This window comes from Spermophilus citellus (genome assembly GCF_964194105.1).
Source record: "Spermophilus citellus genome assembly, chromosome: 1".
In the NCBI taxonomy this organism is placed as follows: Eukaryota; Metazoa; Chordata; class Mammalia; order Rodentia; family Sciuridae; genus Spermophilus; species Spermophilus citellus.
In genome coordinates, this window is record NC_138182.1 from 205814285 (window position 1) to 205886373 (window position 72089).

The 72089-nt window shown below is 35.2% G+C and overlaps 1 protein-coding gene across 1 annotated transcript; it reads right to left on the reverse strand.

The window, feature by feature from the left end:
- Positions 1-21627: 21627 nt before the first annotated feature.
- Positions 21628-22864, reverse strand: LOC308657036 (transmembrane emp24 domain-containing protein 2-like). Its single transcript, XM_081308489.1, has one exon. The coding sequence runs from the start codon at positions 22847-22849 to the stop codon at positions 22277-22279; it is 573 nt and encodes a 190-aa protein (XP_081164615.1). The 5' UTR covers positions 22850-22864; the 3' UTR covers positions 21628-22276.
- Positions 22865-72089: the final 49225 nt, after the last annotated feature.

A 72089-nucleotide genomic window follows, 5' to 3' on the forward strand; every position in this document is an offset into this window, starting at 1 on the left:
TGTTATATGCACTGTCTCTCCTAGTACTTTTCTGAAATAAAAACTGATTTAATTAGTTTCTTCCTGATACTTCATATAATGGTAATATTCTATAATTCTTGTTTGCTCATTTATTTTCTTGTTCATTATCTCCCCCATCAAAATATATGTTTTGATTAAGGCAGGCACCTTATTGGTCTTATTTATTGCCTTATTCCCAGTATCTAGGCCAGCACAAAGTAGGAGCTTAATAATGCATTCATTGAACAAATGAAAAATAAAAGAACTGAGAAGACTTTAGGCATCATGATAGTTATTTTCAGACATTTGAAGAACTGTAACTGAAGAGAGATTTAAAATTTGAATGGCTCAAATGTTAGTAGTAAAATCAAAAGTTGAACATTGTAAAGGGATGTGTTTTATTCTAGATGAGAAATCTGCAAAACTTAGAGGAACAATAGGCAGCCAGAAGAAGTGAGCTGTCATAAGTGAATGAGCAGTTTCAGCTGGAAGTTTATCTTGGCAGGGTTGTCAGTCATGTGACTTGAGCATTCAGAAGGTGATTGGTTTTGATGATCACTGAAATGCTGTTCAATCTCATGACTTTGAAATTAAAATGAAAGAGGCAGGTGCACTGTCAATATCAAGAGCAGACAGCCTTACAACCAGGGAGAAAGGCAGAAACCTTTCGAGAGTCAGGAACAAGACATGAAGAGGAACACAGAAATTCCTGATATTTTGTTTGGATGAGCAAACAGTGCTATGATAATGATTAGGTATTAAGGGCACCACCGAATCATTGCATAATATCACAATGTTTTTATAGAAACATTTACATTTTCTCATTTTAAAATATGACATGTTCACTGTCAGTTTTGATTTTGTAAAAATATTGTAAATATTGCATATTTTCATGAATCATATGTCTATCCTATCTTAATGACTTCTGAGTATACATTACAAATAAATCATCACTTAGAAATCCAATCTTGATTGATATTTTTGTGGTAAAGTCTTTGTCTATCTTTTGGTCATATTGTGAAGATAAATTCTGAGTAACAAAATATTAAGTTAGAGGGACTGCAAATATCTAAGCCTTTGATAAATGATTGTTTATAGTGATAAAATTAAAATCAGCATGCTTCGGTGACACAGTCACATCAATATTTTTCGTAACTCAATTCACAATAGCTGTTGAGGGCCACAGACAAGTCAAGATGGCGACTGGCACTTTGCCAGGAGGAGTGGTTTGAGAAGTAACGCCATCGAGCCATTAAGATGATGGAGATTCCTTAATGACTGACTGCTGTGTCTAGATTATGTCAATTAAGTTAAGCTGTGTATAATTATTAAGATGATGAGGATTCCTTAATGACTGATTGCTGTAACTGAATGATGCTAAATTTAGTCAGGCTGTGTATTCAGTTATGCATATATACCTCTGCTGTCCTACAATAAATCGGCTCCCGATGTTTCAATTTTCACAAGATGCCTGTCACCTCCCGGTTATTTTGCCCAGCCAGACTGCGGCAAATAGCTAAACTATGAAGCCAAACTAGGTATCCTTCAACAGATGAATGGAAAAAGAATATATATATATATATATTATATATATATATATATATATATATATATATATATAATATATCATATATATTATATAATTTATATATAAATTTCAATGGAATATTACTCAGCCATAAGGAAAAATGAAATTATGGTATTTGATGGTAAATGGATGGAACTGGAGACTATCATGCTAGGTGAATAAGCTGATCCAAAAAAACCAAAGAACCAAAGGCTGAATGTTTTCTCTAATATGTGGATGCTAACACACAATAAGAGGACAGGGAGAATAGAAGTTCACTGGATTAGACAGAGGGCAGTGAAGGGAAAGGAGAAGAGATGTGAATAGAAAAGACATTGGAATGAATCTGACATAACTCTTCTATGTTTACACATGAATACACCACCAGTAAACTCCATATCATGTGAAATCATAAGAATGGGACCCTAATTAGAATGTTTTACTCCATGTGTGTATAATATATCAAAGCACACTCTGCTGTCACGTATATCTAAAAAGAACAATAACAGAAAGATATGGTTAAGAATATAGCTCATCTACAAATGATCTCATTGGCCTTTGTTAGCATTGCCTCCTCTATGTGGAACACATTGTTGTAATAAATGTAACTGTTTTTCTAGAAATGAAAAGGAGATGAGGGGCTGAGACACTTCACATATTGATCTGCAGCGTCTATGCATTGAGTAAATGTTTCACCCTCCACTGCACTTTGAGAGTTAGATCTATTCTTTGTATCAGCAAACATCATCATAAGGATTCAGTGGAAATTTTATAGGAAGGCCTGGGACCTCAAACAATTGGTAAGAAAATGTTTTCTTCCTAGTGCTAAGGCAATTTCCATCTTTGGGTATTCAGTATTTTTTTTAAATACTTTTCTATGCTCTGTGTTATTATATTGTGTATTGATGAGCTGGATATTTATATTAATTTGGGCAGTTACTTACTAGAATGGCTGATGGGGCCTCTAACAGAGAAGGAGAATACAACTAAAAAGTTCTTAGCAGTTAAATTACAGTTTATCATTGCTACTGTCAGTTATTTACATTGTTAGAATTTTGGATAGGATTTATTTTTAACAAGCTATCAATATTATCTGTGCTTATGTTCCATGATAAACATCATCACTGGTGTCCCTAACTCTTCAAATCTTCTAGGTTAAATTTAATTTTCTATACTTTTCACCCCATTTAGTTCCTTACCCACATCCGTTGTTTTTGCATTTACATTATTTCCTAAATTTGTTCTTTTTTGCTTGCACCTGTGGTCCTCTTTCACATTCTCATTATCTCTAACTTGATTTATCCACATATATAATGTTTATTAGGGATGAGGTTGAAAAACTATTATTGAGAACTTTCTGTGAGCTAGGGATCACTTAGATATGTTGCAAACATGATTTAATTCTCACAGCTGTCACAAACAATGCATTATTATGCCTATTTTACCTATGAAGATACCGAGATACTAAGATGTTCTGTAATATAAACAAAGTGACTAGTTTGGAGATGTGTTTTCTCTGCAGCTCTCTTCACAACTCCACACTCTTCCCATAATTAGGGTGTTTACCTACTATGTTCCAAAATTTATCCATGTAGGCTCTGTGAGTATGAAATGAAAGAGACAGAATCCTTTCCTGAGGAGATTATGTTTCAGGACAACTCACATTCTGCAGTCACACGTACATTTGGATAGGGATAGAAGTGCAAACTCACAGAGAATAAAGAAGACAGCAGTGATTCGCAAATAAATGAAGAAAGGAGTTATATTAATAAGATCTGGGGAGAGCAAAGAAAATTGAAAATTAAGAAGTGTGATATGTAGAAAAATCCATATGATTCCCTTTTTTCTTCTTTGCTATGAGCTGATTTCAAATAAAACTGACTGATATACTGGTGTGGGCTAGCTAGATATAGAGGCTCAACCAATGCCACCGGAGCTGGGAACTCTTTTCTCATCGCTTATGTGCACATTGTCTTGGTTAACTTTGACTCCAGGAGGACACTTTACTCAGGATCGTCAGTAGTTGTTAATCTCTTTTGTGGTCTGGTCTTCAAATATTAAGTCAAAGGGCAAGAAACTTTGTTCCAGGATTCCTTCTCGTATCTCATCGTCTCTCACTGGGGCACATGCCCATCACTGAAGCAAAGGATATGTGTAGCACACTTTTGGCTTAAGTGTGTGTCACACATTTTACCTCTAAGCTGGGCACTACTAATTTGAGTGTATGATGGGTGGTGAGACAGACGTTTGCTATTCTTCACAACATACGACATTTTTTCTTTTTCATTTGAGATCCATTTAGGCACTCCAATGCCTTCTAAATTCCATTGAGTAATAGAGTACTGAATATCTATTTTATGCCTAGCCCTATGCTAGTACCTGGAGGAACTGAGTTGAATGAGATTAGCACTCTTATAAAAGGGCTCAAGGCTACTCTCTTGTTCTTCTGTCCCTTCTGCCATGTGAGGTTAGAGTATTCCTCCACTCCAGAGGATGTAGCAAGCTGCCATCTTGGAAGGAGAGAGCAGCCTTCACTAGACACCAATCCTGTTGGCCTTGATCTTAGACTTCCCGCCACCAGATTTGTGAGGAATAAATTTCCCTTGTTTGTATATATTTAAAAAGAGAAAGAGACTTCAGGAAACACTTTAAAGTCAAGGATCATGCCTGTTAATACAGACATGCTAGCTGGATGTGGGGGCGCATGCCTGTAATCCTAGAGATTTTGGAGGCTGGGTCAGGAGGATCACAAATTTGAGGTTAGCCTCAGCAATTAGTGACTCTGTCTCAAAATAACAAAAAAGGGTTGGGGATGTGGCTTAGTGGTAAAGTGCCTTTGGGTTCAATACCCAGTATCAAAACAAACACATAATCAGAAAACCAGACTTGTTGATAATCTGTTTATAAAATAGTCAGGAATGTTAGTTCCTATTTACTATACGATTTAAAGAATACAAGCTACCAATGAAAATGTTTTTGTTTATTATTTGTAGGCCCTTGGATCCTCGTTTTTGTGAATAGCTCTTTCTATTCTGTTTCCCCATCTCCATCATGACTTCTGTGCCCCCCCACCCACATCTACCTCTCCTTCGTATTCATCTCTTTTTTCATACCTGATGATACATGAACTTTATAATAGAGCTTCTTTTTTTATTTTGCGTTTTCTTCTTTTCCTCTCATCTTCTGTTAGTATCAATATGTATAAACATACAAATGTGAATATAGAGAGGTGTATGTATTTAGGTATGCATCTGTTTATTAAACTTTATAGTAGTTAAAAAGAAAAACATTGAAGTTTTAGTAAGAGAGTATGAATACCATCATTTCATAAAGAGAGAACAGGATTTTACTGATTTATCTGGGATCTTTTAATTATAAGTTCTTCAGTTAGTAATGGAATGTATGTGTCTAATAAAATGAATTCTGTGTCTTATAAAAGTAATTAAAAGTTTTTGCTTTATGTATTTATGCCCATGCAGTGAGGGCACAGTTAGTGAATATTTTATCTTCTTAGGGGTTTGCTCCTTTTGTTCCTGTATTGAGTTCTTCTGTATCTTGTTAATGACTTTTGATCTTACTTTGCTTGATATTAATATTGTCATCAAAAATTTTTTGCAAAATTAGTGTTTGATTGTGTCTTAGTTCTTTCCCTTTATTTTCACCATTTTAATTTGTCTTTGCTCTAATTAGATGTTTGTGAAAGCATATTATATGCTAGAATCAATAAAGGCTAGAATTGGGAAAAATCAATTAATAATTTCTGTACTTTGAATATCACTTTTTTTGGTGAGTATTCATATATTTGAGCCCTACTCTCTGTTTTGTGGCTGCTGTTCTTGTCACCGCCCTTGCTTCCTGATATATTGATAAAGTTCACTATTTTGCCAATTAAAAGCTAGATATTATATTTTTATTTTGTTATTCAAAAAATTAAGATACATTTTATTTATAATCTTTAAAAAAGAGGGCTTCCATTATTTAGTTTTTCCATAATTTTTCTAAATGTGACAAAGGTATCATTAAACTTTAAGTATACACTGAACATTCTTCCTTAATGGGGCTATTATTATATGAAAATTTTTATCATTTAGAACACACTGACTTATTTTTATTTAGCTATTATAGTAGTTAATGCTTTATTATCCCCTGTTTTTCTATTTATTTTGGTTGTATACATACTTTAACAATACTTTTAGTTCAGGTCTGTGGATGTCAAGCTTTCATACTCTGAATATTTGATAATATCATTTTTTACCCTCACTCTTAAATGATGATTTCAACTCTGCAAAAAATTCTACATTGCTATTTATTTTTTTTTCCTTGGTGGTTTGAAAATAATACTCTATTGTATTCTGGCTTTATTTTCACTGAGAACTAATTGAGTATGTGAAATTTCAAACAACTAGCACAAATCATGTTGGGTGTTTCTTTAAATTTCAATTAAATCAAAGTGTTTGATAAATATTAATTAGATCAACTATGAACTCTCTGTGAATTGTTTTTATCATGTGCTATAAGGGGTATGAAAATCTCTGACAAAGATGGTAGAATTTTCTATTTCTCCTTTAATCTCTCAATTTTTGCTTTCTGTATATTGAAGGACTTTAATCTCTTTCTTTTTAAAAGTATAGCACTTTTTTTCTTATCTCTGGTAGTGTACAAAGTATTTTCACACCATTCATGTCTTTATACATATGCTTTGGATAATGATGACCCCCTCATTCCAACATCATTTCTAACCCCATGCCCCCTCCCTTCCTCTCCCACCCCTTTGCCCTATCTAGAGTTCATCTATTCCTCCCATGATCCCCATCCCTACTCCACTATGAAACAATCTGATGCTGGTTGTTTTAATGAATCATAATAATAGCCATTATTTATCAGGTGGTTAGTATGTGCCCAATACTGTTAAAATACTTCATGAACTAGATTTCTTTTTAAAGTCATGTTTATTGAGATATAATTTCTATATAGTAAACGTGCCCTATTTAGTTTTATAGTTATATGAATTTTGACAACACAAATATAAAAAAATGACAACATATAAATGATTATATATAGTACTATAGTAAAGATACGGAATGTTACCTTGTTCTCCTTTACTTCTTTTTTTCTTTTTTAAAAACAAATAGAGAAATTAATTTTAATATATTTTCATTTAACCCAAAGGATTACCAACACAATTTGCAAAGAAAATAATTGTTAGTAAGATATTTCATGTTCATTTTGTTTTTCCTAGTAATTCTTTGGAATCTATATAGTCTATTTAACACATAGCACACCTCAATTCAGACTAGATACATTTCAAATACTAAGTAGCCTCATGTCACCAATGACTGCCATATTGGCTCCTTTCTCCATCTTTGACCTTTGGTGAGACATATGCTGTAGGCTGCATGATAAGTTCCCTTGTTACGTGGTTTTTTGTTGAGTTCCATCAGAAAGGGACACCAAAGAGATGAACTTAGAATATACAAGAGTAGAGTGAGGTGCTTTATTCCTCCCTATAAAGACTCTATTAGACTGTGAGTTGGTTTCTACATGCTTTTGGTAGGACTAACTTCAGTTAGGTGACCTTCTCCTACTAGTTTTTTCATAATGGTTCTTTCTTCTTTCACCTCCTACCTCTTCAAATTTATGGAAGAAAGGTGCTTCACAAAATTTGTTGGTGTCCCTCAAACCTAGTGCCTCACACATGCTAGGCAAACAACGTTCTACCACTGAGCTACAACCCCAGCCCCTAGTATTTCTTTTAGTCCAGTTCTGCTGACAATGTTTTATTTTGCCTAAAAATATCCTCATTTTGCTTTTGTACTTGAAGAATATTTTCACTGGATATTAAATAACAATGTGTTGATAGTCTTATTGTTTTAGCCTGTAAAGATATTATTCCATATCTTTGAGTCTTCAGAATTTTTAATGAGAAGTTAATGGTGATCCAAATTATTATAGCCCTGTACATAATGTGTCACTTTCCTTTGGCTGCTTTCTAAGTTTACTTGTCATCTTTGGTTTTCAGCAGTTCAACTATTACATACCTAGCTATTGTTTTCTTCATGGTTACCCTGCTTGGGAATCTCCAAAATTTCTGAATCTGTAAATTTTTATTTTTTAACACACTTGAGAAATTTTTAGCCAGTTTTACTTATAATATTTTTTTCTGCTATCTTCTTTTATCTGTTCTGTGACTTTGCTTATATATTTTAGACATTTTTATATTGTCCAACAAATCTCTAAAGATGTTTATTTTTTCAACATTTTCTTTTTCTGTTCTTTAGATTGATAAAATTGTGTTTTAGCCAATTGTGTAGCTCTAAATTCTGCCTTTCAGGCCAAATTTTATGCTTGCCTATCTAGAAAGAAGGCAAGGAGATGAGAATGGCGTTGTTTACTTAGAATCCGACATGGCCTTACTTTCCTGATCATGCTCAGCTCTGACTCTTAATTTCAATGAACTACAAGGAGATGAAGAGCAAGGAAAGGGAAGAGGAGACCAACATGCTACATTATTGAGTACTAATACTTGACAGGTCATGTGCTAGAATTTTCTAAACATATTGTCACATTTGATTTGCCAAATAACCTGTGGAAGTAGACACTATTCATATGTTACAGTGAAAGGTTGGAACTCAAAAGGTTTACATCATTTGCCAAAAATGACATGGCTAATAAGTGAAGATGGTCTCTGAATCCAGACTTAAAACTGAAACACAAGCATGGTATCAAGAAGGAAGGAGAGGGCACAGCAGGCTCCACGTCCTTGGGGAGTTTCAGTTACTGTTTCTGCAGAATCAGATGTGGAGCACAAGTATTTGTGTCCTTGTTCTTTCTGCTAAACGGTTCCCTTCTCACAATAGGGAAAGTTTTTGTTCATTTAAAATTCATGCTTTTAAAGCTGTTGACCTAGAGTTGTCATCACATTTTTCTTACTTCAAATATTCTGACGAATAAGATAAATATATTCTCCATCATGTTACTGTTAATCATTCTGACTCTTTAAACAAAGAAAAAGAGCTAATTCATGAAAAATAATTGGTACATTGACTTCCATGGTGGAAACTCTGTCCCTAAAATAGACATGTGTTGGAGTAGCTCCACTCTGGAACAGAAGTAGACCATGGGAGAAGGCAGGAACGCAAAAGCAAAGGACATCAAATAAGAACTAAGGAGTAATGAAGAATACTGAATATGAGTCAGTAGGAAACACATACAGCAGCTGGATTCAGGAGAGTTTCCTTTGGACATTTTCAAGGCACGTTAGAGGAAAAGGAGCCCAGCATAGAGAGCCTCTCTGTATGGAGCCATTTCTTTAACCAAAGTTGGAGTGGCCATGAAGAGAGCAAATTTGCATCAAATGGGGGAAAATATGTAGATTTCAAATATATACAACTCCAAATATGTAATACTTCTCCCCAAAGGCCAAAAATTGCTCTTTAAAAACAAAAATTTCCTCAAGCAGAGGATGAGGGATCAAAGTAATGCATTAGAAAAGTGAAGATTTAGGTAATTAGAAAAGTCAGATTGCTGTGTTCAACTATGGTAAGTTGAACTTGGTAACTTGAGACTGTGTACCTGTGAATTACATAACTACTGTGAGATTGTTAGCACAGGAATAAGCAGTGGTGTCCTTCAAAAGACTGTACAAGTTCTATTTTAAAGTGGATATTTTGAGAGGAGGGATGTGAAGAAGAAAAACCATGAAACAAAGACAGGAGAGCCACCATGTTCTTTGGAATGATGGTGTAGAAATTTCACAGAATCATAAAAAATAAATAATTAGAAAACAGACCTTAGAATAATGATGATAATAACAATAGCTACTGACCACTTTCTACTACTTATCAGTAACTATACTAAGTGTTTTTCGTGTATTACCTCATTTAATTTTCATCACAACTCTATATGAGACCCCCCCCCCCAACTTTGGTGGTGTTGGGGATTGAACCCAGTGTCTTATGCAAGCTAGGCAAGCTCTCTACCACTGATCTACATTCACAGTTGCATAACAATTATTAGTCTTCATTTTATAGCTGAGCAACCTGTGCCACAAAAAGTTAGGTAATCTTCTAAGGTCACACTGCAAATAAATGAGGAGTTTAGATGTCAATTGCAGTAGTGTGTTTTTTACTACAAGGCTGGTCCTTACTTAGGTATAGTGTCTTTTATGGTATCAGTAATTGCTGTAGTTTTTCAAAAATATAGGATGGCTCATACACAATGTAAGCTTGGATTTGTTCATCCTCCAACACTGTGTGAGTGAGTATAGTCAGACTGGCTCTCAAAGGTCTGAGATGAGGCAAGGAAAGCCAAGAGTAATGGGATAACTCAGGGTATTACTATACTGGATGTGATGTCACACCAGGAGACACAGTGGTGTGTGCTGAAAGTATGTGACTTCTCTGGAAGGACTGCAGTGAGAGACCATACCCAGGAGCTATCCCTGTCAGGGAGAAAGTGGTAAAGAATTACCTTCCTCAGTTCCTATTTTATATTTCTCAGTGGTCAGTTTCATCCTATAGAGCTTGAACTCTTCAGCACTTCCAGGTTGTTTGGTCTGCCCTGCAATAATCATTCATATGGCCAGACACTACAGGTACAGTGTGAAATTTCATGTAAATGTGAAAGCAGAGTGTGTTGCAGAGACAAAAGTGGCATTTGGGGACCATGCAGACCTGGGTATTTACCTGGAGATCCAGCCAGCTTAGGGAGCTTATCAAGGGCACCAACAAGGGCAGAAGCAAAGTGGTCTAGGCAGTGTTTGATGTCTTTGAAATGAATAAAGACACTGAGACATTCCAGGAAGGTACTTGGCTTTTATCTAGTCAGCAGGGCTGTGTAAGTCTCCTTGAGGTTCATCTGCATTCTAGCTAGCCAGAAGAATACACAAAGAGAGTACAGCAAGAAGAGATACCTAGAGGTTTTTGTGGGATGGTGTCCAAGGAACACATAACTTTTACTCATATTCCATTGACTAGAACTCAGCCACATGGCCACATTTAATTCCAAGAGACCCTGGGAAATTTATTCTAGCTGTATTTCTAGAAAGAAGAGGGAGAAATGGATTTTGAAGGACATCTGTTATATCTATTGTATATTTAAGAAAATGTGGTCTGTAGAAATTGAGAGCTTTGCTTTAAGTCACACAACTTAGGTCACAAATTTTCTGTAAAATGATGTTCTTATTTTTGACTTCAAATTTATCTGTAAGTCTGTGCATATAGGCATCTATAGTCTGTTCAGCATAAGAGTTTTGTTTAATTTTGAAGGAAAAGCAAGACATTTAAAAGATACATCTACTAGACCATATATATAAGGATATATATGGATATATATCCACACACATGTGTGTGTGTGTGTGTGTGTGTGTGTATATATATATATATATATATATTTAAGACAATTTGGAATTATAGGAGAAGATTCAATTTATGTGACATCAAAAATCAGTGAAGTTAGCAAGAATGAATTTATGTGACATCAAAAATCAGTGAAGTAAGCAAGAATTGTCTGTTTTAACTAGTAAAAAGGAGGGAATTTCTTGTTTGATGTTTAAGTAAACCATTAAACCAAAAGACTGAAATCTATGGCCTGTCTGTGAGAAAATAGTGTAGTTATATCCTATGCTATTCCTAATATTTGAAAAAAAGCAATGTATTCTATTTTAACAAATATGAGTTAGATCAATCCAAATTATGTAGCCACAAAGGTTCTAAACAAAGTATCTCAAACATTACATAACAGAAGGTAAATAGAATTTCCGCCTTATACTTCAGAAAATTGGCTAAGCCCTAAAGTTTATTGAGATCAATGGGTGAAGACTTCATGATTTTAAAAAATGTGCTGGACATATCTCTGCCACAGGCATTTATCAGGTGTTTCTGTAGATCTGTTACCATCACTCAATTGTAGTCTATATGAGAGGGGACTAGAGATTAATCAATGGATCTTTGAGAGGAATTTTTAGGCATAGAAGTTAATACTTAGGTATTATCCTCTGACTCACAGAAATGGGAGCATAGTTTATTCCTTTTTCCTTAAGCCAAGTAAGAAGGCTGGAAGAGGGAACTCAAAATAACCCTTCATAAAGTGGAAGCCGTTTTGCAAAATGAGGAAGTCTGTGCTCACCTTGTGTCTGAAAAACTCCAAAGGCAGGAATCGGGCAGATATTTCCACGGATGATAAGGTAAGAATTGAGGAGAAGACTTCTTAACTGGGTGGGAGTGAAATGTTTCAGAGTCTTTCTGGGAGCCAGGTAGACAGACACCTGGAGAAGATAGCTAGGCTTGAGTTTTCTTAAGACCCAGGCCAACAGAGCTGTATTGAAGCAAGAGAAACCCAGCAGAAAGTCTTGAACCAGGGGACAGCACTGGGCTGTGGGAGATGTCTGAGAACTCCCTCTGTGTGCCCCATGGAGACATCCATATAGGATCCCTATCCCACCCCCTTGGGAGATGCTCCTGAATTCCAGGTTGTTGCCCTGGGTCAAGGCAAGTCCACCATTTCAATTTTACTACACATTCATTTCTAGAAGCCCCCCCCCCACCTCCTTCTCCACATATTTCTCTGCCTTTATTTCTGTAGAGGTCAAAATTTAAGATAATTTCCAGATGATTCTGGTGCCATTTAATTGCAACAAAGCAAATGATCTTCATGTAGAGTTTTCAAATTATCCCTAGCCTTTAAATGAGGTTTTCACTTCTCCTTTTTTTGTTATTCAATCCATCAAGAATTTGTGGTGGGATATATCTATCTATCTATCTCTCTCTCTCTCTATATATATATATATTATTATTTTTTTTTTTTTTGCAGAGTTGTAACAGGGCTTTTCTAACTCCTTTGAGGAAAAAGCAAAGTGTGGTGATTTGAGAGTTCTTTTGGCTTTTGCCATGTTGACTCTCCATTGTGGAGAAAGGGGTTTAACACCCAGAAGGACATTCCATATGCTCTGTCTTGGCTAAATTCTTCCTAACCAGATGACTTCCCTCAGATTGGGGCCATCAGTGAGACTTCTGGTACTTGTGACTTCCTTCTTGTTACTGGTTATGCTTGGGGACTATGAGACGGAGACAGATCATCTTCTGGGTCCTTTATTGTCTTAATAATATAAGGGGATTATTGTTTAGGTAGATATTATGCTCAGATTTACAACAGCACCTCTGAATAATTGACCCATATTAAATTTGGGAATGGGTAAAGAAAATCCAAAAAATCTTTTTAAGATTAGTATATGTGAATAGAACCACTTAGACTCTGGAATTATTTAACTAGATGAATTAAAATTGCCACTCAGCCTAATAATGAAGAATATTCAAAAAAGTGAAATACTCTTCTACAAAATGCAATTTGTATATTTGCATATTAAAAATAAGAACTCTTGTTGATCTGTGGTCAGTATACCAGTTGAAAAACAAAACAAAAAAAAAATAAGATAACTCAACACCTTTCCTCATTTTTGAAATATTATCTTTGGCAAGAGAAATTAGATACTTAAGTTTTCTTCTTCTTTAGTTCTTTAATAATGTGTGGGGAAAGAGGAAAGAGGTTGTATTCCACAGGTTTTTTTTTTTTTTTTTGGATGACTTGAAAATACAAAAGTGATTTGCACTCTTATTTAAAAGAAGAAAACTGGAAGATGTTTGGGAAGAGACAAGCAGTTTCATGTGTTTTTTAAACTCTTTGTACTTCTGTCAACACAGAGATCAGAGCCACTGCCTCTCAGTGCTCCTGGGGAGAGCCTTCACTTCATAGTCCCTGTGGATGTCATTCCAGGGAGCTGTGTGTGGAGTGCACTATGTCCCCCATGGCTGTGCTGCCATATGAGGTCCTCCTGTATGTTACCTTTATAAAAAGAATAATAACAGATAATTCTCATGGCCACTAAATTTTAGCTATTCTCATGAAGCATAAGCAAGCTGGGTAGGAACTCTTAGGAGGACTGTACCTCAGAGACAGCAGGAAGAGCTGAAGGGAGGACTGGTTGGGTTGTAAAAATAACTGAGGAAGGCAAAGGAAGTGTGTAGGCTTGGCAGGAGAAGCAGCAATACCATCTGTGCCAAAACAATGACAGCTGGGCTTCCGGGGGTTTTGCTGTGGGTGAGAGAACTCAAAATCGAGCAATTTCAGTATTTTCAATTATAGGTGGAAGCTTTAGTGGTCAGTCACTGGTCATTCTTGACCAGATCTTCAAATGACATACATTGCTCATTCTAATATTCTAATTCTCTTCTTAATCCCCCAACCCCCTAATACAATCCTTACATTTCATATTCAGACATAGATAAAAATAAATTATCAATTGATGGCCAGTTTGGTTTGTCCTATTCAGCTTTCCTATTGTGCTTTGATGTTTATGATGATGGTATACATTCAAAATGTGAAAAAACATCTTAAATAAATGACTAAATATTTAATGTAATGCAATAGTTCCCATATGAAAAATGCCCAAGGCAAGGAGACTTTAGTTTATGAAAACTTCATTTGTCTTGTTTTCCTTCTGTGGCTCAGACTATATTTCTCTATTTATGGCTTTTAAAAAGACATTTGACTGAAATCAATTGTGTCAATTCTAATGGTTTCTGTTCCTTCATGCACTGTCTTCTCAGGGCTCCCAAAGAAAACAATTGGTAAATATGAGTATAGGTTCACCTTTTATGTATAAATAGGCTTAAAAAACTACCAGTCTTGGGGCTGGGATTGTGGTTCAGTGGGAGAGCACTTGCCTAGCATGCATGAGGCACTGGGTTTGACCCCTGGCACCACATACAAATAAATAAAATAAAGGCATTGTGGGAAAAAAGCTACCAGTCTTAGCTCCATTTCTTCACATGAAAATTGTATTATACAAAACCTGTTTATTCTGTTGATGATGCATGTGATATAGGACTTGTGATTCAATAGTATACAGGTAAAGTATGAATCTTTTGTTTCTTCCTGGGGCAGAAGATACATTTTGTAAGATAACATTTATCTTTAGTTTCACTTCTTGGCTACCCAGTTGATACATTTCAGAGATGCTTGTCCACGAGACTAGAATTCCTGGCACAATCCTCAGTGTCATTTCTCTTACAGGTGACATTGAGTTCTTTTGGCTTTATTGCTTTCTGGATTTTGGGTTTCTAATAATTGCCATTCTATCTCAGTGTCCCCCACCTGGAATTTAAAAATCCTGTGATACTAGGCTGTTTGGATTCTTAGTTGAACAACCTATCCTCATGTGTCTTGTGTGTTTACATTGTACTGTGTTATTTATTTATTTTTTTTATTTCTACTCCCAGCCCTATACTGTGCCTGGATTTCTCTATGGGAGTAAAAGACTTTTACATGTTAAAAAAAATTGGGGCTGGGGTTGTAGCTCTGTGGTAGGGTGCTTGCTTAGCACATGTGAAGCACTGGGTTCAATCTTTAGCACCACATAAAAATAAATAAATAAAATAAAGGCATAAAAAATCAATATACCTTTAAAAATTTGTTCAGAATTTAAAATCAGTAGTGGCATGGAACTTCTAGTGGAGATCAAAGAATGAGACCATTTATTTCCCGTCTCTGTCCCTGAAAAAAGAAGTAACATGCCCTTCTTCTTAACTAGAATATTCCTATTTCTTGGCATAAACATTAGAATGATGCAGAAAGAACTTTCCACCCCCAGCTTCTATTTGTTAATTTTCTAAACAGGAAATGGCATAAAATATCCTATGAGAGATGGCCAGAAAATCAGTAGAAATGATCATTTAAGAAATAAATCAGACAGGAACAGTTGGGCAACAATGACTCAAAGAATCAGGAAGAATATAGAAGGAGAACCATATTTTGGTCTTAAAGTAAACTAAATAATGGTCATTATAGAGGATTTATCTTTTTTGATATTTTTACTAAGAGTAACTCAAAATAATTGATAGGCATACATTAGTAATTAGTTTTTGGCACAGTCCCATTTTTTTGAATTAGTTGCCGCAGAAGAATGCTGATTGACTTGTTCAAGGCCCTCCACATGTCAGGGTTGAATTTTGTTGAGATTTTTCATTTACTACAGACTACACTGCTTCTAATGATCTATGTATAATTCATCTCTGCTTCATCCAAATTAGGAGCTGACATTTTTTGGTAACACAAATCACAGCTTCTTGTCAGTAAAAGAACCCCAGTGTGGGAAAGGCAGACAGCTAGGAGGCCCAGCCTGCCACTAATTTTGTTGTTTTTGTAGAGATTTGAAAGAATCTAAGAGTTTGTCACCTTTGTGTTGGCACATACATACATATGTTTATTGATGAAGTTGATTTTTCTTCAACCCAGGTATTTCCTCAACAAGCAGGAGAGGAGATCAGCCTGAGCATTTTCTCCAGGGTGGTTCAACATGAATTAGCAATAAAAGTCCATTAAAATGCTTTGCATTCAATAATTTTTCAATAATGATTCAGAATATTGACTGTGAGCCTAAAAAATGGAATCAGGTATTCCAGTTCATGTTTTTCAACATATTTTTTGGAATTTTCGAAATCTTTTTTTTTCCTTCTGACTGCTGTGATATCTTTCTGCCCTTTTAGTTTCTCCCTGTTGTGAGATTGAATGCCCATGACCAAAGCTCCAATTTACTTCCTTACTGTGCAGAACTGTCTCTGACTTCAAGACAATTTGAAGTCAAGCTGAGCTACGCACATGGGAGAAAAGAGGAGAGTTTGATTGGGAGCAGGACAAAGTGATGTTGGAAGATGTGTTTGAACTTTGATTTCAAATGTTAACCAGAGCCTTCCCTAACATAAGAAACAAATTTATCAATTATATCTTGACATGGGAAAAAGAATTCTGGCTAGAAATGGTCTACATGCCACGTATACTTCGTTGCAAAAGATATTTTCTATTACATACCTTTCTTTGAAAAAGTTGGCAGGTTCAGTAGTAACAGTTTTTCATAGAATAATTTTTATTTATAGCCTTATAAATATCTGTCTTAAATTCTATTTAACTTTCAAAATCTTTTAAATGCTGCCTAATTAATTACCCTAGTTTTAACTTTTTCCCAATTTCTTTTTCACTAAAATAAATTGGAACTAAAATATTACATGTTTAATCATGTTTAGAATATTCTATAATAAAACTTTGGCTTTACTTAGCCAGAATCCTTAATGAACAGAAGTCTAAAAATGTGTCCTTTTCTAAGAACCAAACCAACAAGGCTGCTATTGGGGAATTAAGCTTAAGAATCACCTTAGAATGTCTGTCTTGGTTAGTGTGCATCCATTATTTATCTCCACATCTTCCTTTCTAAAATTCACTAGTGTTGACAGAGATAACCCCAATGGCCTAGAACATACAAACTCAAGAGATATTTAAAAATTCATGTGTGTTCTCTTGACTAAAGGAGTGTGAATATTAAGAGATTGTGAATAAAAAGAGTTGAGATACAAAAAGTACATGTTACGACTAAGATATTTAGGGAACTCACACTGCAATAATTGTCCATGACCTACATATTACAAAAAACTGGGATTCAGTGTTCATCAGGACTCTTCAAAATTTTTGGCTCACTAACATAATATCCATGTGGTTTGTGACAAATTAATAAAACAGGCTTGTCTGTTTCCCATGGTGTCTTACAACAGGTCCAAAATGATCATAGCCAAAAGCAAGAAAGAAAAAAATTAGTCCATTCAATCAGGGGCATCTGGTACATTATTAGTGTAGTGAGAATTAACATTCAAAATTCATCTTACTCATCAGAAATTTTTCCAAGAAACCAATTGGGAATGCTCCAATTTAATGTCTACATATATATTAAAAACAGGTAATATTTAGGAGTCAAAATAAAATCTTAGCATAATAAGTATCAAAAAGTTATGAACATTATTTATTATATAAAATTTTACTATTGCTTGGAATAAAAAAATTAGAGTTTAAAAATGTTTGCAAATGATTCAGAAATTATTGCTCAACTCAAAACTAATTCAATATCTAATTTCTCACACACACAGTAGTTAAGAAGCTCATATTTTTTCAAAGGTAACTGATACATATAATCCATCCTTCCATCATTCATCTATCCAGTGATGAAAGTTTACCTTGTATACACTCTAATAGTTATACATGTATCAATGTATCTGCAAATTGGTACAACCACTATGGAAAGCAGTATGGAGAGTCCTCAGAAAACTAGGAAGGGAACCACCCTTTGACCCAGATATCCCATCCTTGTTTTATACCCAAAGGATTTAAAATCAACATACTATAGTAATGCAGCCACATCCATGTTTATAGCAGATCAATTCACAATAGCTAGACTATGGAATCAATCTAGGTGTCCCTCAATAGATGAATGGATAAAGAAAATGTGGTATATATACTCAATGGAATATTACTCAGCTTTAAAGAAGAGTGAAATTATGGCATTTGCCAGTAAATGATTGAAGTTGGAAAATATCATGCTAAGTGAAATAAGCCAATCCCACAGAACCAAAGGCTGACTATTTTCTCTAATATGCAGATGCTAATTCACAATAAGGCAGGGGCACTAGGGAAGAATAGTGTTACCTTAGATTAAGTAGGGGGAAGTGATGGGAGGGGAGGGAAGAGAATGGGGGGATAAGAAAGATAGGGGAATGAAACAGATATTATTACTGTATGTATATATGTGACTACATGACCAATATGATTCTGCAACATGTACATTCAATAAAATGAAATTATATCCCATCTATGTATGATATATCAAAGTGCATAAATGCATTCTACTCTCATGTATAACAAATTAAAACAAATAAAAAATTAAAATAAAAAAGAGTATAATTACACTGGATAAACATTCAACATTCTTTGGTTATTTTTTTTTTCTTCTTTTTTTGGTAGCAGAGATTGCACTCAGGGGCCCTTAACCACTGAGTCACATCCCCACCCCTTTTTGTATTTTATTTAGAGACAAGGTCTCACTAAGTTGCTTAGGGCCTCACTAAGTCACTGAGGCTGGCTTTGAATTCGGATCCTCTTCTCTTGCCCTCCTCAGCTGCTGGGATTACAGATGTAAGTTACCACTCCCAGCTTTGGTTAACTTTATTTTGTGCTTTGGGTGAGTGACTGAGTATAAAATAGGGGCACACATTAAGAATATACAACCAATTTTCCATTAAGGAGAAGCACACAAAAGTAGATAACTGAAAGGCAAAAAGCTTCAATTTCATTTTTGAGAATATAAAATGGAACAGGTGCAAGAGAAGACGCTGATGTCAATGTCATAAATAATTAATCCAACAATCTGCATAATTTTTTCCCATTAATAAGATAAAAGGTTAAATTCTAGTTTAGGGATTTTGAAAGAAGTCTTTGGAACAACCTTTGATTTAAATATTATTTGTGGTCTTAACTAAGCTGAATAATTCTGCTAATTGAATAGATACATAGGAACTTCTACATAAACTGGCTTATATAGAAATAATTTTATTTAAGTCCATGGGGAAAAAGAGATGAAGGTGTGTAAGTATAGAAGACAGAATCAATTACATCTCAAGACAGAACTTTTCCAAGAAAATAGTTGATGACTGTCTTTTCCCAGATATTTTACTTAGTTATTAGCATTGATTTTAAGTTACACAAAGCAATACTTAATGCATGATGTATTGATATCAATAGGAACATGCCAGCAATTATTTTTGTAGATCTTATAGCTATAATTGAAGATTTGTGATTCAGAAGTAAAATAAAATATAAAATTGTTTACTGGTAGTTCAATTTATCATTGCCTTTTATGTTTCACTACAAAAGTGTATTGATCATTTCACTAAATATTTAAAAGTTGAAAACTTCAAATTATTTTTATTTTGTCAGCATGAATGAACATGATAACAGCCTAGAACATGTAATGATAGCTTCAAATTAAATAGTCAAATCAAATTGATGCCTATTTGCTGGAGACCTTCTACAGAGAAAATAATCTATAATCCTTGGGAACTCTTAGACCTGACTTTTTATGTTGATAAAGGGGTTTCACGTGACCATAGATCTAAGCTCAATCCCTAAATGAATTCTGGTGTATGTGATGTCTTATCACTTCACTATTTTTCCATGAGTGTAATTATCATCATAATGAGGTTAAGTGATTTCTCATATGTGGAATATAAAAACAGCATACCCATGTCCAATATGAAACCAAATATATGATGGGATGGAAAGGACCTCTGGCTCATTTTAACTTGTACTAAATTTTTAGTGGTGATGAAACATCTCCAATTTCATTTTTTACATCTATAAAAAAGTAGTTTATAATATGCAAAAACCTTTGATAAATATAATTCCATAAACAGTGTAAGGGTAGAAAATGTAACTGTAATAGCATAGAATCTTGATCTTAACCCATCCAGGGTGCATATTATACTTCTTTCCCAGGACTGGAGATATAACTCAATGTTAGAGTGTGTACTTAGCATGCATGAGGCCCTGGGTTCATGCATGAAGCCCTCTAGCAATAGCAGCAGCACCAACACAACAATTAAACAAAAAATAAAACACTTTGTGTCCAATATTTTATACATACACTGTTTTGATACTTAACGTGACAAGTATTGTTTTATTAGACTTTACTCAGATATACCAATATTTTATAAAAGTAATTGTATGATGCCAAAGTGGTGATGCTTCCTTGTAATCCTAGCTGCTTGCTGTTGGGGAGGCTGAGGCAGGAAGATGGCCACTTCAAGGTCAGTCTGGGCAATTTACAAGACCTTGTCTCCAAACAAAATGAAGCTGGGCACGGTGGCACATACCTGTAATCCCAGCAACTTGGGAGGCTGAGGCAGGAGGATCACTAGTTCAAACCAGCCTTAGCAGATTATTAAAGTACATAGCAACTCAGTGATATCCTGTCTCTAAATAAAATGTAAAAAAGGGCTGGGGATGTGGTTCAGTGGTTAAGCACCCCTGTGTTCAATCCTTGGCACCCTAAATAAATAAATTAATTAATTTAATAAAAATAAATAAAATAAAATAAAGGGCTGGGGATGTAGCTCAGTGAAAAAGTGTCCCGGGATCACTGTCCAAAACAAAATGTAAAATGGGATGGGGACGTAGCTCAGTGGTAGAGTGCTTGCCTAAGTTGCTTCAGGGCTGTGAGTTCAATGCCCAGGACAGAAAGACAAAACAAAAACGAATGACTGGTGTCCATAACATATCTGTACTCACTTTTGGTATTCAGTAAATAAAAATTATGTTTAACATTCCATAATTTTGTCTAAAATGCTTTGGGAACATCATATTGAATAAAATCATGATCAAGTACTAATACCATTAAGCAGCAAGTAAAAAGGATAATTATTCTACTAATTCTTTTTTTTGTTGTTGTTGTTTTGTTTTTAAAAAGAATTGTTTATTTACTGAACCTGGGGCATATATTAGATACACAACCAATTTTAAATTTACATTTTTTAATTCAATTTTGAAGTGTTTTCACACACAAAAAAAAGAAATTGGTATGCAACAGTTGTCCTAAGGTGAAACAGTCACCTTATCGATAAACTGTTGCAAGTATTTTCACCCAAGGCTGAAAAATTGTGTCCTGAACATGAAAACCTGTAACAAATTTAAATTAATTATATAAAACGTTACTTGTAGTTTTCCCCTTGCAAAGATTCAAGAAAAAAAAATGTACAAGTAACTAATATACATCGGTCACAACATAATCCTGGATCATTTCCACACCCAAACCGGATGCTCCTTTAATTTTAAACCCATCATCAGAGATCAAGAGAAAGTCTTTTCATTTTATATAAAACGAAATTCACATGTACCAAAAAAGAAAGACCCAGGAGAAACAAAAACAAAAACCCTAGTGCTGACACTGATACTCAGTGTCTTAAAGTGGCCCAAAGGCCACTCTCAAAAATAAAATAGTGGCTGTATATCACTGCAATGAAACCCAAGAGGCTTTAACCCTTTGGCATCAGAAACCCAGATTTTTTCCAATTACGTGAATGAACACTTCCCACGTGCCAAGCGTGAAAAAGGGGCTGTGCCAGTGCAGAAAAGAAAAGCTAGCATTTGCTCAAATACCCAGAGAATCGACTTTTCAGAGACTTCTTATGAAGTTAGGCGGAAACAAACAAAAAAAAGATTATTAGCTGCTTGTGTCATCAATATTTGTGGAGGTGACTGAGTCCTAAGGTCATATGTAAAAATTTGGGGCAAGTCTTATGTGTAAAACAAAACAAAAAGACCAAATATAAACACACCCAGCCTGATAGTACACTCCCCAGTCAGGTAGCACTGCCATTAGGCTGGGCAGAAAATGTCAAGATTCAGACTGTTGCTTCACTCCATGAGTCAACAAAATGAAACTTTACGACTTGAACCACAGGATGAGGGAGTCCAAAGAATGCAGCCATTTTAGTAAAGTACCATCAGGCTTTGTGTTGCTTTCCTGCATTTACTACAAAAGGGAAATAAGACATAATAAAGACTATACTCCTATATTTCATTTACAGTGTTTTGAGTTCTGAAAGGACCTGTATGATAGAGGCAACATTCAAATAAGAAATTTTATGCCAATCAGATGTCAAATTTTCACTACAACTTTCCTAAGAAGGTTTTTCCCCCAAAATCTATTAATCACAAAGAAACATAAGCTGTGAATGTACAGTTCAGAAAATAAAAATGTAGAAACTAATGACATTATTATGACCAAGATGTTTGGTAAACAAGTGAATTGTGAGTTTGGGATCATCAGGAAAAGGCCTTTTAAACAACCCTCCGGACTTCAAAAAATCTCTTCAGGTAGTAGATCTGTCCCAATGTCATGGCAACTAGAACAAGAGCTTCAAAGAAGGACCAAAGGACCACTCTGCTGTTTGTGTTGTCATTGATGGCTCTGTGTATCCTCTCCCGGACTTCCATGTACTCCTGTTCGTGCTTTACAGCTGTCATTGCCACTGCCAGTTCATTAATCATTTCTTCTAGCTTGTTCTGGTGAGCTTCTGTTTCCATGTCTTGTCCTTTTGGAGCCTCCCCAATGTCAATGGTGAACATCACTATCTTGGGAGTCATGGTAGACATCCTATTACTAAAACAAAACTTGTATGTTCCATCCATGTGAGCAGCAAATGTGTACTTCCCACTGGACTCTCGGTCTCCTTTATAAATTCCTTTATTGTCAGGTCCTGTAATCTCCACGTCGATGTCCAGGAAGCCTCCCTCCGCCACCTCGAAGATGAGGCCCATCTTAGTGCCCGAGGTGACCCGCTCGAAGAAGCACTCCTCGGCCGCGGCCAGAAGAGCGGCCAGGAGCACCAGGAGCTCAGCGACCGTCACCATGGTGGGGCTGGGGCCGAAGCCAGGACCCGGACCGCAGCCTCCAAAGCCGCCGCCGCCGCTGCCGCCACCGCTGCCTCCACAGCCGCCGCTCTCTACTAATTCTTAATTGTTTTTCCAAATGAAGAGTTATCCGTACTTGTGTGTGTCTGAGACTTCAAGTATTTTAGGAGTTCTCAAAGGTTTTTCTTTCTTTTTTTTAAAAATGTTTTGAAAAGTGCTCTATTTTTTTTTTCCATAAAGACTTGAATTCTCTTTCAGAGGACTGAGAAGGGAAATGCTAAATAGTTGGGCAGATGGGAAAGCAGGTAGTGAAATCTTGAATAGAACTGAATAGAACATTCCACTGTAGGCTTCCTCCATCCACTGGTCAATGAGGTAAAGGAGAATATTAGAATGCCACTCTCTGGAGATCAACAGGTAAGCCTTGTAAGTAAATCCACCAGCAGAGCCAGATTTACTTGTTGGAAATTCTCGTCCCAGGCTATAGTTATGCCATATTTTTGGCAATAATATTGATTTCTATTGTGATTTCCTATGTAGGAAGGATTTTATATTAAATATTTTAAATATATAAATCTGGAGAACCCTTCCTTTCTTTCTTCCTCTATCATTAATTGACAACCCACATTGTCCATGAGACACTGAGCTCTAAATCATTCAGAAAGACCTAAAAGAGCTAGAACATGTCTATGTTTTGGTGGGGAAATGGGGTCAGAGTACAAAGCAAGCCATCGTTATTTCCATTAAATTAGCATAAAATGTCATGAGGATTCAGAAATTAGAGGGAATGTTACCATCTGTGATGAGTAAAAATTTGTCATTTCTTGTGGGGGCAAGTGCATGGGGTATTGGATACATGGCGTATGTAACAGTGTCTGAGTGACAGGCCACTCCCTTGTGCTAGGTGTTTGAGTGGCAGGCCACTTACCCCATAGACACAGCCCTGGGCATGAAGCCATATGTTGTGGTCCCTGTGCTTCCTCCACAGTCCACACCTCGATTGGTTGCTGCAAGGACAGTTAGCAGACATTGCATTGGTGGCTGCCTGTAATCTGCTTAGCTACCGCCTGAGTATATATACATGGTTACTGCGCAATAAAATCGGACCTGCTTCCTGCTTGGTCTCTGGATGTCTTGATTAGCGACCCCGCAGCCACACTCTCCTCTACCCTGTTCTGTGGACCTCCTCTCTGGATGAGAGAGACAGTCCACGATTTCTCCAAGGAGTCTTCATTATTTTTAGTGGACCATGATATTTAGAAACTAAGATCTGCTGTGGGGTGTCACTGCTTGCTCCCTGACAAGTACATTCTCTGGAGATCAACAGGTAAGCATATATATAATATGTATATATTTATAGGTATACATGTATCCTTGTCTACTGACTTAAAGTATTTTAGGAGACTTCAAAGTAGATAAGGGATGCATGTATACCTATAAATATATATATATATATATATATATATATATATATATATATATATATATATGCTTTTTATATACATGTTATATAAATGTGCACATAAACACATTTTTATATGTATTTTAAAATATATGCTTTTAAAATCATGAGCTTATACTGATATCTCAAATTCCAATTAAGAAATGGATTCCTTCTAGATTTCCCACTTTTCATATTGAAACTTCCTGCACTAATATTGAGAACCCTGGCTCCCATTATCATTAACATTATTAGATTAGTCCCCCTTGGGTAGAACAGATCTCCCTTTGCAATTCCCAGTCCTTCCACATGAAGAGGCTTTCCTCTCATCAATTCACCCATGTTCTGATGTTTTATAACTAGCCACATACACTGTGATGTTGTACGAATCTTGGTCATGCTACACTCAAGTCAAGTGACATATGGGATGCTTCATAGAGATTTAATTGATTAACATATTTCAATAACACAATGCTTTGGATTTTCACAAAGCAGAAAATTGTCAAAAGAATAGCACCTTCGTGTAATGTCAATTTTAGATTTTATTTCTAGGTTAAAAATAAATTATATTAGTGTCACAATCAAGTCCATTTATTTCATTCCAGGCAACAGAAATGAAGCATGCAAATACATTTTGGATAAGGTTTGAAAAGGCCCAGGATCAATGAAGAAGAAAGAAAAGATTTTCTGTTGACATTTTATACTGACTCGTGTAATAATTTTTTGGGGGGTGGGGTGGTACCAGGGATTGAAGTTAGTGGCACTTGATCACTGAGCCACACCCCTAGCCCTATTTTGTATTTTATTTAGAGACAGTGTATCACTTAGTTGATTAGTGCCTTGCTTTTAGCTGAGACTGGCTTTGAATTTGTGATCCTCCTGTTTCAGCCTCCAGAGCCGCTGGGATTATGGCATGTGCCACTGTGCTGGGCATAATAATTTAATTCTGTGTGTCTTGTAAAGAAAAACAGGTGAAATGTTTGAAGATACAACATAAAAGAAGGCAAAGGGCACAGAGAGAAGAGCAAGGATATTTAAAAAAGAAAAGCTTTCTTTGGTTATTTCATGGTATTTCCTAGCCATGGCTTATTATACACAGAGAAAAGAAAAAAAAGTGAGAAGCTACTTATTCTTAATCAATATTGGGTTTAAGTATGGGCAAAACTTCTTTGCAACAGAAAAATAGTAGAAAATTATAATGCATAAAAATGTTCTATATTATATATTAATGGGGTTCAGAACATACTACCCCTAAATGTGGCACCTTGGCATTTGAGAAACACCAAAAGCAGGAAGGTCACTCTGACCTTTCCCTTACCCTTCTCCTCTGAATTAAGTCATAAAAGAATTCTTTGACCTTTCAACAAGTCATAAGACTCTTGTATGAGAGGTTCCCACCATATACCCAGAGAAAAAAAATTTTCCTATCTTTGAACACACAGAGACATAGAGAAAAATCCGAACAAAGAAGCTTTGCTTGTTTTCTCCCATTTTTTAAAATTGTTAGATCATATACCTTATGTCCAATTGTATGTCTGTACAACTGTCCACTCTTTATCATACCTAGGCATAAGGCTCCCACATCAGATAAGTCTTACATTAAATAAATATGCATATTGTCTTATTAATCTGTCTTTTGCTATAGGTGCCTCGGTCATGAACCTAGCTATCAATGAGGAAAAAAAAAATTATTTTGTTCTCTCACATGATATTTAACTAAATAATGACTTGGAAATAAGGTCTAAAATAGGTTGCAATCACATATCCAGTAACAACTAATCAGCATCTGCAAACCAGAGCAACATTGATATGTGTATGTTAATAACAAAATGTCAGTGACATGGAAAGGTAAGTAGATTGACGCCAAATTTTTGTGGGTGAGGGTTTCAGGAATGATAGGTTTTTCGTGATGATACCCGCATTTGCCTTGTTCCTTACCTGCACAGACTCAATTTACTTGAGGTAGAATAGTTAGTAGCATCTTTCTTATTGCTGAAAGTGTTCCAGCTTTACATAGAATTTGGAGCCAGAAAGCTGAAAGATCTTAGTTCTTTTATTTGGCACTTTGACCCAGAGGAAATAGACCAATTTTAAGCAAGTCACTCAAAAGCACATAAGTCTAGTCCCTCCCTGTATCACATATGAATGCAAATTGGACCAATCAGCTGCATTTTACACCAGATGTAACTTCTGGGTGGTCTTTAAGGAGAACCCCATTTAAAGTGCATTTCAATGATGCAAGGGAAATTTCACAGACTGCTAAAATGAGGGTGGGAGGTCTGCAGTTGAGAGAGTTTCAATCACCATATTATGGACGACAGAAAAGCTTTCCTTGCACAGCTGTCACCTGAAACTTGAGTCACAAGTTACTCACCAGCATACTTTGTATGTAACGTTCTACTATTTCCTCACAATATCTAGATAAATTTTGAACACCATGTTTTTCAAGGTGGTGTCATGGATTAAGAAATGTGATTTAGCACTCTTTGTTCACAGTATTCAATGTTGACAAAATATGCTGTCAATGCTGCCTTTTGTGTAATGAAGGGAAAACAAGCTTTAATAGGATTTCCTACTTTGGTTGTGATTCAATACTAATACAGTATGCTCTGGTGCAAAATTATTAGTAATATAATACTTTCACATTGAGTATTAAGATAGGAATGGGATTTCTGTTTGTCAAGATTAACTGAAAATTCAAGACTGGATTGTAAAATATAAAGTTTTAAAAACCACTTTGTCTGATGAAATCTGCCAAGAGAAAGTGTAAGTACAAAAACAAGCAATGCTTGATGCAACAACAATTGGTCATAAAAACCTTGTAAAGTCTTTAATCCACCTTAGAAGAAGGCAGGTAAAATATTTGTTGATGTAGTGAGGAGATGGAGAATGAGAACTGTTCAAAAGATGAGAGAAAGAGAAAGAGAGAAAAGCTAGAGAGCAACACAATATAGTAGTCAAGAGTCTCCAAAGATGAAATCAGAAAGAAAACTAGCTAGAAATCTGAAGGCCACTCCTCAAATATAGTAGTTTTATAAATAACAATTTATATTTTCTCGCTTGCAAGGAGTGGACTTTTGATGAGGGAGTTTCAGAATGAGCTGTAGGCATTTTTTGTGAAATTAAATAAAAAATCACATAATTATAATAATACAATTATTAAAATTCTGATATTTTTCTTTGTTTGGATTAATGCCTTTTGTGGAAAAGCAGACATTGAGATTCAGGGTTACTTAGGACACATCTATCCCACATTGCCTGATCTTTTTCTAGCAACTGAACCTTGCCATCTCACCAGGCATCAGGGGATTTGGAGTTTTGGAGACAAATAGGATGACTGCATTGGATGTCTCTTGGTTCTATTCCATCAGCTAAATAATGTCTTTTTGTGTAGCTGTTGAAAATAACTTGAAATGTACACTCATTGTGTCTTGGCAAACCAAGAATAAAAGCTAATAATATGCTCACTGGACCACATCATGTCACTGTTTCATGGATTTGGACTCTAATGGTGAGTTACTCTCAAGATTATATTCAAAGAGTGGAGTTTCTTTTGTTATATCCATTATTCATGGAGATTAAGGACTACAGGAATTTGGAAGAGAAAGAAACTTAGATATCTCTTATGATAAAAAGATTTACCTACATAGTATTTTTTTTTATAATACCATACATGGACAATCTCCCAAACTATGAGGACACATGGAATAATTGCTACTTAGTCTATGATATCCACCAGTATTTGCTTTTCCATATATAACACAATATTGGCAAAAAGCTTATAGTTTATTCTTCCTCAAAGAAAAAGTGACCCTATACTAACACATCAAGTCTCCAAAGCTAACTGAGCTCTTTGCCACAATGATTCTGGCTGTCTATGGAGATTATGGGATTAAGAAGCAGTACAGGTAAGAGATGATATACAAAAATGATCACATAATTAAAAAAATTAATTCCCCCCAAACATTGATATGCTTAGATATGTATTTTGAATATTTAAAATGTGTATTTGTAACCCAAACTGGTATTTTGTAGAAAGGCTAGACAAATTAAACCACTTTAACATATATTTTCTTTGCTTAAATTTTTGAAGCTACTTAATATTTACATGCACATTGAGTTCAAGTTTATGTATTTACTCTTTTTAATGCTTCAGACTCAATAAAGACTATCAGTGACCGAGAATTACATGCAAACAAAACAGAAAAATTGTGCACCAATGTCTTCCTTCTTTTGTTTCTCTTCTTTTAACCATTTTTTTTTTCTTAAAATGCTGTCTACCTAAGAATCCATCTTCATTTGAATAGTTAAAATTCAGAGTCTTGGGGCCCATTAAAACTATTCAAGCATAGTTGGGATTGTGGCTTTTTTTTTTTTTTTGAGAGAGAGAGAGAGAGAGAGAGAGAATTTTAATATTTATTTTTTAGTTATCGGCGGACACAGCATCTTTGTTGGTATGTGGTGCTGAGGATCAAACCCAGGCTCCACGCATGCCAGGCGAGCGAGCTACCACTTGAGCTGGGATTGTGACTTTTATTTTCATGCCACATACGTGATTCTTATTCCTTAATAATCGTCAATATTCCTTTCAATGGAATTTGAAAGGAATTTGCTACCTTCTCCCAGCAGCAAATATACTTTAATCTTAACTGCTTCCTTCAAATGCTTAAAAAAAATTTTTTTTTTCTTGATGTGCTGGTATAGGATCACAGACTCCACTTCTCCTAGGCAGCCAACCTGCAACTTGCTGATAAAAAGGAAATGAGCAATGGACTGTGAAAGATTTTTGCACCCTCACTCTCCACTTCCAAAAAATAATTCAAAGGGAATGTCCAGTCTTAGATCAGTGGCATCATCTTTACAGACAAAAGGACAGTTCATTAATAATTAATTTTGGTGCAGATGAGAATGGATGGTGTCTAAGCACACACTGTTTTCTCTGCCTGATCTCTGGCCACATTATCCTTGCTGTAGAAGGTGCTTAGACCTCATTTCCGGGCATCAATTAGATCAGCTGTATAAGTATTCAGGACTGAAAATGTGGAGTGCAAAATAGAAGGAAAACAGGCACCAAGTTTCAAGAAACAGAATGTAGTATTGTCTTTCCTGCTGATGCTTCTTAAAAATATTAACCATACAAAGGGAATCATGAGGGGAAAGAAGTCTTGTCTCAAAAGTACTCATTCTGAGTCCTATTCGGAAAAAGAATTTGAAGGTTCTTAATTTGCTTTACAATATTGACAGTGGTGATTGGGATGGAACTTTCTGAGAGCAGAAGTGCTCTGAAATTTCTAAAAGTCATTGTGTGATGGAATAAGGTGAATGAACTAGCACAGGGGACAGGGGTAGAGAGGGAGAAAAAGATGAGCAAGGAATGTATAGGAAGTAGCAGAAGACAGAGGCAGTTATCTATCTTCTAATGGTGGAACTCAAGAATTCTTATTTTTAAATCAATAAGCACGGATTATTTAAGACGTTCATCATGATGTTTTGATATGTACGTATTATGTGATGGCTAAACATATCTATCACTCAGAATTATAATTTTGTGTGAGTGAGAATATTTGAAATCTATTGCAAGTATGCAATATATTGTTGCTGACTGTGGTCACCATGATGTGAGTTATTTCTCCTAATTGAATTTTTAAAATATTATTTTAGATTCTTATTTTTTATTTTATTGGTTCATTTTAGTTATACATGACAGAATAGTCCATTTTGACATAATTATACAAGCATGGAATATATCTTATTCTAATAAGGACCTCAGTACCTCTCCTTCCCCTTTACTTTCCTCACCCCTTCTCCCTTCCTTCTATTGCTATTTCTGCCATTTACCTATAATTATTTTTATTTACTGCCACATTGATGTTTATAGCAGCACAATTCACAATAGCTAGACTGTGGAACCAACCCAGATGCCCTTCAATAGATGAATGGATAAAAAAAATGTGGCATTTATACACCATGGAATATTACGCAGCACTAAAAAATGACAAAATCATGGAATTTGCAGGGAAATGGATGGCACTAGAGCAGATTATGCTTAGTGAAGTTAGCCAATCCCTAAAAAACAAATACCAAATGTCTTCTTTGATATAATGAGAGTAACTATGAATAGAGTAGGGAGGAAGAGCAGGAAGAAAAGATTAACTTTAAACAGAGACATCGGAGGGAAAGAGAGAGAAAAGGGAAATTGCATGGAAATGAAGGGAGACCCTCATTGCTATACAAAATTACATATAAGAGGTTGTGAGGGGAATGAGAAAATTAACAAGGAGAGAAATGAATTACAGTAGATGGGGTAGAGAGAGAAGATGTGAGGGAAGGGGAGGGGGGATAGTAGGGGATAGGAAAGGTAGCAGAATACAACAATTACTAATAGGGCATTATGTAAAATTGTGGATGTGTAACCGACGTGATTCTGCAATCTGCATTTGGGGTAAAATTGGGAGTTCATAACCCACTTCAATCTAATGTATGAAATATGATATGTCAAGAGCTTTGTAATGTTGTGAACAACCAATAAAATTTTTTTTAAAAATTAATTTCTTATGGATATACATGATGGTGAGATTCAGTGAGGTGCATTCATATATGTACATCTGTGTTTTTTTTTAACAGCATCTCCACAAATCTCCCTATTTCTGAGCATCTAGTAATCACTTTATTTTGTTTCTATGAGTTGACTTTTTACATTCCACATATGAATGAGATTATATAGTATTTGTCTTTTTGTGCCTAGGTTGTTCTACTTAACATAATGTCCTCCAGATTCATCCATGTTGTCACAAATAACAGGATTTCCTTCTTTTTTATATCTTCATTTATTATTTTACTTATTTAGATTTTTATTTATTTTTGATTGACACAGTAATTGTGCATATTTACGGGGTACAGTGTGACATTTCAATACATGCATACAATGTGTAATGATCAAATCAGGGTAATCAGCAAATCTATCACTTCAGACATGTTGCTTGTGTTGGAAGCATTTGTCATGTAATATAAGGTTGTAATTTCATTCTTTTGCACGTGGATATCCAGCTTACACAGCATCATTTATTGAAAAGAGTTCTCTCCCATTATGAGTACTTGTCATCTTTGTAAAAAATATCAATTGATCATAAATGAATGGACATTTGGAATTTCCAAATTCTCTATTTTGTTCCATTCATCTATATCTGTTTATATGCCAGTACTTTGATGTTTTGATTATTGTAGGTTTGAAGTGTATTATGAAGTCAGATAATGTAGTGCCATCTGCTTTATCCTTTTTGTACAGATTGCTTTGACTATTCAGGGTCTTTGGTGGTTCCAAATGAATTTTAGGAACTTTTTTCCCTTTCCATGAGAAATATCATTAATATTTTGGGGGGTGTTGTTCTAAAACTCTAGATCACTTTGAGTAGAATGGACATTTTAATAACTTTCTTTCTGTGAGCATGAGATAATCTTTCTCTTTGTGTCTTCTTTAATTTCTTTAATCAATGTTTTATAGTTTTCAGTGAAAAAGGTCTTGTCAACTTGGCTAAATTTATTCCTAAATATTTTGTTTTGTTTTTAAAGTTATTTTAAATGAAATAATTTTCTTGTTTAATTTTTTGGATCATTCATTGTTAATGTATAAAAACACTACTGATTTTTGCATGTTGACTTTGTACCTTGTATATTTACATATCAGTTTTAATTTTTTGGTGGAGTCTTTTTTTTTAAAGATCATTCTACTTTCAAACAGAGACAATTTAACAACTTCTTTTGTGATTTAGATGACTTTTATTTCTTTCTCTTTCCCTTATTCTAACTAGGGTTTCAAGAAGTGGAAGCATGGGCATTCTCAAATTGTTCATAATTTTAGAGGAAAAGCTTAGAAATTTTTACCATTTAGTATGATGTGGTCTTATGATACATGGCCTGTATTATGCTGAAGTATATTCCATCTATTCCTAATTTGTTGAGAGTATTTTCTTAATCAAGAAAGACGTTGAATTTTATCAATACCTTTTCTGCTTCCATTGAGATGGTCATATGGTCTTTGTTCTTAATTCTGTTAATGTGGTATATCACATTTACTAATTTGCTTAAATTGAATCATTCTTGCATTTCAGCACTAAATCCCATTTATCATAGGGAATGATCATTTTAATCTTTGTTGAACTCTGTTTGCTAAGATTTTGTTAAGATTTTTTTTGCATCTATGTGCATTGGCCTTTAATTTTCTTTTTCATGTAGTATTCTCATCCGGTTTTGGTATCAGGGTAATGCTGACCTTATAAAATAAGTTTGGAAGTTTTCCTCTCTCTGATTTTTTAAAAGAATTTGAGAAAAATTAGTATTAATTTTTTTTAAAGAGAGAGTGAGAGAGGAGAGAGAGAGAGAGAGAATTTTTAATATTTATTTTTTTAGTTCTTGGCGGACACAACATCTGTGTTTGTATGTGGTGCTGAGGATCAAACCCAGGCCGCACGCATGCCAGGCGAGCGCGCTACCGCTTGAGCCACATCCCCAGCCCTAGTATTAATTTTTTAAATGTTTGGTAGAATTCAACAGTGAAGCCACCTTGTCTTGGATTTTCTTTGATAGAAGACTTATTATTATTACTAATTCAATTTACTTTTCTCCTTATTGGACTGTTCATACTTTCTATTTCTTCATGATATATTCTTGTAGCTTGTATATGTATAGGAATTTATTTCTCCTAAATTATCTAATTTGTTGTCATATAATTCTCTATAGCAGTCTTCTATGATTTTAGCCTATCCTAGGCATATTAAATTCTATTTACCCTTATACAGTTTCATCATTAATGAAACAATTTTGTTTAATCTTATAATAAAATCTAAATCATCAAATAAAGAGAGTTTAGATAATATATAGACCATTGTATTTCATATCAATATATTATCTAGAAATTAAGCAAAAACCTTAAAATTAGCTAAGTTATAATACCTTCCAAGTGGAAAGCAAAAATACTTTTTCCTCTCTCATTGCTAGGTCCATGACTGAGGCTCCTATAACAAAAGAAAAATTAACAAAAGAAAAAGCATACAAATTTATTTAACAAGGTTTAAATCATCTAGGAGCCTTCATAAACAAAATGAGTAAACCTGTGTATTTTTTAAATTTGTTTTTTAAGTGTGGGGGGATTGAATTTAGGGCTTTATGTATGCCAGGCAAATTACCCACTGAGGTATATCCCCAGCCCCCAAACTTGTGTGCTTTTCATGCAAATTTTAATGAATAGTAGATAGTCATGAAGACAAATTGGATAAAAAATAAGATTAAAATGGCAATAAATTGAAGGGAATTTAGCAGAGCCTGTTCGTTCAAATTCATCTCTGTGACCTGTGTCTTCAGAGATAAAATTGTTTTCCCTAGGCTTGCATTGATCTCTCGCATGAGGGTTTTATGATTTGCTTCTGGGAGGGTAAAAAAAAAATCCTTCCTTAGTCTTGTCACCACCTTCTGGTGGAGGAGGAGGTAACAGTGACCTGCTTCTACTGTTTTATCATAGCCAAGGTGCTGTATTTTGGGGCAGACTGTCCTAAATGCCATCATTTGTTAGGTAAGTGTGCCATCGTCACTGCCTTTTCTCTGTATAAGACACAGACCCACTGCTGTCTCTCAACCATTCTTCAAGTCTGGAGGTGTACATTGTTAAACGGCGGTGCCAGGAGGAATTACAAGTGTTTTGATGAAATCAGTTTGAATCATTCTTTGACTCAGAGTAGATGTTGAATTAATATTAATTAACTGAAATGATGAATTTTCAAGATTTTTTTTTTTTTGGTCTAATCCCCACCCCACAACACCTATCTGCCTTTCTCAGGAGCCAAGAAAGTACAAATAGATATACTGCATTGTATTCTATCTGTTTCAGCCCATGAACTAGATAAATCATAAAATACTGAATTTTTTTTTTCTAAATATGGAGGGAACTTTGCACTCTTCCAAGATCAGTTTTACTTTAAAACTAATCAGACTTGTCAATCAATATAGATGGACCTACTTATACAGTATTTTCCATTGATGTAGTAGCCATGAGCTACTTTTAGCCATGAGCATTCTTTTATACTCCTGTCAAGCTTGTTCATACTCTCTAAGTTTCTATTACAATATTAATTCCTCAGAGAAGATTCTGTCATTATCCAGGTATAAAAGCCCTCTTACTTCCACTGATACACTCTAGTTCATCATTAAGATTTTTCTTCATAAGAATTTGTAAAGAACTGACCTAAGGCTGGGGCTGGGGCTCAGTGGCAGAACACTTGCCTATCACGTGTGAGGCACTGGGTTCAATCCTTAACACCGAATAAAAATAAATAAAATAAAGGCATCTGTCCATCTACAATTACAAAAAGAAATTAAGCAAAAAGAACTGATTTAATATAGGTATAAAGATTTTTTGTTTATGTGGTTTTTATCTGTTGTCTGCTTATCTTAACAAAATATAAGCTCTGGTAAGGCAAGGAGATTTTCCCTTCCTTTATCTCTAATATTTAGAGAAATAGCTGATGCAGAGTAAGTGCTCATAAAGTTGGGAGAGTTAATATTATATAATTTTAAATGAATTCTTCAAAAATATTATCTAAAACAGATTTAAAATACCCTTTGGGTATCTGATCAAACCTGGTTTTCCTATGGTGGGAATTAATTGAATAAATTTTAAAGACTTTAAATATTTTGATTAGAATTACATATTGTTCTTTAAACTGCTTGAACTTAAGGAGGTGCAAACATACAAACTATGATATTTTCCCCAATCATTTCCTTTCATCATGTTGACCTGCATGTTGGGTAGATCTCACAGCCTTCTAGTTACATTCAATAATTGAACACCTCAGTGTAGTCAGGATAGGACAGTGACTTTCATCATGAGGTGATGGCTTTCATATTCTCCTTTGGTTTCACATCACAGGAGGAGAAATGCCTTATTATTATTATTATTATTAATTTTTATTTTTTTATTATTGGAAGTTCTCTCCTCTCTCTTCTACTCATATTCTACTGGGCTTGGATTTAACAGAACAGTTGGCAAGGTTAACTCCCATACAAACAGACCTTCTTTCTTTGATTGACACCAACCCTCTAGGGTTGTGATTGGCCAGTGATGATTGGCCAGTGTTACACTCCAGGGAGCTGGCAATGGAAATGCTGGCTTTTGCTCAGAGCATATGAATGAGATATCAGGAATGTCTGTTTTCCTCAAATACTTTCAGGAAACTGGCTATAAAACTTTAGTGGCAATAAATATTTGCAGAATATAGCACCAGTGGTTGTTCTCCCTTACGTTTAAATAATTTTTATCTATCAACTAGAAGAATATAAGTACTTAAATAAAAATTTTAAATGGGTAGGCTATGAACAAGAATTTAGAAAGAAAGAAACACAAATGGCTAAAAAAAATTGGAAGCATTTAAGTAGATAATATTAACAATACTCCCACCCCAGCCTCCTTTTGGCCTATCAGATTGACAAAGGTTTAAAAGACTCAATTTATGTTTGATGTTTTTGAAAAGAATATTCTCATTCTTTGCTTAGTGGGCAAAAGTAGTTGAGCATTTCTGAGGGTAAATAGATTTGGTCTCATTTCTCTCATTTTCTGATTTTTGGCAATCAGCTTCAAAAGAATCATGAATGTGTACAGCCTTTGACTGAGAATTCCACTTTCATAAATTTATTGGCAATAGGCTTCAAGGGACACATGAATATGCATGGCATCTGACAGAAATTCTTCCTCTGTGAATTTAATCCCTCCCAAATGGTCCAAAATATATGAAAAGGTATATGTGCATGGATATTAATCACAAACTTTTAAATAGCAAAAAATGTAAATCACTGACAATAGAAGATTCGACAAATAAATTTTAGAGAATTATGGTATGAAATATTATACAACTTTAAAAGTGATAATTGACATGTATTGAACACTTACTGTGTTCCAGGTATTCTTGTAGGTTCTCTGTACATATTGACTCATTTCATCCTTTTATCAACCTATAAGATAGGTACTTTTATGAATGATATTCTATAAAGGAACAAATGGAGGTGAAGGTGTTTATTTAACTTTGCATAAAATCACACAACTGGTCAGTAAGACTGAGGTTCAGAAGTAATTAGTCTGATTTAACTGCTGTGTTCGACTACAGTGAAATATAATATGTTCAGTACCAGTAATAAGATAATTATGTATTTATTTGTTAACATATACATATTTAAGATATAAAGTTGAGTTACAAAAGTGTAACAGTATGGTATGTGTCCAGTGTAGCAAGTTGTGAAAAAAACACTCATTATATATATACATTTATAAAAACATTCTTGACTATTGGGATCATATAACTCTAGTGTTAATCAATGATTATCTCTGGAAAACAGATAATAGAGTTAGTCTCATTTCTCTCCATGCACAAGCTGTACTTGGATTCATCTTTATGAACATGCAATACTTGAGCAATAAAACAGTACAACATAAACCAATAAAACTTTTGGTCATTTCTGTGTGACCCACGGAAAGTGTTTTCTGTCTCTTGCTGGTATATGGTGGTGCTGGTGGCTCCTGATGGGATTGTAGTTGTGAGTCTATGGTAGACAAACAAGGATTTGAAGGAAAATATCCAGGTCAATAGGGAGCCTGGGGTTCCTATACGTGCACAGTATGAATAATATGTTAAAAACTTACTTGCCCTAAATACTTATGGTTTCTGCTTTTTCTAAAACTAAACTTATAATAAACTGTAGAATCCACATTCCCCCAACCCCCTTTTTGCTGGATTTAAATTGAACTTTATTGTGCTCAATGGTAAGTTGCTTTAGTTACAGAGATAAAAAGTAACAAATACACATTACTTTTTAGAAAATAAAAAAAAACATATTTCCCAGTAATATACATATAAACTGGCTCAAGTTGCCATAGTTGAGAGGTGACAAGCAACTTGAAGGTTGAAGTGGGAACTACTTTATTGCGAGTGAACTCAGCAGGAACTGAGCAAGAACTCAAAGTAGTGGGCACCCAAGGTAGCAGGAGCCACTTCTCTGCCGGACAGCAGAGGTACATATACTTAACTAATTACACACAGCTTGACTCAATTAACATCATCTAGATACAGCAGTCAGCCAATAAGGAATCCTCATCATCCAAATGGCTTGCTGGTGTTGCTTCACAAACCACTCCTCCTGGCAAAGTGCCAGGTGCCATCTTGACTTGATTTGCATCCCCAACATCAAATAAACTTTCATATATCCTTGAGATTCTTTATTGGGGATAGAAAATCATAATCTGGTTACAATGTTTAAATAATTTGATATATAGATTTAAATATTAAAATGAAAAAAAATCTGTGGTGTGGCATGCCTGTAATCCCAGTGACTTGGGAGGCTGAAGTTGGAGAATCACAAATTTGAGGCCAGCTTGGGTAACTTAGAGGGACATTGTCTTAAAATAAAAAAATATGAAAAAGGGTTAGTTATGTAGTTTAGTAGTAAAGCACCCCTGGGTTCAATATATAATCCTGTCCCCCTCCCCAGCCCCTGCCAAAAAAGCAAACATCTACATTCAAAAGTTCTCTCAATTTCATAGCAATTTTAAGAGTTTATTGTTCCATGTCATCTTACAAGGGCAAACTTTCCATGAAGCATACTGAGAATTCTCTTAAAAATCACCTCAGGGACTACTTTATATCCACAATGATGACTAATTTAAGAACAGAATTTAAAAAGCCAGCATTGCTATTAGTTAGAGATTTCAGGTGGTACTTTCCTATCATTAATGATAGTCAGATTGGGCCATTACAGACTTCAGAGTTCTGACCTCCCTTCAGTTGTCTTTTCAATTGCCCACTTCTCATATAATCAAGAGGGATTACAAATCTTCTCCAACCACAGCTGTGCTTGTCCAGTAAAGGTTCCCTAATTTCAAGGCATGAAGGCTTTTTATTTGAAGAGGTCACAATTGTAAAGTTATTTTGAATTTTTCGGCACTTTGGTGGGTCATATTGCAGTTTGCCCTTTGATTTTCCCATTTTCAAAATAATATAAACACAGCACACCTTAAGGAGAGTTCAAGCCATGGAAGTGAAAGAAAAAAATCTGCATTCAGTTCACCAAAGACCTCTTTTTTAAGGAAAGTGGGAAATCTTCTAGCCTGGGGTGCCAGTAATTGATGCCTGCAGGGGGCTACAAAACAAGAGAAGGGAAAGTGTATTCAATGGGAACTGACTAAAAGGTCTTTTTCATCCAGGGTGAGCAACCACCATTCTTTCCTTAGGAGGTGCCTTTTGGCATGCTTCCAGAAAGTGCTTGGAGCCCTCTCTCAGGCGATCTTCTAACATCCTGCTATTTTTGTGCTTCTTTTACAGCTTTCCCACACAGAAACCTGTACAAGACCTCCAATGAACAATTGCCTGGCTTTATCAGCCTTGTGAGTCTCTCCAGGATGTGAGCAAACAGCACTAAGGAAAGAAATTTCACACCTTCTAGTTTCCAAGCCTCTATCTTTATACAAAGCCAACATATTGTGTACTCCATAAGCTTATTGCATGAACAATGAAAGTACCCTGGCACCACCATATCAGCATTTTCCAAAATCCTTGTCTAGGGAAACAGTTATCCATTATCACAGGAACAAGAGTAAATTTATTTTTGCTGTTTAAAAGAAAAAATATCATTCAACTTAAGGGATTAACAGATATTAAAATAATATTTGTGTAAGGTTAAGCCCGAAGACTGGCAAACAGTGAGCTCTCTTGTACATTAATAATCTGGAGCTAATACCCGCTATACTTCAAAGACTTTAAAGAGAGCCTCTCAGTAGCATGTGAATTAATATGGATGACCAAAAATTCAATTCAATTTTTAGTTGAATGATCAGAGACCAATGTTCTAATCACTAGGTATTTCATAGCAATTTGAAAACCTGAAATCCAAAACATTATTTAAAGGAAAACTTCTACTTAAGTTGTTCAGTTTGAATGAAGAACACTTCATATTAAATTTCATAAAATTGGTCATCCAAAATGAAGAACTGTTTGTGTCATATCTGATGAGCTACTGGATGGACTGAGGGTCAAGTGCATTATGTAATCATTACTGATCACACACTACATTATGCTACATTTCAAGTACCTGCCAAGAAGTAATCTGGATAGTAATTCATAGAACTGGCAAAAATAATCTACAAAAAAGGAGGTGTATGTGTGTGTGTGTGTGTGTGTGTGTGTGTGTGTGTGTGTGTGTGTGAATATTAGAAGATAATAGCTTAAGTTATCAGAAAGTAGAGCAGGAGAGAAGGGCTTATTTGTGGGTAGTTTATTTGAGGAGGTGGTCTAGTAATCATACACGTGTAACCTGTATGTTAGGGAATTTACATCCTATAGGACAATTTTTTTCCTGAAGTGCAAGAGAGTTTGTCATTAACACCTGTCATTCTATGTCCCTGGTGTAGGCAGAGGCAGTAGAACAAGACTGAAATTCTGATACAACACAAGATGAGTGAGTGTAAGAATAAGATTTATTCATGTGTGCATAGAAACAGAACTCTGGCAGGGTGAGAGGGGTATGCTAGTCTAGGGGTTTATATAGCACTTGGGTCAACACTTCTGGTCCAAACTTATGCTAATCAGGTTTTGATTGGTCCAAAATTATGCTAATTAGGGTTTGGAAAAGTACTAACCCTATTGGTTTACTCTTGAGTCGGATTTTCCACTCACATCTGCCCCATTTCAATTTTCTACCACTCATCTGCAATCTCAGCTGCCCAACTGGTTGCAGTAAGCAGATGTGCATGGTCAGGTTCTGGAGCTGCAGTGCTGTGAGGAGGGGCTTCTGCAGCAGGTATCCACACCATGTCTGGGCCTGGCAATATGGCATCACAGGTCAGCTTGCTCTGACTGATGGCCCTGGGAGCCTCCGGCCCTAACTGGCATGGCAGGTTCCTGCGGGCTGGCAGTGCTCCAACCCGCCCAGGCTGACACTCCAATGCTACTTTCAGCAGGTATCAGTGGGCCAGCTGTGTGATTCTGTGGCCAGGGAGACTTGTCAAAAATATCAGACAATTTAGCCAAAGTAAGATGTTAACTTGTAAAAAGAGTTCAAAATGAAAACCATCATAAAGCAAAGTATGCATACCTTTTCCTTTTCCTCTTCAAAAACATTTCTTAGTGTCTGAAGAAAGATGTAGCAACCATGGAGTCCAGGGTATAAATTTTATTACTGAAGAGAATGATTTGATTTTGAAATGTAACAAATTATGGTGGTGAGGATGACTTTCTCTCTATACAATTAAGTCAGATGCTACAGCAGACATTTATTGATGTGTTCATGCTGTGTAAGTTCTATCACAGTTTTCTCACAAAACTGACCCAAATTAGGCAAGTGAAAAATTTGATGAGGAAAATTGAGATAAAAAAAGAGATAAAATTAGTTGTGTTTAGATTTTTAGTTTCAAGTGATTAAATTTATTAAAGAGATCTATGCCTTAGAGAATTACTGATTTAAGAAATTTTATAATTTTTTTTCACAAACATTATATAAAATCCTACCAGTGACACATTTGATCTCTTCACAGAAGGAGCATCTCAAAATCTTTCATTAAAGAGGAGTGTTCAAAATAATTTTTCTCACTATTCCCTCTGTTTAATGTTAGCGAATTTTCAGCATGCATTTTAGAGCATGTCACTGTATGTGTGTGCATAGGTGACATGTTGAGGGAGAGGGAATATTTCTCCAAACATGGGAATAAGATCTTCCTTGATTTTGACCAATATGATCCTGTAATTTAAGTAGCTTCCTCTTGGACTTATTTTTTCCCCTAGGTCTCTAATTACTTAGCCACCACACAATAGCCATCAGTTCTGTGGAATTTTTTTATAATTTCTTTATACCTACAGTTGTAGGCTTTTTTTTTTTTTTTTTTTTTTTTTTTAAATCTAGGCACAATGTCTAGTTTTATTTGTCATTCCCTTCCTAGGTCCCAAGCGAATTCTGATGTGCCCAAGATTTTTTAAACATTCTCTCACATTGCTTTTTTTATATTTTGAAAATGCAGCATCTCCCCAGGTGCAGTGGTGCACACCTGTAATCCCAGCAGGTCATGAGGCTGAAGAAGGAGCATCGAAAATTCAAAATCAGCCTCAGTAAAAGCGAGGCACTAAGCAACTCAGTGAGACCCTGTCTCTAAATAAAATAAAAAAACAACCCCCAAAAACAAAAAGCAAAAATAGGCCTGAGGATGTGGCTCAGTGGTTCAGTGCCCCTGAGTTCAATCCCTAGTAACCCCCTACCTCCCCCCAAAAAGATAATGCACCATCTCAAAGCTCCACAATTCTGAGTTGACCATTGGCTTCCATTCTTTTATCTTTCAAATAGCTTTAAAATATGATTATATTATTTTCTCAGAGCTCCAACTTTTTTCAGATTATCATTCTTTAGGATATGTTGAGGTGAACCCTTGTCTTTTTCTGGAACTGTTTCTACAAACCTTCCCTTCTCCCTCACTTGCCAATCTCTCAACCCTCATTCCCTTAGAGCTCATGTACCAGTCCTTTAGTAGCCTTTATTAGCATCTCTACAACTTTACTTATTTTTCAATTTCTCAGTTCCAATGTAGATTAGGGAATGCCATTGTGTCTCTGATTGTATTTACTACACAAGAATAAAACCTACTAATTTTTTTTTTTGTAATTGTAGATCGACAACATTCCTTTATTTTATTAATTTTTGTATGCGGTGCTAAGGATCTCAAACCCAGTGCCTCACACATGCTAGGTGAGCTCTATGGATGAGCTATAAACCTCATCCCCCTACTGATGTTCTTTAACATTGGAAATATGAACCAGTAATTGACAATTTTATAAAAGAAAAAAATATTTGGAATTTGTACGTGTTCATTTTATATTATGAAAGACAGTAGCTTATCATTTATTCTCAGTAAAATTAACCTATATCTTTCATGCAGAAAACTTAGAATAGGAAATGCTTTTATTTTTCCTTGGGAATATGTTTCCAGAGTTAATGGGAAGATTAGACCAGCATGCTGAAGAGATCCCTCATTTTATTGGCTGCTTCATTGGCTTCGAGGATCAGAGAGCTTCTTCATTCAGCAGAGGGTATGTGTATTTCATCACCTGTGATTCCCTGTTTAATTAGATGAGCTTTTAAAGAACATTCTTCCTAAATAGAATTATCTTTGTGTTTTCACACCACAGATCAGAGCAACTGTGATATTAGTCCTTCCTTCTGTTAAAGGGGATGGTTGCAAGTTTTCCTCAGTGTCTAGTTAGGACAGACAAAATCATAAACTTGGATCTGTCTTGACCCACACAAGATCCTGAAAATTATGTCACAAATTAACTTTTTAAATTTATAATAAAGATAAAAATAAATTCAACAAACATGAAATTAATAGTTACTTTGAAGTTTACATGGTATTTTTGTTGGTACATGTGGGATTGTTATGGAAAGTTAACTTTTAAGGACATTTCCCTGTTTTGGAAAGGGAGTATGATTCAAGCCAAATTTAATTAGGAGCAATTTCATGAAAGTATTGTATTTTCCTTTTTTGTATTCTTGGAATAGGAAGGTACCACTAAAATAGGAATATTGCCTCTAGTAATTAGTATTTATTAGGTGCTCATAGTATATGAGGCTTATTTTCCTTCTTGTATTTAGTAACAGGCACTATTAAGAATAATGTTCAGTAAGATTAGCAGGTCTAAGCTGTTAGCCATGATGCAGAACAGATTATCTTTCTTATTATTTTAGGCCACAGACAGTTTGTTTTACAATTATTCAGTTTCCAAATCCAAAGGCCTTCCTTGTCACCAATAAAGTAAATATAATGCATCCTTTCCCATATAAATTTTTTCTTTATGACCTCCAGCACTCATTGGCATTCAAATTTCACATGAATTTTTTCTTCCAGATTTTCTTGGTAAATTTAAGCAACCAGTCGAGGTAATGCAGCATAATGCTTGCCACAGATAATAGCCATGTATTTTTTTTTTTTTTTTTTTTTTGTCCATAGCGTTGACTTTTCATAGCTAATTTACAACTTGTTTACTGAGAGCCAGGTAAAGGACATTGGAGAGCTGGAACAATGATTTTCATAGAAAAACTTACCATGCAAGGAAAATATGGGCCTACGCTGTTCCAGGTTGGTGACCCTTTGGTTTGGAAGAGATGAATAGTGATGAGCTCAGCACACCTTCATCTAGTCGGGCAAAATTGGGTACCATAGGCTCTAACTCCTAAGAAAGGATTTATTTCATGAATTTCTCTCTATAATAACTTGTTTATTTTGGTGGATCTTAATGTTCAAAAGGAGTTGCTTGAAAATATTTCTCTTGTGATTGAAAAAAAAAAAAACAATTTGATTTCATGGATCAAAGGGATAGCTCTTTGGAATCCACAGATTGATAGCTTCAAGTTTGGGTTTTGGAGTTACTTCATAAATGGAAGTCTCTAGCAACCTCTCTCAAGATAGTCCAGGGGCAAGGAGGTGCTAATTTCATCAGACAAAGCCACTGGACCAGGCTGATTTGGCAGGTAGGTTCCTGCGGCAGCTTCTGCAAGCCACCTACAAGAGCACCAGGAGAGGCAGATTTTCAGCTTTTAAGTCAATCCGTATTTCCTGAGCTTTTTTGTTCTAGAAGTGTTCTGTTTATCTTCACTACTACCCACCATTATCATATTGTTTTCAGAACAGGAAAAGATGTTGGAGATCATGATTCTGATCATGTTTTGTAAATTAAGAAATTGAGACTTTGGAAGCCTAAACAAGTCTCTGGTCTTGGCCACGCAGTCACTGGTGACATTGCTGAGACTAGTCATCAGCTGTGTTCTAGCTCCTGGTCCTTGCACTGTGTCATGCTGCTGTCCTGTGCAGCTTTCCCTCTTCTGTCTTTCTGCTCCATTGCAATCACAAGATTTTCACAGATTCTCTGGGTTTGAAATACCTTTTTCATATTAATTCAGAAAATCTGACTTCAGGCTCTATTCTGGTTCTTATTTGTGGTTTATGATCCTGATTCCTTGAGCCTTTGCTGTGTAAGATCTCTTCTCAAAATGTCCATCCTGGCTCTTCATTCCCCATCAATTTTACTGTTCATTAGAAATTCTGAAGAAAGAAACGTGCAGTTTGTCTGCCCAGATCAGACAAAACACAATCTTCAGTGTCTTCAGACTTTCTCAACCCTATTTTTTCTGACCCTCTGTGCCATCTCTTTGACATTTAAACATATTTATTTATTTATTTATTTCAATTAGGTATATATGACAGCAGAATGCATTTTGATTCATTGTACACAATTACAGCACAACTTTTCATTTCTCTGGTTGTATACAATGTAGCATCACATTGTGCTACTTCCTACTACATTGTGTATAACCATATTTGCAGTCATACATATACCTAGGGTAATAATGTCCTTCTCATTCCACCATCTTTCCTGTCCCCATAACCCCCTCCCCTCCCTCCTCTTTGCCCAAAGTTCCTCCATTTTTCCCATGCCCCCTCCCTACCATTATGGATTAGCATCTGCTTATCAGAGAGAACCTTTAGCCTTTGGTTTTTTTGGGATTGTATTACTTCACTTAGCATGATATTTTCCAACTCCATCCATTTACCTGCAAATGCCATAATTTTATTCTCTTTTAATGCTGCAACTCTTTGACATTTTTTCTCTTCTAAAATGCTTTAGAGATTTGTACCTTTCTGGTGAAATAATCATTGCTGGGCACTCTTTTTATACCCACTATTTAAATGTGATTTATTTATTTAAATATTTATTTTTTTAGTTGTAGTTGGACACAATACCTTTGTTTTTATTTATTTATTTTTATGTGGTGCTGAGGATTGAACCCAGGGCCTTGCACGTGCTAGGCATGTGCTCTACCGCTGAGCCACAACCCCAGTCCTAAATGTGATTTATTTGAGAACAATAAGAATATATACGGCCTTCAGATTTAAAATAAAAGCTCATTATGAGTCATTATAGATGCTATGATATTCAATGTGCTATTTTACTGGTGAATGTATGTTGCACGTGTGAATCTAGATTGTTTCAAAGGACTATGTCATTCAGGCCACTTGTTCCTGTTAGCACATTGCCTCTTCCCTGCCTACTTGAATAGTGAGATTTCTGTATTCAGATATGCCAGGTTGTTCCCAAAATAAAAACAAATTGAGAGATCCCATAGTTTTACTTTGTCTAAATACTCACTTCCCCAGGTTTTAGTCTCCTTGGGTTCCTGCCTCTGCTTGGGTCCTGAGATGTCTCCCCACTAACCAAGGGGCTTATTTGCAAATGAATCCTTTATCCTTCCTCTCTTATCCTTTGGGTTCTGAGCATTGCATAATGTCTCTCATCACCAGTTGCAGATTCTTCACTAACTGTGATGCTTGAATTCCTAACAAGTGGTCTGGTGATGATGCTGGTCTGAACACCACACAGGGAATCACTCATCTAGAAAAAAAAAAAATTATTCATTTTAAAAACAAGTACTCCCCACCACACACACAATCAAATAAAACTACTTCTATTTTAAAAAGTGTTTATTTTGAAATAATTGCAAAGTTACATAAGAGTTGTAGTAAAATACACAGAGTTCCAGTATGCTCTTTAGTCAATCTCCAATTGTTTATATTTCTGAGTCATTTGAGAATAAGTTTAGGCATGATGCCTTATTCTTCTTTAGCTTTTTAGCATTTATTTCTTAATTACAAGGATAGTCTCATCCTATATAAGCACAGATCAAAATCAAGATATTAGTGAGATCACCATCAAATCCACAGACTATCCACATTTTTCTAATTACTCCAATAATGTCCTTTAAAGGCTCAGGGTCTAATTCAGGATAATGTATTATATTTATTTGTCATTTCCTTGGCCTCCTTCTATGAGAAATAGTTCCCCAGTCTTTTATGTACTTTCAAAATCTTCACATTTTTGGAGAGCAGAGTTATTTGTAGACTGTTTCTTAATTTAGGTTTGTTTGACGTTTCCTCATGATTTATGATTTTTTGTTAGGAATGGCATAGAAGGGATGTCATGCTCTTCTCAGTGAATCACATATAATGTCCCTTTGATTGATTTTTTGTTATGTTGACTCTGAAAAATTTGGTTAAGATGCAGTTTGCCTTTGTCTTACAATGTAAATTTAATCAGCAAGTGTTTTGCACTTAAGATGTTAAAAAGTGTTTGTGAGACTATGTAAAATATCCTGTTCCCATCACAATTTTCAGAGACCAGTAATTGCAATGATAGGTTAGCCTAGCTCTATTACCAACATTATTCTTCCTGAATTGTGATTTTGTAAACTCATTATTTCCTCTAGTTATTAGTTGGTAATTTATTATAGAGTGTAACTTCCTTTTCTTGCCAATTATTCATTTTTATCTTTATAAAAATCATGGGTTTTAGGAAATAGATGCAGTACATTAATATCAATTATTTTTATTTATTTTGGTACTGGGCATTGAGCCTGGGGGCACTTTACCACTGAGCTGTACCTCCAACTCTATTTATTTATTTATTTATTTTTGTGACAAGTTCTCACTAAGTTTCTTAGGGCCTTGCTAAGTTGTTGAGACTGGCTTTGAACTCACAATCTTCCTGTCTCAGCCTTCCAAGTTATTAGGATTATAGGCATGTGCCATTGCATTTGTCAGAAATATATATGGATCTTGGATTTGTTGCTGAACCCAAATATTGAATTTCACAGGAAGTATTCTGAAATAGGATGGCTCTCCCATGTTGAGATAGACTCACTTTCCTATCTTGAATCCAAGGAGTATCTCTAAGTATTTATTTTACAGATGAATTTTACCAAAAATATTTAAGAAGCTTCATTTATCTTTAACACTTTGTGTCGTCTTTTCTTACTAGTATCAGGCTTTGATTTCAGTATCAGAGATTTTGAAAAGTCTATTACAGTTGCCAAGGGCAGTAGTTTCAATTATTATGAAACAACTTATCTTCCTGGGACATGACTTATTTTAGGCATGGTTTAATTTGTTCCAAGCCTTAGGCCCAAGTGTCTGTGATAATTTGCAAAACTTGGTGAGATAACCTTGAGTTTTCCACATGTCAATTCAGGATTAGTGCTTCTGATTTTGAAGAAAATGGAGACATAAAAATTATGGAGACTAAAAATCTGCAGACTAGCTAAATTGGATCTCATTCACTTAACTCAATATCAAGTTGAAAAATCTTTTCCTTTTTCTTTTTTAGACTGATTTTCATCCTAAAGCTTTGGTCTCTTCATCTAGTCTCCACACGCAGCTTCATTGACTTCAAAGGTGCTTACACACAGAGAAGAAAGCTTGAGTGGTTGACCGGCTTGGTGCTCTGCCTTGAAATTCTGAAGGATATTTGTTAAAAGGCTAATACTGTGAACAGGGCTAATGATGTGGAATCCATAATGAAAACTCAATCTTTGACCTATTGTTTCAAATTATATCACTATATAATACCCCTTTGATGTTCAAAAATATTAGCCATGAGGGTCCATTTAACAGCTTTTAAAGACAAACTGTTATAGATGGTAAATTATCCACTACTGACAGAGACTCTGTTGTAGGGAACTCCACCTAATTTTAACAGCTCCTCTTCCCCCCAGCACTCTCCTACTCCACCTAATATGCAGGTCAATTTGTGAGAATTCAGAGTAAAAACTGATTTTACTATTGATTCTGGTGAAATAGTATCCAAAAAGTAAGATAGTCATCCCTCCCCACTTTCTCCTCAAAAAAATTCTAAATAAATATTTAAAGTGAAATAAAAATGACATATATTTATGTTTTTGGAAAATTATTCTACCTCTGTTGATCACCCCAAACTAGAGGTTAATTCTGAAGTTCTTGGCATTTGTGTTGCCTTTCTCCTCTAGTGTCTTCTAGTGACTTATAACAATCTAATACCAACCTCTTCCCCAAATTCCTTAGTGACTTGTTTAGTAATCATGTGTCAATAATGAAATTGTCTGATACCAAGATTTGTTCACATGTTCACAAGGACAAAGACTGGATGCAGAATCACGTAATGGACATATGCTCAGGAGCTCAGGTTAACTACTTTCCTTATGGGAAAGAGGACAACTTGAATACCACTTTAAAAATGGAGCTTTGAGGTAATAAAATATTCCCACTGAAAAAAAGCACACTTCATCTTCTAAAGAGTAAGGAGATGTCTATTTGGAATGACCTACTATCCTCCCTTTTATCTTTCAGCATTGCAAATAAATGCAGATATGCAATAATGCTGTGGTCCATGAGTTGCACAAAAATGTTTGAGTGTTTGGGGCTTGCCCAATAAAATCCAGTTTTTATGCTCAGTTGAAGGGAGGCCTGTAGAATAAAATTGCAATTTACTAGTTTTAGGACCACCATGCTGATTCTATATGGGCTTTTGCTGATTTGACTGCTGCTGCCTGCTGTGTTCCTGCTCTAGGCTGTGCAGAGAAAGAGCTGTAGAGGAAATCATAAACACTCGATTTAATTAAAACAATTACCAACAACATTTCTTGTCTCATTTCTCCAAGTGCCAAGGTGTAGATTACATTTGAACAATGGCAACACCATAAATACATAGCAAGAAAATGCAATTCTTCTTTTATGGTTAGTAAAAAAAATAAAAAAGAGGGGCAGTGATAAGATACCCCATCACAATTACACAATTAAACATATCCTGGTGAGCAGTTTTCTTTGCCATGGAGGTTTCCAGGGATAAAGACCAAGGGAATACATGCAACCTTTTCACTCCTGTTAAACAATGAGAGAAAGAAAGGAAAGAAGGAAGGAAGGAAGAAAAAAGTCCTAACTCAGCCATTTGATCCTATACTGAGGTATCCAGTGCTGTTATTTAAAAGCCACAAGCCACAGGCACTGTGCTATTTTCTGCTCCAGTTGGACAACTTTGTCTTTCATGCAGATGTCCACATTAATTTCAAGAAGAAGCATGTTAATCCTGTTCATCCACTGACCCTTATATTTAGTTTGAAGAATTCATAATGTTTAGCCAGATGGTGTTACTAATACTGGTAATCATTGCATAGAGTGAATAAATCTTTTTCACTCCTGGGTGTTTCTTATGGTTAAATACATTGCTTCCTTTTTATGGGAAACTAACTTATCCTAGTTTGCCTGGGATTTTTTTTTTCTTCTAGCTTTCAAACTGAAATTTCTACATTCTGAGAGCCTTTCAATCCAGGGAAATTCCGATTTTTTAGTAATCCTAATTATGAATGAGTTTCAAATTCTACTATTTGATACTTCCCTATGGGAAATTGCTATTTGTAAAATAGTTTTATTATAGCTAACATTTATTGAATGCTTTAATCTATTGTCTAAGTCCTTTAAATGAATTTGCTTTTTATATTCCCTCAAATTCCAGTGAGGAGGGGTGATCTATACAGTTGCACAGCATGTGCTTTATTGTACACTACAGGGGCATCCATAAATGAGGTGGCCTTACTGGAAAAGGTAGGTTGCTTAGTATCTACATTTTGTAGATGAACAAAGCAAAAACCCAGATAGATCAAATATCTTGCCCATGATCAAACATGTAGAAAGTGGTAAACAAATTTTACCCTGATTGCCTTGTTTGAGAACCCTCAGAATGGGGCTATATTAACAACAATTGCAATAGCAAACTTTATTTATACTTGAAGTGCATATTTACATTATGTTGTCATTACTTTCTCAAAGTGACTGAGTTTGTAGATTTTATGGTGCCTAATGTGTCAGATTTTCTCCAACTAATTGCTCAGCCATGTCTTTTTTTTTTCCTCCTCTTTATTTTCCTAGAACAGTTGTCAAATAGAGTGGTACCTAAAAAGGATGTATTTCCTTCCATGTTCAGTATGAAAATATAATGAGTATGATATAATGTACTTACACACACACACATACACACACACACACACACACACACACACACACACAGATAGTGGTTACCATAAAGGATAGTACAGTTCTTGAAACTATTTGCCTATTAAGACTATTTTAATATTTGTTGTGAAAGTTATACTAATTGCTTCATATGTTAGAATTGCACTTGCTAAACAGTTTCTATGTGACTAGATGTAGAGGGAGATAAGAGATAGAGATGTAATGAGAAACCATATCAAGGGAGAGAACATGCCCAATATCTTCTACCCTTCTTACTAAGAATGTTTCTGACAGTGCAAAGAGGATCACAAAGTAGATTGCCTTGGGGATCATAAAGCCCTTGGTTAGGAATTTTCGTGGGCATTGGGCACAGGAGGGCTTAGGGTTATCACATTGAAGATAAACACAAGAATCAAGTCTTTTAGGAAAATGTTACAAAAATTATCGCCAGAATTATCAATTAACCTCAGTTAAAAAATTATCTCCAGGGCCTGGGGTTGTGGCTCAGTGTCTGTGAGGCACTGGCTTCCACCCCCAGCACTACATAAAAAACAAAACAAAACAAAACAAAACAAAAAAACCTCAGGTAAAAAAAATAAAGCTGTTGTGTCCATCTACAGCTAAAAAAAAAATATTTAAAACATTGTCTCCAAAAAATATCATTTAGCCTTAGTTATACCTACCACCTTCCACCATCTTCTATATTTATTCACAGTTTTACCTATTGTATGTGGGATATAAATCTGATTTATTTTCTACTATTTTAAGGCATTTTTTGACAAAAGATATAAATAACATTTTTGCTAAAATTCTCTTGGGAAATATTTCTAAAAATTTTCTCCAGTAATAAATATTTGAAGTCTGGCCTTTAACTCCTTTGAATGAATGAGTGAACTAGTCAGAGATACCTAAAGAGGGGTAATTATTAGGACAAGCTACATCACTAATTTCTCCAGGAAAGGCCTTTTGCTGGCCTTTTCTGACTCATCATTAGTCTCAAAAGAACACTCACAGGAAGCCACCTTGTAGTGGCAACCCTTTGGGAGCAGGTGTGTATCCTTTATGGAGTAATCCATGGACACTGTTGGAGCTTTTGTTGCTGAACACTGCTCTCCCTGGGGCTCAGCCTCTCCTGAGCCAGTTGCATTTCCATGGCCAGCCAAATTTCCCTTGGCTTGCAGGCTCCTGCGCTGATTAGCACCTGAGTTTCACCCAGCAATTGATTTACCTGTGGCTAAGGACCCCTTCTTCTCTAGTCTTATCCACTAGATACTATCAGGTAGGATTGCTAGATAAAATACAGGTTTCCCATTTAAGTTTAAATTTTAGATTAACAAACAATGAGTCATTTCTTTTTGTACAAGTATATCCCATTTTTTTTTTTTTTCCCGTAGGATACAGTCATACTAAAACAAAGTATTTTGGGGCTGGGGATGTGGCTCAAGCGGTAGCGCGCTCGCCTGGCATGCGAGCCTCCGGGATTCGAGCCTCAGCACCACATACAAACAAAGATGTTGTGTCCTCGGAGAACTAGAAAATAAATATTAAAAAATTCTCTCTCTCTCTCTCTCTCTCTCTCTCTCTCTTCTCTCTCTCTCTCTCTCTCTCTCCCTCGCTCCCCAACTCTCTCCTTAAAAAAAAGTATTTATTGTTTATCTAAAATCCATATTTAATTGGCATTTTGTGTTTTGACTTGCTACATGTGATATCCTTACATCAGGGACCCTCTTTAAAAGTGAAGAAAAAAACTGATGCGCTAACTTTGTGAGAAGACATCACAAGTCATGGAACAATAGGTCTTATCATTTAGAAGTGCCAAGTACGCCTTTCTTTTTTTCTTCTTTTTGGAATAATTGACTTTGATTATGAGGATAATTACAGAATTTGGGTCCTCACTATGATCAAACAGTACGGATGGGCCTGATAACTTTTGGACTGGCACTGGCTGCACATGGGACTTCATTGAATCACCACTGAACAGCATTTAAATCGTAGAAGCTCAACTACTAATTTAGCATTGGAACTTTTAAATTTTTCCTTCTACAAAGATGTGAGGAGCAGAACTAAAATTAAGTAGCTTTAGTTCTGGAAGTTGCTCATGTCCAAGGAAAAGGCATACTGCTGCTGGTAATTTTCATTAGATTTGTTTACCTTGAGGAGTCTGTAGAATTTGTGGCCATAGATTAAAAATTTAAAAGGAAAAGCATATGATGATGATTCATAATGAACAACATAGAATTGAAAAAGAGAATAGAATGCATGCTTTGGGGTAATATGATTCTTACTAAATGAAACCGATAAAAGGGACACCAGTTTTTGACAGAGGGGACAGATCAGGAAGGCAACATGACCTTGGAGTCCACCTAGCAACTCTGACTGTACCAGAGGTAACTCTAGACTGCAGACAAAGCCACAATGCTCAGTCCCAAACATAGCTCTTTTATAGCTGTCTGAGTTTGCTTCATCTCCTCTTTATTCTTGGATTAGTGACTTTAAAATGGAAATGTTGGATTCATTTCAGATATTAGGCTGAAGCAAGCATTGTAATTCTCCTTTTTTTGAATTCTTAAATGTGTTGATTATACTCTGGGAATTTTATAGTTCTTTTAAAAATACTGAAAGTACTGGTTTCATTTTTTGATGTAATTGCTTATATTATTTAATTCCCAACCCTATTATATTTGAACTTTTGTAGAGGAATCAGAGACACAAAAGTCATTCTAAATGATAAACTTCTATTTTTTCTTTCAAAATACAAATAAAACTAGTTTGGAAGAAATTGGAAGGAAACATTGCTTTAATATGGAACTTATTCTGGCTCTAGAAGTCTTGTATTTTTAAAAGAAATACTCTGGTGACCAAAACAAATGGTGGTGAGTTGGTGACACAGCAATAATTGGCAGCCTCTGGTGTCTAAAGCCATTTGCTTGAATTATTTATGTCTCAAAACGGATAGGAATTTCATAAGAGCAAATAAGGCAACTCCAGCGGGTGTCATTTATATGATGCAATCACATATCTGATTGACTGCAGGCCTCATCTGCCACAGCTGATGCTTTAAAAACCCAGGGGAGGAGTTTATGTCAAGACCGTCCCACACCCGTCCAGGTTTGATTAGTCCTTCAATAGCCTGATTCCATTCATTGTCAAAAGCAAGACGTACAAAGAGGAGCAATTTCTCTAAGGTTGTTTGCTTTAAAGTAATTCAGTAGCAGATATTGCTGTTGGACCACCACTTTACTCTTAGAAGTGACCTTTGAACCCCCATTCCTTGAAAAGAATTTTTAAAAATTATCAGGTATCAAATGAATTATAATTTGTTATTTTGTAGTGGTTTCAGATGGGCTGTGATAATCTGGCAATCTTCTACCCTGGGTTTTCAGCTTTGTCTCTGGGACTCAGATGGTCCTTAATGTCTTCTCCCCCCGCCCTCATTAACTGTTTTCTCCCTTTGTGGTACCCTTCTGGCAAGGTTGGTGGGGATGGGGATATGGTTCCATCGTATAGGCCTTTGGAACTGGAACAGCAAATGAGCAAAAGGAAATTGCTTCCAGACAATTTACATAGTCTTCATTATACACAGATGTGGCTCTTTCTACCCATTTTTATGTGAACTTTGGAGAAATGTTCATGGAGTTTAGGATCATTAATATTTAAGTTGACATTATAAATTTAAGGAAAAACTTTTATATTGCTTAAGAGATCAACATATTTGTGGAATTTTCATTGATGTCTGTATTTATTCATTTTTACCTTGGGCTTTATAGCAAACTTTGGGCTAATACTTTTCATATTTTTTATATTTTATAGACTATTTTATATTCTATTTGTTGTAAGTAAACACTTTCAAATTTTATCTCATTGGCAGGGACTTGGAAAAATGGGCAACTTGTCAAAGAAATATTAGTTCATCAAAAATCCAATTATAAGAGGAAATAGGCAAATGTACCTGGAAGAAAAAACCTTAGTTTCAAAAATAGTCTAGGAGGAAAAAAAAGATGCATTTTTCATCCTAACTCATTTTTCTATTCTTTCTAATTATTTTTTTCCAAGTCTGTAGAGTGTAATTTTCTGTGTCATACTGAACACAAATATAAAATTTCTCAGTATTATAAACCAGCTACTAAAGGCAATTGCATGAACAGGCAAAAATTTTCTTCCAAAAGGAGGCTTTTATCCTTTTTTAAGTGAGGCATCTTTTTTTCATGCTTCCTAGAGTACGCATTCTTGCCTATCACCTTGGACTACATCTAGCTTAAATGCTTGTGGTGTTAGTGTAGAAGGCGAAGCTTCTTCACAAATCATGTTGGGATTTGCTAAGACATTTTAGAGTTTCTCTGGTCCAGGCACATGCGAAAAGATTTAAGTTGTGCAAATATCACGAATAAGTGAGTTGTATTCATCTCTATCTCCTGTGTTTACAAAGATGTCCTGGGCAGCTGGAAAAGCAGTCAAACCTCACTCAACACTTGACATTAAGTTTAACCTCTGCCTAAGGAAATAAGCACTTAAAATCTGCTGAATCACTGAATTCTCACATGTCTTTCCCTGGGAACTTCAGTCTTGGGTTTTTTAGCTATACTCTTTGACAGGATGTGCTTTACAGTTGAAAAACCTCTATTCTTTCACTGCGCCAGTCTGAGCTTTTGGAACACAGCTTGTGTTCCAAACAATACTAAGCTCCTAGAAATTTTAAACTTTCTTTTTCTTAAACCCTCTCCTCTTCCTATCTTCTACTCATAGTACTCTAAGAAGCTCAGTTATCATTTTTATTCATAGAACAGCAAAATATGACACTCTGGTCACATTCAGATCAGAAAAGGCATGCAGGCGAAATCCCTGGTATCTTTTTTAACCAGGAAATACTGATTTTAAAAACATCAGCTTTCTTAAAATTAGAAAAATTATCTAATTAAAGTATTTTCTAAGGAATTCCTGTAATTGCATTACTTTCAACCAATCAGTGAACATTGTCCTAACACCCACTGATATTGTTAGTCGTGAACGAGGACTGGAGAAATTGGACACGTTCTCTTCATCAGTGAGAAAAGCAATGTGCAACCATAATAACAAATACTCAGTAGAAATATGTTCAGGTGAAAAAGTATAACTATGAATCAGGTAGCATAATTACTGTTGAAAGAGTTGTTGTTAGTAAGGAAAAGCTTGTAAGAATAGCTGTAGAGTGAATATTATCCCCAGAACATGCTAAACAGTGAATATTAATTAGCTCAAATATAATAGGAAAGCATTATGAATATTCAGAACTTATCCTTCCATGAACTATATGTAGCACAGAACTGACAATTATATGACTAATTTATATATTTTGTGTGTGTGTGTGTGTGTGTGTGTGAGAGAGAGAGAGAGAGAGAGAGAGAGAGAGAGAGAGAGAGAGAGAGAGATACCAGAGAAATGAGTAGTTTTTATAACACAGAAATGTACACATCTTTGCAGGAAGGCAGGAATAGCCTTCCTGATTCATCCTGTGTGCTTTGGCAGGCTGAAGAGTATATTTGAAGCATTTCCTTTTGGCTTCTAGACTGAAGTTCACTCAGGATGTGTGGAAATGTGGAACAGCTGAACTGTGGACAGAGGTGCTACAACACAATGTTAGCATAAATGTGATCAGCGTACACTGAAGTTGGTTGAGAAAGAATTTTCTTCTTACCTTGACAAGAGATTTTACATGTATTGTTTAACTAAAGACAATATTGAACTCCTAATGTTTTTCTTTATTTATAGAATATAGTCAAATGGCTATCACAAGCATATAATTTAAGATGAAAGGAAAGAAAAAAATTCATTCTGAAAGGACGATGGAGTTTTTTAAGCTACTGTGGATTGTAGAGACACTTTATATCATATTTCATTGTGAAATGTTACATAGGATACAGCTAATTTAATTTAATTGCATATCATTTCAAGATAGTAAGTTAAACACAAGTGACAACTGAGTAATAATAAGAATATGCTTTTATTGAGCTCTATGATTAGTTCCTTAGATTTAGGTTGGATTTACAAAAATGATTATTTATTTCTGTAGCCATCTTCTATGAACAACCCATGAATTATATTAAAAAATAGTGGTGAAACAGAGTTCCCCCTGAAATTTGTCAGCAAGCTGTCATATGTAATAAACACTCAGTGTAGTTCTACACTGAGTTCTTTTTAGTTGAATTTCACGTGGAGCTACAAGGCAAGATAATATAAATACTTTTGTTCTTTGCAGGTAATAAATTTGATTCTGAGACAACAAAAATGTTCTTTTGAGTAGCACATAGCTAATTCAGGTACAATTAGGTTTATTCATTCCAGCAACATAAATAAGATGGGTAACAACATTTTCCCAGGAATATATAAAAACACTTCAATGTATCCTCATCCAAACTTCAAAAAGTTATTTTACTATATACAGTTTGCTTAAAAAGAAAAAAATATCATTGTAACTATTTACTAAGTAAGAAAAGTTACCAGACTGGGATCCTAATTAGAATAAGATATATTCCATGTTTGTATAAATATGTCAAAATACACTCTACTGTAATATATGATGAAAATGGACAAATATACTGAGTCATGGGCTCTTGATCAATTCACTAATAAACCATTTTTTTCTAAAACCAATTTGCTGAAAACTAGTTTTACACAAGACAATCACTAGATGACCAATTCAATGATAACTAATTCAATGATAAATAATTAATACTAAGAACAATATGTTTATGGCCACTGAATGCATTTTTATAATGTTCTTTAAAACATGTTCAATATATTAGTACATTTGATGAGTTCATCGTTTGTGAATTGTCCTGCTTTCAAATGGACAGATTCATTCATTTTATGTATTAAAACAACACATTAATGAGCACATACTATGCGCTAGCAATTGGGTATTTAATATTTGAAGGAGGCCATCCTTACCATGAGATAAATTATTTAGTTTAATGGAAGGAGTCCAAAATACCATTGCAGGGTGCCATGGTAGGAGTCTTTTGGGAGCCCAGAAAACTTTGGCGAGAAGCTGTTATTCCATCTGGTCACTGGTTACAGGAGGCTTCTAAGAGGAGGTGGTGCTTGAGCTGAGATTTGGGGGCTGAAAGAGATTTACCTAAGGACCGAGCAAGTGATCAAGGTCAGAATGTGCTAAAGTAGTGTTTTTCAATCTAAAGTTTGTCCTGCCTATCTCTCACGGATCCTCTGAAGCATTCTAAAAGTTATCATTATTGGTATGATGTAGACTATTCAGATTATATGCACATACATAATTATCATAGTTAATTCATAGTGCTCATACTGTTTTAGATGCACTTTGAATCACATTTTATTAAGTCATATAAATATTACAATAGTCTTATGAGATGGATGTTACTGTTATACCCCTTTTATGGTAGAGAAAACTGAGACACCAGTAGTTGCCAGGTACACCTACCAGGATTCAAATCCAGGATATAACTTTAAGATTTTGTGAGTTTAATCCCAATGTTATAATATAGTATAGTAGACTCTTAGGAATTCTTGTGTCAGGTAGATTTTCTTACCCCTATTTATATTAGATATTATTTAAATATAATTAGGAAACTACAAGCTTTTGAAGTTCTTGATATTTTAATACCTATCCCATACAGATCTCAGTTTGGTGAGTTATTCTGTAAGGTATATGTGCCTGCCTCTAAGAATCTTTCTACTTATCCATATTTGTTACTTTTAATAATGACTGAGGACCTTAAAACAGTTAAATAGAGAGTTAAAATTGGGTCTAAAACAATAGAAATGATCACAATAGAAGCCTAAGGTATATCTTTTGAAAGGAGTAGGGTATTATATGAACTTGTTGACATCCACATTAATTTTGTTGTTGCTCTTTGCTCTGGGTTAGCCAAATTTACCTATGGTCACCATGTGGTCAAGGTTTCACATAGTTGGCCTTAAAGATAGACATAATTTCAGTCTATATGTTCCTACTTAGGTTATAGGCTTTTGTTCCTATATATAGAAGAGATTTCCAGAGAAAAAAAGCATTATAAATTCTGTTATGTAAACAAAATAATCAGGCTCTGGATGGTGAACAATGTAGGGTTTTCTGAAATTTCTTGCATTCTTCAGTTGATTAATAGCAAGAACAAAATTCCAAAAGGAATTGAGGATCTGGAGAAGAAATGAGCTTTTTGGAGTGGTTGTCCAGCCTCTTTTCTGACTGTGCCGTGTGTCCGTTTGGTCAATTCAGCTCTGGGTTTAAATGACTCAGTCAGCAAAGTTTCCTATGCTTCCCTTTTAGGAGAGTCCATAGCTTAATGATTATCACATCTAGGAATGCTTTCCTGACTCTAAGCCCAGACATCATTCTGAAAGGTGCTCACTGCCAGTAATGCCAATTCAGAACTGCAATATTTCTCTGCTTTTATGGGTCCTCATGCATCAGATGAAGTGCCCAATAATTATGTAAAACACCTTGGATGGATCCCAGACAGAGTCTTCAAATGGCATACAGATTAATCATATGCCAAAGGAAGGCACAGGACCACTTGTGCACTTATTAGATAAACTGGACATCTCTGAATCTTACTCTCAAAGAAAGGCTCCAAGCAGAAACAAAGTCAGTAGAGACTGAAGTGCCATCTAAAAGTTTCTTTCCATTTCTTCAATTCTGTGTTCTTCCTTTCACTTCCCCAACTCTGCCTTCCCTCACTCTGCTGTAGTCAACTACAGTTATCTTTCTAATAATTTTTTTCCCCCACATGGAAAAAATTTAAGGATATACTTACTCATGCATGTTGCATTTCTTGTGTTTAGTTCTTTAATTCTTTCCCCACAAGTCTTGTATTCATGGCTTTTTTTTTTCTTTATCCAAAGCATCATTGATCCTATGGTCCTATTTTTTTAAAATGATACATATTAACACATATTTGTTGTACAAATTAGCAGGTTTCACTGTGACAGCTCCATTCATAAACATACCATGTTTTTTTTTCATGTTCACCCTCCCTTCTGCCCTTTTTTGCTCTCTTCCCTATCCTCCCTCTCCATCCCTTTTCCCTTTCCTTATAATCACTCTTCTACTTCCAATACTTCCAAATCTTTTGTTGTTGTTGTTGTTGTTGTTTGGTTTCCACATATGACAAGAAAGCATACAATAGTTGTTTTTCTGTGTCTGGCTTATTTCACTTAACCTTATGTGCTTTAGTTCCATCTATTTTCCTGCAAGTGACAGGATTTCATTTTTCTTTTTTACTGAATAATATTGCATTGTGTATATATACCATATATATATTTTTTCATTTATCTGTTGATCAGCACCTGGGCTGACTTCATATCTTGGCTATGGTGAGTAGTGCCACAGAATACATGGGCATGCAGGTATGCCTCTTGTACTCTGACTTCATTTCCTTCGGATAAATACTCGGGAGTGATATGGCTGGATCATATGGTTGTGGTGTGCCCATTGTGCCTTCATATGCAATTGCTCACTCCTCCAGACTCTGTAGTTGACCTAGAAAACTGCTGATTCAAAAGGAAAGTGCCATCTGTTCTCCCAGTGCTGATTGCCAGTAAGCTCAGATATTTGGGCCTGTCTCAAAATGGTTCCCTATCACAGCTCTATGAGCATGTGCTGGGAAGAGCAGAGAACTTCTCCAGAACTATTTCACCTTGAAAATCATGTGACTTTTGTTTAGCTGGTATTTCTGCAGGGTGTTGAATCTGATGCCATTGGTGTTCATTGGAATTCTTTCTCCTCTAACTCAGTGGAGGAAGGGGCACTCCCCTTCCCTTTTTTGGACTTGTCTGCATTTGGTGCTGGTGCTTTCTTTTTCACTCTTGATTTTGCTATCCAGGTTCTCTGGGTTTCTCCGAGCTGCTGTCTATCCACTATTGAGCTCCAGTATTCTCCCATGGTCAACCATCTTCAGTGAGCAGCTAATTTCTGGTTGTTTTAATTCTATGTTGTAGAGACGTAGACAAATTCTGGGTACCTCTAATCTGCTGCCTTGAGAAAGTCTCCCTGTTTTATTTGTGATGCTGTTACCGCTAGGGGACTTGATTTGGACTTCGTTTACTCTTTATTTTATTTTATTTTTATTTTTTGTGGTGTTGGGGATTGAACCCAGGACCTTGTGCATGCAAGGCAAGCACTCTACCAACTTAGTTATATCCCCAGCCCTTGGTTTACTCTTTGATAACAAAGAGATTTTGGGATTGAGTGAAGTTTAAGATTTCTTCTAAGTTTACAACTTTAGCTTTTCTTTCTGGCATTTGAGTTTGAGTAAGAGATTCAAGTAGTGATTGTATTTCAGTGTCCATATTATTTTCACTTTCAAATACTGTGAGATTTGATGGCAGACAGATTAATCATATGCCAATCATACAGAGTTGAAGTGATGGATAGAAGAGAGGCTATTTATCATGCATGTTTTGATGACCTCAGGTAAGAAAGAGATAGATAAGAAACTATGAAATCTGTGTTTTCTGTCCAGGAATTAAGTACATGGGCTACTCTTTGTGGCAATGTTCTGCATTATTATTATTTTCTTTCTCTAAAACTGGGTTTTAGAATCCTTAAGTTTCATAATTTTGACTTGGTGGAAAATATTTGTCCTACAAATTGTCAGAGTCAGTATTAAAGGATAATTGATTTTAATAGGGCAGGGAAGACATTTTAGTAATAAAGAACACTTTATACTAGGAGAATTAAAGCAATTATTGGACTACTCCAGGCAAAATAATTCTTTCCTTTGTCAATATCTGGCTTATTTGAAATGTTTTTTTGTCTTAAGGTCTCCAAATAGTTTCTTCACTCTTCCATTTCATTTTATGTGTATAAAATCCTATCTTAAACACCCTGATATATGTAAATAAAGAGTCATCTTTGCATTATTAAGTCTATACTTTCAGAAAACATTCAACATGTAATTTGTTAAAGTGTAAATTACTTCAAATAATGTTGTGTAATAACATAGTAACACAACTTTATGAGTTAGGGTAAATAAAGCCTGCTTATTCTGCAAGCAGAGCTTAGACTTTCTGTCATGAAAAAAGTCAGTACCATTGATCTCCATGCTTGCAAGGGAAATTGAAATGTTTACGTTTTTAAAAATCACAGTAGCTCTTCCTATTACCATCCCTGATCCTTTTTTTCTTCTTGGTCCTATTAAACAATTCAGTCTTCAAGCAATTAGGTGGGGCCAAATAAGTAGATGTCTGAGGGGGATACTACCCCTGTGCAATCTTGATTTCTGAATGCCATAGGAAGGCAGTTTCCAGAGCAAGGGCAGGGAAATGACAAGATGATGCTAGAAATCTTGTGCGTGGAAGGACCTGGAGAATGATAGGGACATACAGAAAGGATGCAAAATCCAATGGAAGTTGCTGTCACTGACCAGATTTGGGATAACTTGAATATCAACATAAATAGTCAGGCATGGTGGCACACACCTGTAATCGCAGCTACTTGGGAGGCTAAAGCAGGTGGATCACAGGCCAGTCTGGAGTAACTTAATAAGACTCTGTCTCATAATAAAAAATAAAAAGGGCTGAGGATGCAGCTCAATGGTAAAGAACTGAGGATGCAGCTCAATGGTAAAGAAATTGCCCCTTGGTTCAATCCCTAGTGTGTGTGTGTGTGTGTGTGTGTGTGTGTGTGTGTATATATATATATATATATATATATATATATATACACACTATTATATATATATACACTAGGGATTGATATATATATACTAGTAATATATATATATATATATACACACACACACTAGGATTTTATATATATATATATATATATATCCGACTGTAAGTCATTATATATAAAATCCGACTGTAAGTCATTAAATAAAATTAGAAACCATGATTCTATGTCAATATAAATAAATGAATAAATTGAAAATGTGAGATATGGAATTCTTACATAGTTCAGCAGAATGATCTCACAAAATCATTTACTAATTATAAAGAAGAACAAATAGTATCATTTCTGCAATATTCCTGAAAAAGATTGCATAATCTGAAGTTCATTATAATGAGAAAACTTAGAAACATCCCACTTGTGGACCTTTTATAAAATAACTGACTAGTAAACTTCAAAAATGTAAAGATCAGGAAAGTCAAGATTGAAGAAGTTCCAGAGTAAAGGACTTTTTTTTTTTAAACCAAGTCAAGGTAACTGAATATAATGTGTGATTTATTAAATGAATCTGAGTTAGGGTAAATAAAACCTGCTTATTCTTTAAGTAGAGCTTAGACTTTCTGTAAGTAGAGCTTAGACTTTTATTCTGTAAGTAGAGCTTTTAATATAAAAGATATCATTAAATCCACTGGCAAAACTTGAAAACAATGTGAAGATGAGATGACAGAAATGTGTTGGTGTTAATTTCCTGCTACAAGTGGTTATATTATAATTATTTAGTGGAATATTTTGTAACTATCCACTAAAGCACTTGAAGTTAAATGTGCATCAAAACAACAACTTACTCTCAAATGGTTCTGAAAAAGTTTTTGTTTTTGTAATTATTTGCAACTTTTCTGTAAGTTTGAAGAAAATTTCAAGATAAACATCCTAAAATATGAAGCTCTAATTACAACATTGTTCATGGTTCATTATTACATATGCCCAACTAGGAGAAAAATATTGGCTTTCTAAAATCTACTCTTCCTTGTGTTTTTCCCTTGAGCTTTGACTCAGTTTTACAAATGTTATTTTATCATGTAAAACAACATCCTTAGTAGATTTTTCCAAACTTTATTAGCAGTTAATATTGTCCAAATCAAATTATTATCAACTAGCTGAAATACTTCACATAGACTTGTGAAGGTCATATGGATATTTCACTTTCAGGTTTTTGCCTATTAAATTACAAAAGAAAACTTTCTCTGAGGCCCCATGCTTCATGTAATTTTAAGAAGTCTTTTCATGCTAACCTTCAACTAATCCTTTAAGGCACTTTTTATATCTTAGAATTCCTGAACTTCAGCTAGTTACTGTCAGTCATCTATCCAGTGTTGAACCTGCGTAACAACTTTTTACCATCTCCATCTCTTGACCTGTTTGTTTTTCTCCCAAAAATTAATCAGAGACAAATTTTGAAGTCAGTGGTTTTTATTTATTTATTTTTTAAAAATCTACCATGAATGAAAGTTACAAGGAAGAAGAACATGAGAAGTTGCAAGGACAAATATATTTAAATTAGTGACATGTCATATGAAGATGATAGCTAAAAGTCATTTTGGTAAATTTTTGCTCATCATACTATCTGAACATATCTATATAGGAAATTGCTTCCTTTCCTTAAGCCGTACTTTTGAAATATGCTGCTTCATTACATGTAGATAAGCCTAGTTTATTTGAACATGCAAATCATTTTAAAATTTTTGGTTGGTATGGTGTAGATTGTACTACAAAAATTAATCACAACAACAAAATCTCCAAAATTATTTTCAGGAGTAAACATAGTTCATACACTAATTTATGATGACATGTAAGTAGAACCAGTCCTATGGATGAACAATAAAGATTTCTAAAACCTACTGGTTTACCTAAAAATACTTAGTTCTTAGTTGCATTTTGTAAAGTGATAAACCATTTCCTTATTTATTATATCATATTTGTTGAATACTGATTACATAAGACAGTATATGACTAGAGAGTATGTATTTTCAATGCATGCAAGAAAGGTTTTTTCCCAATTTACAGATTAAAAAAATTCATACATATTTTACAAGTTCATTATAAAGTTAATTACAATACAAGCTAGATTTATGGAATAGCTAAATGTATAAAAATTCTCATTCTTCTCATAGGCAAAGATCAGGGGTAACTAATGCTTTTTTGGAAATTAAGAAATAATTGTTCAGCAATAATTACATCTGTTTTTCTTATTCTATCCCCAAAACCTGAGAAGTTAGGTGCTTTAGAGTGAGTAGTTCTCCCTAACTCTTCTTTGTGGTTTTAGTTCTGAGGAAGAACATGTTGATCTAGAATAAGGTGGTTGCATTGTTTGAGTAGAATGGAAACTTCAATTTGTATACAATTTGTTGTATCATTTCTAGCATTTCCATGTCTCCACCCTAGCTCCTGGTAACTGTTATTCTACTCTTTTCTTCTATGTGATCAACTTTGTCTTAGATTCCACATATAAATGAGATCAGGCAGTATCTTTCTGTGTCTAACTTATTTCACTTAACACAATATCCTCTAGGTTCATCCGCATTTTATAAAGAAAATTTAAATGCTCCTATATTATAATTCCTCTACCCATATTAATTTCCTGTAATTGGTTTGGAAGTAGCAATCATGGTTGTATTAGCATAGGATTCTCAGAAATTGTTGAGACTATTTATTGGTAGAAACAACTCTTCCAGACTGTGAGACAAAAAAAAAAAAAATATTCAGAAACATTTATATAGAGGAAGAAATACTGGGCTAATGTTGAAACCATAATTGTAATTCCTATATCTCTGTGAGTTTAGTAGTACATTAGCAAAGAATAAATAGTCCTTACATCCAGGCTGAGTAGTGGCAGTTGCCCAAGCTCCCAACATAATCTAAATTGCTATTAACACTCTCATGGTGGAGGTGAAGATTCAGTAAGTCTTTTGTTTATTTAAAGCTACCAAAACAAGTGCAGGGACTGGGAATACCCCGTGGCTGATCAGATGTAGTTCCTGCCATTGTGGAGCTGCTAGTCTGGTAGTGGAAATGAAGAGAAAAAAAAAAAAAAAACCCAACCAACCAAAAAGTACACAGAGTGAGAAGTGCTATGAAAAAATGTCAGAAACAGTAACTACAGAGGTGACTGTAACCCAGAAGATATAAAAAGCAGAGACAATTAATTTTAAAGAATGAACTGTGGAAGAAAAGAATGGTAGAGGGTGCAGGGTGTGCTCTCCAGCTAAGCTTCAGATGGGTATGTGGGACTATGTTCGTGGGAAGGGAACAGTGTTTACAAACAGGAGAGGAGCATACCATAGTAAAGTAAGCTTTGGCTTCTTGCTAGTCTGATGAATGAATAGAAGAGCCTTGGTGATGGAGTTCTTTATTCTACCCAAACATTTTAAAATGTAAAAGCAGCTGCTCTTCTTTAAAACTCTCCAATTGATTTTCTTGCCACTAGAGTTTGTTCCACATTCCTTATCATTCAATGCACTAAATGTTCAGGGTCCTGACTATTTTCTTAATTATCTTTGGTTCTCTCTCTCACTTCCTATTTTTCAGGAACTGTAGATGTTGAATACTTCACCAATAATGCTGAGCTCTTTCCCTCTGCAGTCTCTTTAAACATACTGTGTCTGTACTCTGAAATCTCTTCTTCCTTTCTTCGCAAGGCTGTCTTCTTATGGCCCTTTGGGTCTCAGTTAAATGTCACATGCTCTGGGCAGCCTTTCCTAATTATACTATGCCAAGTAGGGACTCCCTTGTGTCTTGTAGCTTTATTTTCTATTTCAGCCTATTGTTCATTTATTCCACATAACTTTTCTAACTTGTAATCATTTTCTTTATTTTATGCACATGATTGTTGCTGTTGTTCATTAACCTATTCCCGTAGAACATGAGGTTGGTGTGTTCAGAGTCCATCTGTTCACCAGGTAGTCTGTGTCACATAGGGTGTGTCAGGGGTAAGCAGTAAGTGAATGAAAGCAGCCAGATGGCAACTCAGTCATGGTTTTTGTAACTAAAACTGAAATACCGTGGCACTATCATACTGGTAAGCTTCTTAACTTGGAGAAAATATTATATATATAAAGAGTTTAGATTATCAAAATTGAGCACAGCATTGAAATTTAGAGTAAAAAGAACTTTACAAGTCACAATTGACAAGTTTCAGAACTTTTTCATCTGCACCAGAATTTATCTGTTGCATTTGTTAGACTGATTTTAGAAAACTTTCAAAGATCTATGTATTCTCTTGGGAGCTTTTGATTTAGTGGGAAGAAGTGAATTTGATAACAAGAAAATAAAGTAGCCATCATCAGTAAGTCTAAGAATTATTCAGAGAGAGAAGTAGGCATGTTCCAAGAAACATATTTAGGTAACTGAATTCACATGATGACAGGACCATTACAATCAAATCTTATTTATTTTCAACATTTCAACAATGAAATCTAATTAACACACATTGCTTATGTCCAGATAGTTTTTTTTTTATTTTATGCAATGCCATTGAAAGTTTCAGGGTATATTTTTTTCTTTACAAATACATGTAATCCTTGATAAGATCATTTCATATAAAATTACTTCATGTAAAGAATTTTGCTGTTAACTTTGCTGTCCCTTTGAATTGCATCTGAAATAAAGCTTCTAGAAATATATTGATACCCTGGTTGGATTCTGAAGGAAACACAGAAGAGTCTCTATGGAGAGGAAATAAATTTTAAATTTTATGGTCAGTATAAAGAGAACCAATATTCAAAAATTTTGGATTTTATGGTCAGTATAAAGAGAACCAATATTAAATTTTAAATTTTATGGTCAGTATAAAGAGAACCAATATTCAAAAATTTTGTTTTTTCTTCAGATTTTCACTCTATTGTTTTATTTAATTACAAATAATTATACATATTTAACTGTATAATTTAGTTTCCCTACAAAATAATTTTATTTATTTATTTATTTATTTATTTATTTATTTATTTATGGTACCAGAAATTGAACTCAGGGGCACTCAACCACTGAGCCACATCCCAAGCCCTATTTTGTATTTTTTTATTTAGAGACAGGGTCTCACTGAGTTGCTTAATGCCTTGCTGTTGCTGAGGCTGGCTTTGAATTTCAATCCTCCTGCCTCAGCCTCCTCAACTACTGGGATTATAAGTGTGCTCCACCTTGCCCAGCTAATTCTATTTTATCTTAATGCAATCATTGTTCAGTATTACATGATTTCTTATTAACACTTTAAAATGCCAATCAAATCATGTACAGTATATTTAAACAAAATGCAAACTCTTAAAATAACAATGCCTATCATACATAAGATATATTTATTTATGTTCTTAGAAAATAAACAATGAGATATATAAACAAGTGGAAGAAAATTTTTGTTATAAACCTATGAGGTTTAAGTAAATTTTTTTTGAGAATGATTATAAGAATCTCCACTTTAATTTTATCCAAATGACAGATACTCCTGGCAGTGTTAAATAGCTATGACATACTTGTTTGAACTCATGTCTTTAATATTTTTCTTACATATTAAATTATTGAAATGAACCTTGACATATATTGATGGAAACATATAACTGCATAATGGGATTCAAAATTTAGTAAGCTACTAGTGGTTTACAAATGCCCTGCCTCTAGCTACAGAGTGAGATTGAGTAGTTTGATGGCCAGGACCCCCTAAAATATCAACTCCAGGAAGCCAATGTCCTGGGCTCTATGTGTTCTATGTGAAATCTTATGTTAGCTGTTTTTTCTTTTTCTTTTTTCTTTTTTTTGAAACAAGAAAATGAGTCCCAAATCTTTTTATCCTATGAGGAATTCCTGGCAGGTAGACCCAGGTAAATTGGAAAAGCTGCTTTCAGAGAACTCTCTGGTTCCTTTTGTGATTTGGTTTCAGATATCTTTCCTTCCAAGAAGATGACTTTAGGATAAAAAAAACATTTTGTAGTTCCCTGTATACTGTTAAGCCTGTAGCTTTTAACGGGCTTTGGGAGAGCTAATTGTAGGCCTATTCTGAAAATACTAAAATATACTCTTTTATATAATATAAAGTAACTTTCCAAGTTATTTTATGAAAAACAATTTTGTGCGCTGGAATCAAAATAGTTTAAGATATTCTGATTACAAAAACTAAAATTATGAGTACATTTGTTAAGGCAGAAATGTTGCCTTCTTTGTTTCTGTCCCTTTTTATTTCTGTCTCTGGTGACTCAGTTTTGCTGGGGCCCTTAAAGCCTGCTTACTCTGCTAACAAGTTAATCTGGCCCTGGCCTGACTGGCCATCCCATTGTTTGGATGCTCTACCTACTTATTCAGTATGTGTAGTATTTGTGGTGCACACATTCTGGCTAACAAAAGGCAACAGAGGGAGAAAGCCAAGGCTCGATCCTGGGGTGCAAGCTGAATGAAGCCAGTCTGAAATTCAGGCTCCCTGTTTACCCACATCTATTAAAGAATAAAGCAGTGAAAGTGAAGAATAGGAACAGGTCTTATCACTGTTTTCTTTTTCTTTTCCTTTGAAAAGCTTTATTGCTCATTTTTAATATTAGAAACCAACTGGGATAAGTGAAGACTGAGAATAAAGGGTAACAGCAAACAGAATGGTTTATAACATTTTTTTTCAATTACTTCTGAAAGATTTCTGGATAAAAGAGAAATCATAACCCCATTCTCATTTAGGACTCCATTCACCATTTGTCTCGTGCTTACATTTCAATAGGAATATATATTTTTATTCCGTAAGTGCAAAAGTATATATTCACAATTCCTCTTAAAATTTTTGAGTCTAAGTGAAGTATTGGGGTGTTGAAATTATACAAGAACATCGTCTTTATAATTCTCATTTATACCTTATCCTATTGAAATACAAACTCTTTTCTGCATTCACTGCACATAAAGGGCAGAAGTGAACAATTCATTGTTTGGCAGTATTGGCTAGGAAGCTGGAATTTTAAAGAAAGGAAGCAATAGACTTTTAGCTGTTTTTATTGCCAGAGGATGGCCCAATGGAGTATCTCCTCTTTCTTTTTAAGTACAAAGAGCTGGGGTTTAACTGCATTATAAACTATTTCATCAACATATCCACAAAATAACAAGCACCCATGTACTTTGTTTTCTTCTTACTGTAATATGTCAGAGAATCCATTAAAATTAAAGGGAGAAAAAGGATTTTGAGATAAAGGGGAACCAGCAACCTAGTAATATTCTCAAGAGAAGCAGAGACAATCATAAACAGGATCAAGGGTTTCTCCCCTTTGTCCTGTTCTCACAGAGAGGAACCTGTTACAGAAATGGATTGGGTTTTGTGGAGTATTCAGTGGGCTCTAAAAGGATTAAAGGAGCACTGGGCCCTAGTGCTTCATTGCCTCAACCTAAATCCAATGTCTTAGTGGGAAATGGAAGAAAATCTCCGAGACGGACAGGAATTTGGAGTAGCACTCTGGCATAAATATGTGGCATAGACGAAGAAATTAAGCCCTGTATCTCTTTCTCAGTCACCATCCCGCTTCCATGCCTCTGGCCCCCAGGGAGCATCTCTTTGGATGGATGTGTTCCTTTGGGTTGCTACTGAACAAACAGGTCTAGTTCTTTTCACATGCTATTTTATCCAGTTAAGGTATCTGCAGTTTTGAGAAGCAAGCTTTTTTAAAAATATTTTTTTGATGTGATTTTTAAAAATATACATTTATTTATTTATTTATTTGGTGCTGAGGATCAAACCCAGCGCCTCGCACACGCTAGGTGAGTGGTCTACCGCTGAGCCACAACTCCAGTCCTGAGTAGCAAGTTTTTTAAAGACTCACAAAAGATTCTACAAGAGCAGTGTTCTTCTTTTAATGTACAAACCTCATCTCTGTTCCTTATAGATCTTCATTGTTTATGTGGAGTCATTTAGTGGTTAAAAGGTCAGGTTCTTCAGCAAAAATTATATCATTGGAGATATGTAGTGATCATGCCACCCAGCTTCTAGGCAGTCTAATTCTGTTAATCACATCCTGGATTTCCTCATTTGAATAATCTTTTCCTTGCATTCAAAAAATGCTAGACCCTTGGCACCAGCCTTGGTCAATGCTAGTGTATAACACTGAGCAGTGATTCTTTTGGGGACATAATTGTGATCTCATCAAAATGAAAGGATGGAATGAGGTTTTGTTCAGGGCTCCTGGGTAAGACAGTTAGTCTTTCTGCTGTCCTTGGTTGAGCTTGGCTGTAGGTCTGGAACTTCTGGAGACTCAGACAGACTCAGACATTTGAAAATAGAGCCAACACAGACGGACAGCTGAATCAGTATGGAGAGAGGGATGCTGTATGGTTATGACATTGATTGAGTTACATTGGGTTCCTTCTAAAGCTAGCCATAGCCCTGCTTCTGGATGTTTTAATTATGTAAAGTTATAAATTTCCTTGCCTACTTCTTGTGCATTAGGAGTCTTGGTGAGGAATTTGGTTCTTATGCTGACATAATGGAGAGAAGGGCCTAGATTTTTTTTTTTCTAGTAGGTGCAGAGTCTCAGGTCTGATGTCTAGGTCCTTGATCTACTTTGAGTTGAGTTTTGTGTAGGGTGAGAAATAAAATCAAGAATCAATAAATGGGATGGTATCAAACTAAAAAGCTTCTTCACAGCAAAGGAAACAATAAAAAATGTAAACAGAGAGCCTACAAAATGGGAGAAAATCTTTGACACCTGCACCTCAAATAGATCATTAATCTTTAGGATATATAAAGAACTCAAAAAACTGAACATAAAAACCAAACCAAACCAAACAAAAACTCCCCCCCCCCAAAAAAAAAAAAACAAAACAAAAAACCCAAATTTCTTCATTTCACAGAAGAAGAAAAAGAAATGGTAAACAAATACCAAAAAATGTTCAAGCTCAATAGCAATTAGAGTAATGTGAATGAAAATTACACTGAGATTACATCTCACTCTAGTCAGAATGGCAACTATCAAGAATACAAATAACAATAAATGTTGGCAAGAATATGGGGAAAAACGTACACTCATGTGTTGCTGGTGGGACTGCAAATTGGTACAGCCACTCTGGAAAGTAGTATGGAGATTCCTCAGAAACCTTGGAATGGAACCACCATTTGATCCAATTATCCCATTCTTGGATTATACCCAAAGGACTCAAAATCAGCATGCTACAGTGATACAGCCACATCAATGTTTATAGCAGCTCAATTCACAATAGCTAAGCTGTGGAACCAACGTAGGTGTCCTTGAACAGATGAATGGATAAATAAAACATAGGTGTCCTTGAACAGATGAATGGATAAATAAAACATGGTACATATACACAATGGAGTATTACTCAGCCATAAAGAAGAATGAAATGATGGCATTTGCTGGTAAATAGTATTGCTGGATACTATTATGCTAAATGAAACAAGCCAATCTCCCCCAAAACAAAGCCTCAATATTCTTTGGAGTAGCACTCTGGCATAAATATGTGGCATAGAAGAAGAAATTAAGCCCTGTATCTTATATATAGAAACTAATGCACAATAAGTGGGTGGGGTAGAAAAGAATAGAAGTTTATTGGATTATGGGAATAAAGGGAAGGATGGGGGATGGGAATAGGAAAGACAGTTGAATGAATCAACATAATTTTCTTATATTCACATATGAATGCAGGACCAATGGAACTCCACATCACATACAACCACAAGAATGGGATCCTAATTAGAGTAAGTTATACTCTATGTATGTATAAGATGTCAAAATACATTCTACTGTCATATAAATATAAGAACAACAACAACAAAAAGCCCTAAAAAATAAATCTCCTTGCTTGTAATTGATTTTGGCTAGGCTTTCTGGTACTTGGCAAAGATTGAATACTAACCGAAACAACTGAGTCCTAATCTTACCTTGGTCACTTTGTACTTGGTGACTTCAGACAAATGTTCATTTTTCTCTCAATATTGCTCTTGCTACTTAAGAAAAAAAATACACTATAATTTTTCATCTGATAATTGCTTTTTGAAGGTTAAGTGAAATTGTGCTTGTCAAATGCTTAGATGATAGAAAATGCTCAATATATATTAGCTATTATTTCCATGGAAAAAGTAAATTGTAGGGCTGGGGATGTGGCTCAAGCGGTAGTGCGCTCGTCTGGCATGCGTGCGGCCTGGGTTCGATCCTCAGCACCACATACCAACAAAGATGTTGTGTCCGCCGAGAACTAAAAAATAAATATTAAAAAATTCTCTCTCTGTCTCTCTCTGTCTCTCTCTCTCTCTCTCTCTCTCTCTCTC

Bases quoted from the DNA above. Each gene is read 5' to 3' on its own strand.
- LOC308657036 (XM_081308489.1), bottom strand. From the start codon at position 22,849: ATGGTGACGGTCGCTGAGCTCCTGGTGCTCCTGGCCGCTCTTCTGGCC.